The 72,089-nt window shown below is 44.9% G+C and overlaps 1 long non-coding RNA gene across 1 annotated transcript; it reads left to right on the plus strand.

Annotated features, from left to right (window-relative positions):
* Nucleotides 1-28,898: 28,898 nt before the first annotated feature.
* On the plus strand, nt 28,899-32,565 carry LOC148111902 (uncharacterized). The gene is made up of 3 exons (XR_015729918.1): nt 28,899-29,070; nt 29,525-29,782; nt 32,426-32,565. It is a non-coding gene; the product is annotated as an uncharacterized LOC148111902 (long non-coding RNA).
* Nucleotides 32,566-72,089: the final 39,524 nt, after the last annotated feature.

Consider the following 72,089-nt stretch of genomic DNA (forward strand, 5'->3'; position numbering starts at 1 on the left):
CTGTATCACAACTTATTGCAATCAGACCCACATGTCTATGGAGATTCTCAGTCGTCCAGGTTCTTCAGCTCTGGATGAGAAGCAAAAGGTCTTCAAAGAAAAACCAGAAAGTCCAGTTGCCTCTTGAAAAAAGCACCTTTGGGACAATCAGATCCAGATGTGCAGGTGTCAAGTGAGAGTTTTGTTCCAATAAAGGGCCCTATTATAACTTTAATTCTGACTGAACAGCAAATGTGTTGCTTTAACACAAGTTTCCCAATAGGTTGTTTGTCTAATGTGCAGTCCAAGACTCTCATCTCTCTCTTTCTTATGCAGTTGACATTCAATATTCCAGATTCTTGGTGAAGCAATATTTGTTTATTTATTTATATACCACCTTGATTATTTTTGGGCCTGTTCTCTAGTTACACAAGAGAGAGGGAGACCAGAGCTCCTAATATAATTTGTAAGATGCATAATCCTAGAGAGCTTTATGTGAAATTCTGCATCTTCTAACCCAGAGAATTTGGGGACTCTGTCAGGTTCCAGAGGTTTAATTGTACACTAAGAAATTCAGCCCTGTGGAAAAGGAAGGAGACCCTCTGTGAGTTCTTTGGTTTCATGTATCTGGACAGAGGAAAAAGCACCTGGTCTTCAGCAGTTCTTAAAAGGAGGTAAATGCAACCTCAGGTGAACAGCAACACAGGAGATATAACACCCTGTCCTCCTTTATTTTACAGAAAGAGAGCCGAAATGGAGGAGCCAGGTGTGAAAGGCTAAGGACACCCTGACTGTTTCCATGGGTGTGAAGAGGCTGAGAGGAAGCCTGGTGCTGCTGATCAAGGGACCTGGATTAATCGATCATCACAAGTGTGACGGCCTCTATAAAAGCCAAAGTTTCAGGAGTTTGCTGGTCTCCAGCATTGAGGTGTGTGTTAACACAATGCCAAAGGGCAAAGACTCCAGCAGTGATCTGAGAGAAGCCATTGTTGCTGCCTATCAATCTGGGAAGGGTTACAAGGCCATTTCCAAACAATTTAAAGTCCATCATTCTATAGCAAAGAAGATTGTTCAGAAGGGGAAAACATTCAAGGCAGCTGCCAATCTTCCCAGGAGGGACCATCCCAGCAACTTCCCCCAAGGTCAGACCGTGAAATGCTCAGAGACATGGCAAAAAAAGACCAAGAGTTCCACCTGAGACTCTACAGGCCTCAATGAGCCTGTTAAATGTTCCAGTTCCTGACAGCAGAATCAGAAAAAGACTGAAGAAGTTTGGTTTGTTTGGAAGGGTTGCCAGGAGGAAACTTCTCTCTAGAAAGAACATGGCAGCACGGCTGAGGTTTCCCAAGTTGCACCTGAAGAGACCACAAGACTTCTGGAACATTCTCCTTTGGACAGACGAGACCAGAGTGGAGAAGTTTGGCCATAACGCAGAGAGCCACGTTTGGTGGAAACCACACACAGCCTATCAGCACCATGACACACCAACCGCCAAGCACGGAGATGGAGGGGTGAGGATTTGGGCTTCTTTTGCAGCCACAGGACCTGGGCACCCTGCGATCATTGACTCGGCCATGGACTCCTCTGTCTACCAAAATATTCCAGAGTCCAATGTGAGACCATCTGACTGACAGCTGAAGCTTGGTGGACTTTGGGTCATGCAAAAGGCTGATGACCCCAAGCCGACCAGCAAGTGGCTGAAAAAGGAAAGGATCCAGGCATTGCAATGGCCCAGTCAATGCCAGACCCCAACCCAATTGAAATGAGGTGGTGGGGCCTCCAGAGAGCTGTGCAGAAACAAACCCCCACAAACCTCAATGAACTGTTGTAAAGAAGAGGGGGCCAAAATTCCTCCCTCAACATTGTGAGAGACTGTCAAGTATTTGCAAGCCATTGGCACATATATCATACAGACACTAGTGGAGGCAGAAAGTGCCCCCACCCCTATGTGGAGAGGAGGGGCTTACACTGAGTATAAAACCCCCTTTAACCTTTCCACCAAGCTCTCTTTTACGTTTGTTCTCCATGAGACATGATATTTGATAGGGGTAGTCACACACGCTGTGTGCCCCCTATCCTAATGGATATTAAGACAGCCTTTGTATATAGTTAATATGTTTTGTTATATGAATAAATACATTTATCACATTTATTTATGCATCTGCCTTTGGACTCTTCTATGCTCCTGGGTGTTTCTACGATCCCAATTTCCACAGAATGGTAGCAGAGGGAATGGTAGCAGAACTCCACTCCAGGAGCTGCTGAAAAGGCAAGATGCCCTCCAAAATAACCTGTGAGAGAAGCTCCCCTGTTGTGACCAGAGGCCTTCAATGGAGGAGAACTTCACAGCAGCCCCAGTCTGAATCAACGATGGAAAACATTGAAGGGGGTTTCCATCCAGCTACACCCTGGCAGCCAGAGGCCACCCAGAGGCAGCAAGAGATCCCAGGGGCCGAGCCAGGCAATGTTGGAGAAGGCTTCTTCAGCACTGACGAAGAGGGGGCAGAAGGACCGGATGAAAGCCTGGACAGGCAAGTGGCTGAGATGTCAGAAGAGGAGTGCAGAGCAGCGCTCGCCTCCCTCCTGAAGACAAGGGCAGCAGCCAGAAAGAGGCCTGAGGAGGCAGCACCAGAGATGCCTGCCATCCCGGTAAGGACTCCCCTGCCTGATCTCTCCAAGATGGCGCCTGCCGCCAGAGAGACTCCCCCCCCACCCAGTTTCCCGCCAAACAAAATGGCCGCCAGGCCACTTCCGGAGGCAACTTCCTCCAAGATGGCTGCTCCCCTGGGCACTTTGCCAGAACCACGAGCCAGGCTATCCCCAGCTCCACAGCCCAGGCCTACAACGCCAGCCAGTCAATTCAGCATTCCAGCGGCCCAGAGGACCACTCCAAACCCACAAACCCCTTGCCAGGCCCCGCCTGCCAAGGCAAACATCAAAGAGGCCATAGAGGCCCTGGTCGCTGCCCTGAAATTTATGGAGCAACCACCCACTGGCTGCCCCGAGGTCCCAGCTGCCCACTTAAGGAGGGCCCCAAATCCAACCTCCCACCCCCGGAGGAACCCAGATGGACCTGCAGCCTCCCACCCCCCACTGCAGAGGCGCTCACCATTCACTGAATGCTCCACGGAGGCCCAGGCTGAGACCTCCGCACATTTCCGGTCCTGCTGGGATGATCCGGAGCTGCAATCCTGCTCCTCTGATGGAGAAGAGGAGATCCAGAGACATTTCCAGGCCTATCCAGCCCATGGATCTCATCTGATGGGCCTCCAGTCTCCAGAAAGATCTCCAGGCCTTCTTCCCACTCCTCCAAGGTTTCCCCGCCATACCGCTGATGTCCGGGCCTATGCTGAAGCTCCAGCCAGACCTGACTTCAGAGCTCAGAGAGGGAGATAGGAGCTCCAACAAGAAAAGGCTTTGGAGCATGCTCCATTTCCTGCACGTGCCCAGTTGCTTCAAACTACAGAAGGACTACAAAAAGGAGCCAGACCTAAGCAATCGATCCCAGGCTTAGGGATCCCAATGCCATTCACAACAGGCTCTTTTCAGCCATTTGAACAACTCCCCATGCAATTTAATGGCAATAATTTTGTAACTTTGCCAAATAATTTTGAAAAATTACATTTAAGTGGTCAGAATTTTAAAAAATGGTGTAAAGAGATTCAGATAATTCTCTTAAGAGAAAATACTCTGGACATGATCAAAAGACCACCCCCTTTACCTTGGAGCCCTGAAATTGAGTTCCTGCATAAAAGAGCTTACACAACCCTGTTAAGTTCTATAGACACAGCTCTGTATGCCAGTCTTTCAGACGGCCTCACAGCTCAGGAAGTTTGGACTGCCCTATATAATTTGTTCCATAGTGACAATATGGCTGCAACCAGCAGATTGTCAAGAATTTTCCACAACTATAAACTCAAACCTGGTGTCAAAATGGGGGAACATTTGGCAACGCTTAAAGCCATGAGGGATGAGCTTATACAGAGGGGGGAGCCTGTTTCTGAATCCACTTTAATTAGTGTGATGTTGAACTCCCTAGACAAATCCTGGAGTCCCTTTATTATTTCTCTAGAAGGGGTTTCTAGGGAACAAAGAAATATAGAATACTTTTCTGGCCGCTTTATTGAGGAAGATTTAAGGCGCAGAGATGAGGAACAACAAGAAATGAAGGAGGCATATCACAGACCTAGGTCTCAGAGGAGGCGCCAGGACACAAGTGAAAGGATTAATACCCTTCCCACCTGCTTTGACTGTGGTATACAAGGTCACTTTTAAAGGGAGTGCCCTCGCTCTAGGGCCAACACGGCTGGACTTAAGCACAATAAAAATAAAAGAGGCCGTGGAAGAGGGGGAGGTGGTCATAAAGGATACCAATTCTGTAGTGTCACTAGTGACAATCACACCTCCCAGGTAAAGGATGCTGAGGGGCTGTGGCTTCTTGATTCAGGTGCATCAACGCATATAGCCAACACGAAGCAACGATTTAAGGTTTTACACCCACTCAAGTCCTCAGTAAAAGTTGCCACCGGGGACAAGGCAGAGGTAACTGGGGAAGGCGTGATCAATGTGCCTGGTATAGGAGATGTCACAGGGGCACTGTATGTTCCCTCAATCAAGAACAACCTTTTAAGCATCTTAAAATTGACTGAGGATAAAAATGTAAAACTGGTTTTTGAGAAGGGTGGAGGTTATGTTTTCGAAAATGGGGATGTTTTTGGCGATATTGTAAAAATCAACAATTTGCCTTATTTTTCCCCAAAAGCAAAGGTCAAAAGGCACAAGAAACCTAACAAGAGGGCTCAGGGAGCTAACGCCCAGATAGAGCAGAAAGCTTCTGTGCCAGCCCCCAGGTCGTCCAAACTCAAAGACCCTGGACCTAAAACCAATGAAGCTTTTAAACCAGCTCCTAGGACATCCAAAGCCATTAAGGCTGAGCCCATTAAGGTCACAACTCCTCAGCCAACCCTGAGGAACTCTAAGGTGACCATTAATCCAGTGCCTACTCTCATTACTGAACAGACCAAGGCTTGTAATGGTAAGATACATAAGGTTGACAAAGTATGCATGGGTAAACCTTTACATTTGGATTGTGCTCATATATTACACCGCAGGCTCGGCCATGCCAGCTTCCCGGTTATTAAGAAAATGCAAGATTTTTCTGATGGGCTTAAGATAAAGAATTGTAATACCTATTTGGAATGTGCCATCTGTAAGGCAGCAAAATCTAAAACTGCTGCTATACCTAAGGTCTCTTCCCGTCGTGCAAGGTACCCTTATCAGCTGGTACACATGGATTTGGTTGGTCCTTTTAGACCCTCCCTTGGTAGGGGCCGTTATTTTTTAACAGTAGTAGATGATTACTCTCGTTATGGCCATGTATTTATTTTAAAGGACAAAACTGAAATCTTTACCAACTTCAAATATCTTTACAACCAGATCCAAACGCAACACAAGGTGTGCATCGCTCAGGTGCAGAGTGATAGGGGGACTGAGTTTACATCCAAGACTTTTGAAAAGTGGATGAAGGAGAGAGGTATCCTCCATTTTAAATCATCCCCTCGAACTCCATCCGAGAATGGCATTGTAGAAAGGAGAAATGGCGTACTGCAGATTGTCATGAACTGCCTACTTGCAGATGCTGACATGAGCCAAGTTTTTTGGGCAGAAGCAGTCAAAATGGCTAATTATCTAGTCAACAGGACGTGGAGTAGTGCCATTAACCAAACCCCATACTTCCTGGTCCATGGAAGGAAACCTAGCCTCTCACACCTGAGAATTTTTGGTTCCTATGCCTGGGTCCATATTCCCAAGCACCTCAGAAGAAAGGGGGGCAAGGCATCAAGGAGGCTCAGATTTATAGGTTATGCAACCGGCAGCAAGGCCTCTAGGTTTGTAGACAAAAATAACCTTGTCATTGTCTCTAGATCAGCTTCCTTTGAGGAGGGGTCAAATTGGTCAAAAATTCATTCCAATGAACCTGGTTATTCCCCTATTAGAAGCGACACTGAACAAGCAGCACCACCTGAAGAGGATGAACCAACAAACTCCAAGCAACTGACCAGCGAAGATCCATATGGTGATGAATCCCTATCTGACTCTGACAATTCAGACAAGGAATCCCTGGGTGACCTCACACCTCCTGCCTCACCTAAACGACCATATCTTCGCAGCGCCTGGGACAGAGGCCCGCCCCATTTTGATTGGAAAGATACCTCCGGCAGCTCCAATTCTGACACCGATGCTCCGGATGACAATGATGATGGTGAGTGGCAATTTCCCAGACGGTCAAAACGCTCCAATAAAGGGGTGCCACCCAAAAGGTTGGACATTGGCTGTGTTGCCTCGGTCAACAGCGTTACCATGGCCCCTAAAACGTACTCAGATGTCCTCCAGCTTCCTGAGGAAGAACAGCGCAGGTGGAGGGTGGCAATGGAGCGGGAAATGGACAGTCTCAAAAAATTGAAAGTCTTCATCCCCATGGAAGTCCCCAAAAAGAGGAAAGCAATTGGCACCCGTTGGGTCTACAAGGTCAAGCCAATGCCCAACAACAAACTCCTCTATAAGGCCCGGCTGGTAGCACAAGGCTACGCACAGCGCTACTTGCAGGACTTTGATGAAACATACTCCACCACCGTGAGAGTGGAAAGTGTGAGGGCTGCTTTGGTCACCGCAGCAGCACATGGGGAACATATTTTTCAATTTGATGTGCAAACTGCTTATTTACACGCACATCTAAAACAAGAAATTTACGTCAGAGGTGCCCCCGGATTTCAACGGCAGGAAGGCCACACCTGGCTTCTGAAGAAAAGTTTGTACGGCCTCAAACAATCAGGCAGACTGTGGTACAAATGCCTGACTAAAACTCTCAAATCACTGGGTTTCCATCCATCTCCAGCTGATAAATGTACCTTCACAAGGGATACCAAAGGGGGGCTGGAGAAAGTCCTAGTGTATGTCGATGACCTTTTATATATAGGGCCTGACAAGGGGGGAAGTATTATATTTGCCAGGACCCTACAAAAAAAGTTCACTCTAAAGTCCTTAAGATATGTGGACAAGTACCTAGGCGTACAAATCATCACTACACCAAAAGGTTTTGCTCTCTCCCAAAAGGAAAAGATAGAGGAACTCTTGGTGAAATGTAAAATGGAAGATAGCAAGCCAACGGCTATCCCAATGCAGACCGACTATTATGGATTGGCACACAAGGATAGCCCAGAGTTCCAAAATAATACTCTATTTAGGTCAGTGGTCGGCTCATTACTATATATAAGTAACTGGAGCCGTCCAGATATTGCCCTGGCCGTAAACCTGCTATCTAGACAAGTGGAACATCCTACCCAGTTCCACTGGTTGGCCATTAAAAAGCTATTAAGGTATCTCAAGACCACAGCAGATTACGTGCTTTGCTTGGAACCTGAGAATAGAGACAAGGCCCAATTAAAATGCTTCGCGGATGCGGACTGGGCCGGAGATACCAAGACACGTAGGAGTACTTCGGGCTTCTTGGTACTATTAAATGAGGCACCCATCCATTGGCATGTGTGGCAACAGAAATTTGTTTCGTGCTCCACCGCTGAGGCCGAATATGCATGCTTATCAGAGGCAGGGAACGATCTGATATGGTTTGATGCCTTAATTTCTAGCATGTGGACACCACCAACTTTGCCCATCCAAATTATAGAAGACAACACCGGGGCCATAGGCATTGCCAAAGCCTATGCGGTGGGAAAAAGGTCCAGACATATTGATATCCGCTATCAAAATGTTAGGCAACTAGTAGAGATGGGGTTTATATCTTTATCACATTGTCAGACCAAATATCAAACAGCTGATATTTTCACAAAACCTCTACCAGCAGATAGGCACAAAGATCTGTGTAAAAAGTTATGTCTCACAGGGTAAAATCTGTTGTGCATTGCATTTGTATGTTTGCATGCCATTGGCTCGCAAGGAGGGGAACTGTCAAGTATTTGCAAGCCATTGGCACATATGTCATACAGACACTAGTGGAGGCAGAAAGTGCCCCCACCCCTATGTGGAGAGGAGGGGCTTACACTGAGTATAAAACCCCCTCTAACCTTTCCACCAACCTCTCTTTTACGTTTGTTCTCCATGAGACATGATCTTTGATAGGGGTAGTCACACACGCTGTGTGCCCCCTATCCTAATGGATATTAAGACAGCCTTTGTATATAGTTAATATGTTTTCTTATATGAATAAATACATTTATCACATTTATTCATGCATCTGCCTTTGGACTCTTTTATGCTCCTGGGTGTTTCTACGATCCCAATTTCCACAGAGACTGATAAAGTCATACAGAAAAGGATTACTTCAAATTGTTGTTGCTAAAGGTGATTCTACAAGCTATTGTATCATAAGGTGCATTTAGTTTTTCAAACATGGCTTCTCCATTTTGGCTTTCTTTTTGTGAAAGAAATGATCACATGGTGTAATATGTCCTATTTTGTTGTTCATCTGAGGTTGTATTTACCTCCTTTTAAGAAGTGCTAAAGAGCAAGTAGTTTTTTATCAGATGTCCTGATACATAAAATCGTAAGAACTCAAAGAAGGCGAACTTTCCTTTTCACATGACTGTATTTCCTCTGATTTTAGAGAAAGACGAAATTGTGGAAATTCCCAACTCAGCTCTGAATCAGCACTTGAAGTCCTTTTATCCACCCCCAAAATACTCCTCAGGTGCTGTGATTGGGTTTGTTCAGTAGAGGTAGATATTAAGCCCCAAACTTCAGTTCAATTGAAGGGCTTGGGGGTAAATTTGGCATTATATACTCGTCTAATAATTGGGGAGAAAGCTGGATAGCTATGATTTCCTTTTCCAGGTTCATCATTTAAACTTTAAGTTCAATCCTGCCATTGCTTTAGGTGAGCTCGTTTGATGACGGCAGATCCAAGATTCCGTCTCAGAGAAAAGTGACACTGAGTAAAGAAAGGTGTTACTTGCTGCATTGGCCACATTTGTTTTCCAAAGACCAAAACTTTTGACTTTGATTGATCAATAATCAGAATGATTATCTCAGTAGGAGCCACCTTTTCTCCAGCGTCCACGCCAGGGGTCGGCAACCTTAAACACTCAAAGAGCCACTTGGACCTGTTTCAGTCAGATCCCTAAAAGTAATACTGCCAATCAATTGGGAGAAAGGGGAGACTTGGATTTGCTTTACTAGCATTGCTTGTGTCAACAGATATTTTACAACCTATATCCTGGCGCCAAAGAGCCCTGAGATCAGTAGTGGGATTCAAGTAATTTAATAACCGGTTCTCTGCCCTAATGATTTCTTCCCACAACCAGTTTGCCAAACTGCTCAGAAAGTTCTCCCGAAGTGGTGCAAACCGGCTGAATCCCACCACTGCCTGAGATCCTCTTAACGTGGAGGAATGTTTATGATATCCATGTAGGTTGTTTCACTTTAAAGGATAAGGGTGTGAATGCATGTTTGTTCGGGTTCTCAGGGAAACTAGTAAAGAAAACATCTTCACACTTGTGTTTGAACTATCATGTTTCAAGAGTCTTTACCTAAGTTGGAAGGAGAAGCAATCCTTATACCTGCTCTCTATGTATCACTCTGTATGTGTGTCTCTATGTCTTTCTATGTCTCTGTATGTGTGTGTGTGTGTCTCCACCCCTCCCTTCGGGTGACCATCCTCCTCCTTCCCCTCTCCTCTCATGACTCCCTGGCCGGGAGCAAAGCGCAGCAAAGGCACATGTGGGGTTGGTGGCCACTCGCTTAAGGAGGGTCTTAACAGGACACGGCTTCTCTCCTGCACTAATGCTCCAGTCATTGCCTGGCCATGTCATCGCCCACCCCTGGCAGCTCTTCGGCCGTGCGTGGAGGGAGCGTCTTTCCTGAGGGAGGAACTTGAACTCTGTTGAGGCCATTGAAAAGTTCAGGTGGATGTGTCATAGTTGCATATTAGGAAGTCATGGGAATTGCCAAAGCAATGGGTTCCTCTCTCTCTTGTCCAACATAGATAGGAATTACCTTGGGGATTTGTGTTGCCATTTCAAAGTGAGGAGTTTCCATTCCTCTCCCATCACTGGTTGGCCCCGCCCCTCTTATTTCGTTTTTTGGACTCCATCCCGAAGTGGCAGGAAGCGAAGGCTGCCTTAGATGCAAATGTGGCATGAAGGCAGGTCCAGGGCAGCTTCGCTCCTGCACTCTCCGGCGACCCTCCTCCTCCTCCTCCTCTCGTAACCCCCTGGCCAGCTGTGGCTGATCTGGGAGCATGCGCATGCATGGGGAGACCCTCCTTAAGCGAGCCTTGCCCACCCCACACCCACCTTTCCTGAGCTTTGGCGCTCGCTTGAGGAGAGGAGGGTCTCCCTGTGCCTGCGCACGCTCCCAGCTCAGCCACAGCTGGCCAGGGGGCCACAAGAGGAGAAGGAGGGGAGGAGAGTGCAGGAGCGAACCTGCCCTGTACCTGCCTTCACACCACATTTGCGCATAAGGCTGCCTTCGCTTTCTGCCGCTTCGGGCTGGAGTCCAAGGAAGAAATGAGGGATGGGGCCAACCAGTGATGGGACAGAGACCCGTGGCAGAGGGCCTAAAGAGCCGCTTGTGGCTCCGGAGCCGTGTGTTGCCGACCCCTGGTCTACGCAATCTAACCCACAGGATAATTGTCCTGTACTATCAGTTTAAACCAACGTGCATTTAGCAAGTAGGAGCCTCAGTGGCTTAAAGACACTGGATCTGTTCCGGCAGTTCGAGTTCTACCACTGCATGGCGGGGTGAGCTCCCATCATTGCCTCAGCTTCTGCCCACCTACTGTGTTTCCCCGAAAATAAGACCCTGTCTTATATTTTTTTTGAACCCCGAAATAAGGGCTTGGCCTTATTATTGGGGGGGGGGGTGTTATTATTTTGGGGTTGCAGGAGGCGGCAAGCGTGGCTACCTCATGGCTGCTCCTGTGTTGTGCTGCTGTGGCAACGCTCATCAGCTGTTCGCTGGGGCAACCAAAGGTGGGAATCTCCCTGGTATTCTTGGCACTCGCCCGCCTCCCATCCATCCATCCATCCCTCACCTGCAAACTTCTGCCATGCTCCTACCTCTCTTCAGGGCGACTCCCGGCAGCCCCAGACGCCCAAAGTCTGCGCCCACCCGGCTCCCTTTTCCACAGCACCCGGCTCTTTATCTCGAGGGGTGGCATGTGGGGCAGGGGAGAAGCAAGACACGTGGGGCGAGATGTGGCTTGCTCCTCTTGCCATCTCTTCTCCCCCCCTCACCAGGGACCGGGGAGACCCGAGACGTGCATCTTACCTGCCTTGCTGCTCTGTCGCGTGTCTCTCTCTTGTCCGCAGGCAAACATTTTGTAGGGTAAAAAAACCCTTGCAAGTTTTATCAAACATCTCGAACTCACAAGAAGTTTGTTTTTACCCTACAATGTGTTTGCCTGCAGACAAGAGCGAGACACACGACAGAGCAGCAAGGCAGGTAAGATGCATGTCTCGGGTCTCCCCAGACCCACCTCTCCCCACCTGCCACCCCCAAATTGCATCCAATTTGGACAGGGGCAGGAAGCCCTGCCATGCACGGCGAGAGGAGGAGAAGAGACGGCAAGAGAAGCGAGCCCTGTCTCGCACCATGCGTCTCGCTTCTCCTCCACCCCACCTGCTGCCACCCTCGACAAGGAGCCGGGCACTGTGGAAAAGGAAGCCGGGCGGGTGCGGGCTTTGGGCGTCTGGGGCTGCCGGGAGTTGCCTGGCAGAGAGGCAGGAGCGGGGCGGGAGTTTCCCCTTTTCCTTCTCTCCCAAAAGCGGTCCTCGGGCACAGCCACTTCTGCAGCAGCAGACTCGAGACTCACGCTGGCCTTCCAAAGGGTACTGGAGCAGCAGCTATCCACAATTTTTTAACCCTTATTTTGTCCCAACCCACATGGCCCAGTACGGTCGGGACGAAATAAGGGTTAAAAAATTGTGGATAGCTGCTGCTACAGTACCTTTTGGAAGGCCGGCGCGAGGCACATGGGGTGCTTCGCTTGGCCTCCTGCTGCAGAAATGGTCCCAATCCATGGCAAAAACAGCCGTGCTTGCTGGAGCTGCCAGCCAGAGTGGCACCCATGAGGCAGCTGTTCCATGAACAGAACTGCTTGCTGTAACTCTCACTATTAGATAAGGAGGGTGCAAGGCATATAGGGTGCATCGCTTGGCCCCCGGCTTCTTTTGCAGCTGCAATTGGCTGAAAAAGGGGCCACGCTTGCTGGAGGCAGCGGCCTGAGCAGCACCCGAGAATCAGCTGTGAATGGCGGCCTGAGCTGCTCAGCTGATCCGATTAAGTGGCCAAGAAGCCCTGAAGTGACCGGGGAAGGGAAGGGCTGTCTCCTGTGCTGGCCATGCCCTCCCCATCACTAGGGCTTATTTTGGGGGGAGGGTATATATTTACGCCACCACAAAAATCAGGCTTGGCGTTATTTTTGGGACATTTCCTATTTTCACGGAAACACGGTAGCAGTTGAAAAGCATGTGGACTTCCGGTGGCTCCGCAGACAACGAGGACGGTCTCTATAGACCGCCAGCCACCCGATCTGTAAAAACCGCCCTGACAGCGCTAAACAGCTGTCCGGTGGTTTGAAAAAACTCTCCTTTGGGCAAAGAAGGAGAGGAGAGTTGGAGGGGGTGGGTAGAGCTCCCCGTAAGTCACTGGATTAATTCCAGGGACTCGGAGGGTGAGAGCTCCCCAGTTCACCCCTCCCAATGCTCCGGATTGCTGGTGCCTCTGTCTATCAGAGCAAGTCGTCTGCATCCAATTCTGCCAGCAAACAGTGAGTTTTAATGATTTCTATCAAGGCAGACAGAGCGGAAGCAAGAGTGCAAGCTTTTTAAAAGGAACAGAACTTAACTCCGTGAATACATTGTTGCAAACGGAGCTCTCTTGAGCTGGAGGCTGGAGAGGAAGACTTTGTTATGGGCGGAAGGGAAAGTGAAACTTAAAGGGAAACTGCTTGTTAAGAGCCCTCTGCCTGAAGAGTAAACTGCTGGGGATTGAGCATAGTTTGAAGAGAGGCTTGTTTATTTTGGAAAAACTTTGAAATACATTTTGTAAGCCTGTTTATAAGATTCTGTGGCTGCAAAAGGAAAAAACTTTTTTTAAAATAAAATGGCTGCTAAACAACTAAAGCCACCAACTTCTAAAGGGGGAGGAGGTTCCCCTGTAGTGACTCAAAAACAACAACTTCCGGCTGATATACAGTCACAAGACCTTAAAGAATTTATAATGGGTGCCCTGAATAACCAGACAGAAATGATGAAAGAATTCTCAGAGGAGTTAAAGAAAATTAAAAGTGTGGTGGAGGAAAAACATGATGAAATAAGAGATGACATTGTTTTTGCAGTTTCAGGATTGGCTACTCATATGTTAAAGATTGAGGAGAGAGTACGGGAAATTGATGATGCTAACTTGGAGCTTGCAACTAAAGTAGGAGAGGTTATGATACAAACAGAGAAAGTGGATGACGAAATGGTTATGTTACAATACAGATCAATGGAATTTGCCCTGAGGCTGAGAGGTTTGAAAGAAAAGAGTGGTGAAAATTTAAAAGATGTTTGTTCCAATGCTTTAGCAGAGCTGATCTTAGAAAGGCCAGAAGATGTGGTAATTCAAATGGACAAAATTTACAGGGTCAATTCCTGGCTGGCAAAACAAAAGCAGCTACCAAGAGATGTGGTGATTTATTTCACAACAAGGAGAGTTAGAAATGACATTCTGCAAGCTTCTTACAGAAACAAGATTAAAGTGGATGGACAAGAGCTGGTGGTCCTGAAAGAGCTTCCTCCTAAAATGTTAAGAGACAGAAAGCAGTTTGGTTTTTTGGTGAATGAACTAAAAAACCAGCAGCTTCAGTACAGATGGGATGTCCCATTTGGGATAATAGTGACATACGCTGGGCAAAGACATCGCTTAAATACAGTTGGAAAGGCAAAAGATTTTTATGCCAATGTTTTAAAGGCTGGAAGGCCACCCTCACCAGGGGGTGCTAGAAAGCAATTGGAAATTACACAACAAGAGAAAGATGGAGGGCAACCACAAACTTATGCTCAAACACTAGCTGGAGGAGCTAATTTGGAAGAAGATCTACTACTGAGTGGGAGTCCACCACCAACCCTTGAGCCATTAACGATGATACAGCTACCAAAAGATCAACGATTGACAAGAGCTACCTATAAACAACATCTGGCACAACAGCCTCAAGATCCAATCCAACAAGTCCAAAAAACACAAGCAGTGGGAGGAGCTAGGCCGAAGTCTAAAATGGCGGAGGAGGTTCGGCTGATGCTCTCAAAGCTTGGAGTGCCCAGAGATGGCAAATAAATTTTTATCTTGGAATGTCAATGGTTTAAATTCTCCACAAAAAAGAAAGAAAATATTTCACTATTTGAAGCAATTTCAGAACGATGTTATTTGTTTGCAAGAAATGCATATTAAATCCTCAGATCAAAAGTATTTGATAAATTCGGAATTAGGTACACATTTTGTGGCATCAGCACCAGAGAAGAAAAATGGCCTAGTTATATATGTTAAAAGAGGCTTAGTGGCTAATTTAATTGAGGCTGACACTCAAGGTAGATATATTGCAATCGAATTAACAACACAGAATGGGAAGCTGCTTGTAATTGGAGTATACGCACCTAATCAACAACAAGATAAATTTTATAAACTTTTACATACCAAAATATTACAATGGAATTATTGATCTTTACTTCTAATGGGTGATTGGAACGGGGTAATAAATACCCAGAAAGATAAAAAAAGTCTTTCCAAGATTTCCATGCGTGTTAAGTTGCCTAAATCTTTTTTTGATATTTTGGAGGATATGGAGCTTAGAGATATTTGGAGAGAAAGGAACGTATTGGAGAGTGATTTTACTTTTTTTTCAGATAGGCATCAATCTTTTTCTAGGATTGACTTTATATTAACTACAAATGATCTTTTTTCTAGGGTGAAGAGTACGAAGATATGTCCAAGAACTTTAACTGATCACAGCCCGGTTTGGGTGGAATTAGAGCAGGAAAGAGGGGAAAGGAGGTCTTGGAGGTTAAATGAGAATTTATTTAGATATGAAGATAACCTGTGTGAGCTTAAAAAACAAATGAAAGAATTTTTTGTTAACAATATGAATAAAGGGACTTCGATGGAGATGGTATGGGATGCGTGTAAGGCATATATGAGAGGAACATTAATTTTTTTGAATAATAAATATAGATTAAAACAACAAAATAGATGGAAAGAGATAGAGGAGGAAATTAAAAAGAAAGAACAATTGCTTATAATTAACCCGGGAGATAAAAAGGCAAAAGATATGATTAATATTTTAAGAGAGCAATTTAATATGTTAATGGCTGGGCAAGTAGCAACCAGTATACAATATGCCAGACATAATACATTTTGTAATGCTAATAAACCTGGGAGATGGTTGGCTTACACGATGAGGAAAAAACAAAAATCACGTGTTATAGACAAGATAGAATTTAGAGGTAAAGAGATTTATCAACAGAATTTAATAAAAAAGGCTTTTTTGGAGTTCTATACAAAGTTATATGCTAAAGATGCAATTCAAGATGTTGATATTGATAGATATTTAAAGATGGAGATTCCTGAATTAACGCTGGAACAGAGGGAGAGATTGAATCAGCCAATAACTTCCGAGGAAATTGTTGGGGCAATTAAACAATTAAAAATAGGTAAGGCTCTGGGAACAGATGGACTAACAGCTGTCTATTATAAACATTTACAATCTGAAATGTTAGAACCACTCAAAATTTTATTTAATAAAATACAAGTAGGAGGAGGAGTACCACCCTCCTGGAAAACAGCCTTTGTCTCACTAATTCCAAAGGAGGACCAAAATTCCATTAAACCTGAGAATTTTAGGCCAATTTCACTTCTGAATACTGATTATAAGATTTTTGCTAAAATATTAGCTAATAGATTAATGCCAGTTATGCAACAAATAATTCACAATGATCAATCAGGGTTTATAAAAGGGAGACAAATGAGATATAATGTTAGACAAATTGTAAACTTATTGGAATATTTGGAAAAAAATAATCAAGTCCCTGCTGTGTTTATATTTTTGGATGCAGAGAAGGCATTTGATCGTTTGAACTGGCAATTTTTGTTTAAAATAATAGAGAAAATGCACTTTGGGGAATATTTCACACAATCAATTAGAGCGATATATCAGCAGCAAACAGCACAAATTATAGTTAATGGAGGTTTAACAGAGGCTTTTAAAATTGAGAAAGGAACAAGGCAGGGGTGTCCTCTGTCCCCACTACTATTTATTTTGACTTTGGAGGTACTATTGAACAAGATACGTGATTCAGAAAAATTGAAGGGTATTGTAATTAGACAACAAGATTATAGATTAAGAGCATTTGCAGATGACTTGGTTATTACCTTATCCCAACCTATAGAGTCGGCTCCATATATATTGGATATAATTGATCAATACGGGAAAGTATCAGGATTTAAAGTTAATTCACATAAGACAACGATGATAGTTAAAAATATGACAATACTTGAAAGAGATAAACTAGCAAGATTAACAGATTTTGAAATAGTTAAAAAGGTTAAATATCTAGGGGTATATATAGCAGCTTCAAATACAAAATTATACAAAAACAATTATGAGGTTCTTTGGCAGAAGGTACAGAAGGATATGGAAAATTGGAAAAAATTACAGTTGTCTTTATTGGGAAGAATTGCAGCAATTAAAATGAATGTCTTACCTAGATTTTTATTTTTGTTCCAAATGATACCTGTGCTTAAGAAAGATGAAAATCTGAGAGAATGGCAGAAAGGTGTTAATACTTTTATTTGGGCTGGGAAAAAACCCAGAATAAAAATGAAAATTATACAAGATACACGTGAAAGAGGGGGTCTTAAAATGCCTAATTTAAGATTATATTATGAAGCAGCGGTTTTATCACAAATTAGTGATTGGTTTAATTTAACTGAGGGGAGAATTTTGAATTTAGAAGGTTATGATTTGTTATATGGATGGCACGCCTATTTGTTATATGACAAAAAAGTGGATAAAGTATTTAAGGTTCATATATTAAGAAATGCTTTGTTAAGGGTTTGGAAAAAATATCAATATAAGTTAAATTATAAGATACCTTTATGGGCAAATCCTAGACATGCAATAGAAAATATAAGTACAGAACAAAAACAGGAGGTGATTACCTACAAAGAGCTTCTTATTATGGAAAGGGGGGTAATGTATTTGAAATCTTTAGATATACTGAGAGAAGAAGGTATAATTTATACATGGTTTCAGTATGGTCAACTTCAAGCTAGATGGAAGGAAGATCAAAAAACTGGCTTTGTGCAAAATGAGGAGAATTTGGTAAAACAAATTAGAGATCAAAAACAAATGCATATTAAAAGGTTATATAATGTTTTATTGGAAATAGATTCTGAGACGGAATTGGTTAAAGACTGTATGATTAAATGGGCACAAAATTTTCAAGAGCCAGTAATGATGGAGACTTGGGAAAAGATTTGGATTAGAAATGTGAAATTTACACAAGCACAAAACTTAAGAGAAAATTTTTATAAAATGTTTTATAGATGGCATTTAGATCCTAAAAAATTATCATGTATGTATTCTAATGTGCAAGCTAAATGTTGGAGATGTGACTGTGATGACGCAACTTACTATCATATATGGTGGACTTGTAGAAAAATCAAAGCAGTTTGGATAAAGATTTGGTGGGTGATGCAGAATATTCTTAAAAAGAGACTGAAATTTACTCCACAGTTGTTCTTACTGGGTATAACTACGGACTGTACAGTTGTAGAGACTAAATTGATTTTGAACTTGATAACAACAGCAAGATTGTTGGTAGCACAACACTGGAAGAAGGACTTCTTGCCTACTATTGATGATTGGATATTGAAAGTAACTAATTTAGCTGAAATGGCTAAAATTTCAGCATATCTGAAGGATCACACACAAGAAAGGTATATACAGGACTGGAGAAGATGGATTGATTATATACAAAATAAGTATCAAACCAAAAAATATCAAATAGCTTATGAATGATTTCTTTTATTTGTATAAGCGTTATATAAGTGATATTAGAAGTATTATGTTTAAGAAATAGGATTTTATATATGGGGGGTTAAGAATTTTTTCTTAGGGGGTGTTAGTTTAATGATTGGTTATGCAATTTAGTTTATTGTTAAAGGTCAATAGAAATACCTTGTGTTCTGCTCTGGGAAGTCGGGGAGGGGGAGGGGGGTTGGGAGGGGGGGTTGTGGGGAAATTGTGTATGTTTTAAAACTTTTTCAATAAAATAAATAAATAAATAAATAAAAATAAGAAAAGCATGTGACAACACTAGTGGATAAATAGGTACCGCTTTGGTGGGAAATGTGGCATGTTTGGTACAGATGTCAAGCCCCTAACAATGCTGGACTTGCTTGGATGTGACACCCAACTGTGAGGCACCATCAGTGGTGAGAAAAGGCCCAGATGATGCCACAGGACACCTCTCGGTTTTCTGGTGTGGAGCTGGTTCACCCCCTGTGGTGAACCCTGGAGAAGCTCATGGGCACAAACTGAATGGACTCGCACTCTTTGGCAGCGAAACAAATACTATGTACTAACATTGTAGACTCCTAGCTAATTATACCTTTGCCATATGCTAAATAAGTAAATACTTTAGCACTTTAGCCATATACATGAGAATCCTTCCTTAGTCCTGGTAAGTCATTAATATCCAGACTGAAAAACAAGGGTTCAAATATTCATTCTTCTGCGTTACCCCTTGGTAAGTATCGATCCTTTTTCTCGTGGCTCCATTGAGCCCCAACTTCCCCCTCAAACAAGGGCCTGGATCAGGGCCAACAGGCTAGTTACATTTTGCGGGCAATCAATTTCCTCCATCATATTGATCTGCTCTTTGTGTCAAATGCTGCACTAACATCTATAAAAGCTTGAAAACTGTGGTTTACCCGACTGACATATTGTGTAATTAGATACTTCAAAACTAATCTGTTGACAATATTAGATTATTAATGGATTGATTACTATACAACTTTATGAAACTCTTTACTCTACTTAAACCTTTTTGGTCTTCTGCAAGGAATTCACTTTTGTTCCACCCAATCTCAAATTTACTTAAGAGGAACAAGCAATATATTTCAGCCACAATATTAGTCTAACTGGCTTGTAATTGTTAGATTCCATTTTATTCCATTTTTAAATATATATAGAGAGAGATGCTACTATTGCCAGCTTGAATACAACTGCATATGGCAGGTGTTATATCTATGTGAAAATCAATATGCCAATAGTTTATCCACAAATAGGATATTTTTTGAATAGCTGAATAGCCGGGAGAAAATCCTCTTCAATGACCTTATTGCTTTTCAGGCTTTGTATGAGAAATTTGAACAAGAATGTAAGAGAAAAAAACATATCTGACATGTTTGCTAATATGGAGAAAAGCAGCTCTTGAATTCCATGGAGAAGACATGGTTGCATCTATTGCTCACCCACCACTCACTTTACTAGAGAGAGAAAAAACACACACAAACCTGTGGGACTTTGTAACGTGCTGCTAATGTGGATGCCTGGATGGAGATGTCCCTGTTAGCTGTATCAAGAAGAGCCAGGAGGTTCTCCTTCCTTCCACAGCTGTAGTTGGGGACATTGGCTTCTCCAGTGGAGAGCATGTCCAGCAAGGCATCTGAAGTGTGTAAAGTGTTCAAATAGTTGTCATGGATGTTGTAGCCCAGTGTGAGGTTGTGCAGGAGCTGGGAGTTCTTGTTGACCCCTTGAATGGTGAAAATGAGTGGTAGGGTGTATACAAAATGGTAAGAAAACACACTGTAGAAAAATGTTCAAGTTATTATCAACAGTAACAACAAACTTTTTAAAAGAATTTATTCCTTTTCGCCTCCACAAGCCTACTGAGTCTTAAGCCAATATTGATCGAAAACCAATAATCGGTTATAGAAATCTGGGAATGGGCTGGGCAGAGGCAACTACAACTGTTTCAGTCCCTCCTTTAAACAAAATGAATTCAAGTGAAGAATTCAGGAGTGAACGGGGAGAACGGAAAATAATCTGGATTGCCTTCAGGTTTTTTAACCCCATCTTTGGATTTGAGTCTCTTCTTCAAAATAAAAAAGGAGGCAAGTTATAGAAATCAAAATCAATCAGGAAATTAGACAAGTCCTATAATATAAAAGTGAAATAAGACAAAAAAGAAGGAGAGTGTTAGGAGTGCAAATGGAGGGGATGCAACTCCATCACCCTGAATGACTTACGCATGAGAAGGTATAGAAGGAGGACTGTCAAAAGGCAACATTATAGGCGATATTAGTGTGTCAGTTGAGACTATACCAATGAGATAGTCTCCTGGCCTGTAAAAGCTCCATGGTTGTTTTCCATCCTGGTGCTCCAAACTCAGAGGGCATTTCATTCTCAGCTTCCCAGAGACTGGATGGGACAAAAGCAGCATCAGAAGCAGAAGCAGGAGGTCCATAATTCATGGAGCTTTATTAATCCTCTTCCTGTTTCTAACACCCACAGCAGGAACAGTTGGGAGAATTCAAAGCACTCTCAGAAGATGGAAATGCCAGCGACTTTCCTGATATAAACAGAGAAACACTCAGCTTCACCTGGAAAGGAGAGAAAGGTACAATCAAGAGCACAGATCCTGCCTGCCCCAAAACTTGTTCCCACAGAGCTTGACAAATTTATCCTTTTCTGATACAAGATCCTTTGCATATGGCTTCAATCTGCTCTCTCTATCACAGGTATGGAGATCTCCAAGGCCCAGATAATCATTATTAATTACAATGAGAAGCAACTTCTCCTCTTGGGATCCTGAGCTTCTTCTGGGCTCCATGTGCAGAGGACAGGATGGAGAAAAGCTTGTTTCTGAAAAGCCACAACTACACTCCTGGGGTCAATTCCTGTAGTGGTTGTGGTCCTTCCTGTCAGGACGTGTCAGGAAAGTGATGCTGGAGAAAGATAGTCCAATAACAAGGGAATTGACCTCTGCTGTCCTTCAACCGTGTCTCTTGTCTCCAGGGACTTGCAGGGGAAAGTCACCCAGAAGTATGGAGTTTGGTGCCACTCCAGGTTGGTGACCCTTAACTCTTGTGCTGCCTTTCTTCTAAGGCCGAGGAAGGATTCAGTCCCCTTGGATTCTGCCTAAGGTGAAGAGTGGGGCCTGTTTGGGCTTTTCTTTTATATCAGAACTTCATAAATTGGAGCTGATTTTGAAAAATGGGACCCCTGTGACGTTCCCATCTCTGAGGCTGTGGGGTGAAGCCCCCTTCCCTAAAAAGCCTCCGAGTGCTTTTGTTATGGAATGATGGGACCAAACAACATTCCTGTTGTCAACATTCCACTGACAACACCTATTTTAGGAAAAAGGTGTACTAATGTGCATGTCCCTGTCCAGTTTGTTGATAAACATAAATACGCATCCTTTCCACACAAGAAGAAAACTCCATTTTCCCCTAGAGATACACCTATATTTATGGAAAAGGCATGAGCTCGATGGTTCTTTTCATTAGTCCAGACCCCCAAAGTCCCTGCCACAAACATTCCCGTCAGCGGCTGTAATGGGACTTCTAGTGAAGGGTCCTTTTGCTTATCTCTGAGAGTTGGGCCTTCAAGAAGATAACAGGAGGTTACATTTCCAGAGGGAAAGAGAGTACATAAACCTGATTTGGACTTTAAGGTGAACCAGAATGGAAATTGTGTTTTTTTTTTTTTAAATTTGATTTATATGCCACCCTTCTCCGAAGACTCAGGGCAGCTTACAATGTGCTCAGCAATAGCCTTCATCCTTTTGTATATTTATACAAAGTCAGCTTATTGCCCCCACAAACTGGGTCCTCAATTTACCTACCTTAGAAAGGATGGAAGGCTGAGTCAACCTTGAGCCTTGGCGAGATTCGAACCCTGCAGTAATTGCAGGCAGCTGGTCTTAATAACCAGCTTAATAACAGGGTGCCTTAAACCCCTGTACTACCAAGGCTCTTGGTGTTGGCTGAAATGGCCTCGGACATTTTTCCAAAGATATATTCCATCCTTCCCACCTTCTTTTTTTAATGGTCATATCTGGTGGTATTGCGAAAGTGACTTTTTGTTGAAACAAGTGGTGGGCAGAAGGAGAAATACTTCTGGTTAATTTTACACCCATAAGGTCCATTCTAGGGCCAAAGTATATTTCTGACGGACATTGTTCTTTTGTCAGGGACCCTACAGGAATACCAGATATTTGATGTCTCCTTACGCACATAGAGGGTGTTCCTGTGATTTCTACACCAGTGGCTATAGGGCCAGCTATTGGAAGGTGGCTTACTCCCAATCTTTTGAATGCATCATAAAAATCTCCTTGCAGCTTTGATGTTGCTGCTTTGTATCTAATATCCTTTTTAAGGACTAGGGTAGCTTTTGTCCTTTCCCAGAGATCTTGCTCAACTGGGACAGCATGATAAGATGAAGGACTGGCAGATAAACACAACCAGCAGTTTTGACCCAAGGCAGAATCAGATTGATTAACGAGGCTTTGACCTAATTCCAGTATCCTAGACATGTAATTTCCTTCTTTCAATTGTTGCAGGGGTCCGTTCTCTCTTTGTTCTTGTATTCCCCCCTTTACCGGGATTGTCAATTGTTTGACATTAGGTATGGGAGTCAGCTCAGGACTAAAGTAACGACCCCACCTACTGATGATACTTCGTTGGCGGGAGCAGACTTGACCTAAAGTGTCTTTACTTAGTGACCTGATGCTGGTCGGTCCCTTGGGGTTCTCAACATTTCTGGATCCTTCCTCATGGACAAGGGGGATTTCTCGGGCATTCTCACAACAGTGGGAACTATTATTCAAGATATTATCACTTAATAAACCCTCTGCTAAAAACATCCAAAACCATAAAAAGAACATAATCACTTCCTTTCAACACACACACAGGGCCTTAATATCACAACACCCATAGTTCACAAACTTACCACGTCAGGAAGAGGGTTAGGGGTATGTGTAACTTGGGAAAGAGTAGTATCAACCTCAGTCCTAGGCTTCCCACAGAACCGGTCCTTATAGATATAACACAATACCAATAGTAGGGCTAGGATGGCAACTGCCCAGAGTCCCCACACCCAATCTTCCTCAAACATTAGTATCTTTAAGAATCTCTTACTAGTTTCTATCACAGTTAATGGGTTTTTACATTACAAATTACAATCATGGAGTGTTGTCTTCCTCCGTTCCGAGCTTCGGCCATGTGCTGGGAACCATCTTCCAGGATGGTTTATCAAGGCTGATGATCACCACCATGCGTTAAGAGTCCGTTGCCGGTAGGACTCATCAGGGTGTATTCTTCTTGAACTTCAGCACCAATGGCTTGTCAGTTTTTGTCACTTGGTATGTGACCGGACCACCCTGGTCTGCGGGCTTCAGTCTCTTCCAGTGGACCCAAGATCTTCCTTCTAAGGTCTTAAAAGCACAATTAGAAAACCAATACATCTGGGAGAGCACGCAATGGAATCTGATCAGTTGTAGTCCTCTTCAGTTGGGGAAACAGCATAGGAAACCACTCAGTCCTAAGAAAGAAAAATACAAAAATAGTCCAGATGATGAAGAACGCTATTCCCACTGGTTGCTGCCCACCAGTCCCTTGAATCCTTTGGATCGGCAACTTCAATGGATCTCCTTGGTGAGATTCCACCTTCCACTCCTTTGGGGCTGGCACGGGCCCTTTCACTTGGGGTTTAACTTCCTTCCAACTCCGGATCCACATCCAATCATTGTGGTGGAATTTGTGGACTGGAAACTTCAAAGGTGGTGTTTGGGCTAATAGTCCTTGTTTCCTAAAAACTTTAAAATATCTGGACAGTTTATACACATATTGTTTCAATACTTTGTCTCTGGTTTCCAGGGAATCAATGCACATGCTTCCTGTAGTGAAAACTACTCCAAACAACAGTTCAGATGATGATAATCTTTCTAGATTGGATCTAATAAAATTCTTGACACCACTGTTGCTGTAGCATTACTGCAGAGAAAAGCTTCAACCCACCCTGTGAGGTGGTCCACTATCACCAATAAATATTTTATTCTCCCCACTTTTGGTAATTCTGTAAAATCCACATGAATACATTGAAATGGTCTTAAAGCTGGTGGTCTCCCACCCATCTGTTGTTTCCTGACAGCTTGTTCATTCACCTTTTTACAAATCAAACATTTGTTTATAATTGATTTTTCTAAAGGATATATCCCAATACAACCATAGCATTTTAAAAGTTCATCTACAATAGCTTGAATTCCCCAATGACTCCACCCATATTTTGCCAAATGTCTGCACTATCCCAAATGCATACTTGGAATCTGCCTATTTTTCCTTCCAAGATGCATAGAGCCCCTTTTATATATACCAAATATATTTTACTGATAAATATACCAAATATATTTTACTGATAAAGAAATAAAGGGAGACTGGTATAGATCTATTCAAGCTTCTTAGCTCTCATCAGCCAGCCTTACCCTTACTTGGATTCGAACCTGGGCTGCCTGCATGTTAGGCAGTTGTATTAACCACTGAGCCACAAGTTCTCCTCCCTTCATCAGCCTGAGCCAGGGGAAAGATTAAGTGTTTTACCGAGATACCTGGTCTACTCCAACATGTGGGAGAGAGCATTCTGCAATATATATATTGTATGTGAAGGGCACAAAATATCTAATACTACACTTATTAACCGCTGCCAGGATTGCCTTTGCACAATGTTGGAAACAGCCATGGACAACCGCAGAGAAAGTGGTCATACAAAAGGTCATGAATTGCGCAGAAATGGACAAATTAAGGCTGAGTCTAAAAGATAAAGAGGCATCGATATTTTACAATGTGTGGGAACAGTTGTATAACTGGGTAGAACGGAGGTAGATTGAAGATAGAAATTGGAAGAATTCCGAGATCAGACAGATCATGATCTGAAGGGGAAACGTCAGAATCTCTGGGAGAAAAGGAAGTGGGAGATTTCTCCACTCTGGGGGTCTCTCAGTGGGACCCACAGGGGCTCCTGATGGTTTTGGGAACACCGGTGGGGAACTCCGTGTCTGGCTGAATGTCTGAAGCAGTGGACAGAATCAGGCTCAGCGGTCATCCTGTGCCCAGGGAAATGCTCAAAGACAGTCGGTGGAGGGGGGGGTCTCGGGGGGGGGCTCCTTTTGGCTTGAGATTTGTGGGGTCATTCTGGGTGCAAATGGAGATGTTAAAAATCCCCTCTGCCCTCCAATCCTCCCCTTGATCTGCTGGCCAGTCCGACTTCCGGAGAGATGGGGGTGGCCAGTCTTTGGGCCTCCTGGAGGGATCCAGAGGAGAGTGGGGGAGGGGGCAGTGAGACGCCTTCTGGCCGTAAAAGGAGGACGGGCGAAGACCCCTATGGAGAAGGAGCCGCATTCGGCTGTGAAGGAGCAGATGAGGGGTTCCAGAGGGAGTGGAGGAGCATGGGGGGGAGGGGATTTTTTTCTATTTTTCACATTTCTTAAGAGCCCACATCCCTCCCTGCTCTGTGAGAAAATCAGCTTGAGTGCAGACAACAAAATCACAAACACACACACACACACACACACACACACACACAAAGAATTAGCACAACAGAAAGTGGCTGACACCACCACCCAAGCAGCTGGACTGTTTTCTTTCAAACTCTTACACTAAACTTATGCACACACACACACACACACACACACACACAAACACCGGGAGGGATTTTTGAATAATTATGAAAAATTAGCCATGTTTTCCACCCACCGAGCACTGAAATGGCTCCTCCTCTTGGCTGTTTGGCTGCTTCTCCTCAGGCCTTTGAGGCCCCAATGGAGCTGGATACGACTCTCCTTCCAGGTCACGTCCAGTTCCTTGCAAGGACATCAGATTTGGCCCCGAATAATTCTCATCAACTCCCTGATAAAAATAAAGAAAATCCCATTAAAATACAAGAATGAGAGATCCGTCTATGTCAATTGTGTATTCGTGGCATTGGGTTCCTGCACGGGGGATGGGGTTGGACTAGATGGCCATGAAGGTCTCCTCTCACAGCTTCCATTCTGGGATTCTCTGAATGTCTGCAATACTTATGACCATTCATTTAGCAATGGTTGAAAGTTACGACAAAGCTGAGAATCACAACTTAGAAGCAGATTGTTACAGTGTCCCTGCAGTCACGTGATCGCAATCCAGGCGTTTGGCAACTGGCTCACATTGACGATAGTTGCAGGGTCCCAGGGTTACGTGGTGGCCATTTGCCATCTTCTCATGGCTTCCAACAGGCAAAGTCAATGGAGAAGCCAATGGGGAAGGTTGCAAGCCACGGTCAGGGGAGGTCTCACTTTATGACGAGTTTCTCTGTCCCAACTGTGGTTGAAAGTCAAGGACTTCCTGTACTATGTTTTTCTAAAAGGAGAAATCAGGTTGTGGGACTCCCCAGAATATCATTAATTCTTTGAGAGGCAGTGAGGCCCCCAGGTTGAATCCCCCCCTCAAACCTGCCCCCCTGGGAATGGCTGCCTGGTTCCCCAGAGAAGCCGGAGGGAGATTTTGGTCCAGGTGAAGCAGGAGGAAGTTTCTTTCTTTCTTTTTTTTTTTTCAATTTTAAAAACAAACTTTATTCAATATAAAAAGATAAAAGATTGTACAAAACGTTCTTAACTCTAAAAAAGAAAGTACAATTCTAAATTACATATATACTAAAACTAACAAACAGGATTATCTATCTATATTTGAACATGTAAATATATATATACATTAACCTTGATTTCTTAATGACGATGTAAATTTGTTACCCTTGATTTCTTACTGTGTTTGACTTTAGTTTTTTTTCCATCGATTGATCCATTCATACCATCTGTCCCATATTTTGTAATACTGTGAGTCTTCTTGTTGTTTAATTTTAAAGTTAATATATCCATTTCTGCACATATAAATATTTTTTGGATTATTTGTTGTTCTGTTGGCAACTGTTCTAATTTCCAAGTTTGGGCTAGGGTTAATCTAGCCGCCGTAATTATATGTAATGTGATGTATTTTATTTCTTTTCTACTACTTTTTTTAAGTATGCCTAATAAAAAAAATTCAGGTTTTAGGTCAATCTCTTCTTCTGTTATTTCTGTTATCCATATTCTAATTTTCATCCAATTTTTTTTAATTTTTGGGCAAAGCCACCAAAGATGATAAAAGGTTCCCGGTGACTGTCTGCATTTCCAACACATCGGATTACAATTTGGGTACATTTTTGCCAATCTAGCAGGGGCTAACTACCACCTATACCACATCTTGTAGTGTTCTCTTTGTACGTTGTTGCCTTTGTTATTCTACAATTATTTTCCCATATCATTTCCCACTCTTCTAATTGTGTATTTCTTCCAATGTTCCTAGCCCAAGCTATCATTTGGCCTTTGACTATGTTTTCTGCCAGGTCGAACTCTAGTAGGTATTTATAGATCTTTGAAATTAATTTTCCCTCTTTAGTTTCTAATAATTTATCTAATTGGTTAGATTTTATATCAATTCCTCCTTCTTCACTGTCTTTTTTATATCTAGTTTGTATTAGTAAATACGGCCACCAGTCTATTTCTATGCCCTGGTCCCTGAGCTCTTGGCGAGATTTGAGTCTCCCATTAATATCCAGAATTTCTTTGTATCTTATTATTTTTTGAGTAGCTGGTGCGTTGAGGTGTATTGTATTGGGGTGCATTGTTGCCTCTAATGTAGATATCCAGCCTGGGACTTACGTCATATAGTGCTTACATTTAATTTCCAGCCGTGTCAATTAGTGAATTTCTTATTATATGGTTTTTAAAATGTTTGTAAGTTTTGTTTGTAAGGATTCCCTGTTCCTGCCTGAACCGGATCTGAATGAGCGCATGATTTGCATAACGACCTCCATGAAAACGGTCATAAATTGGCTCTGCTTCGACTCCATGACTACCACGACTGAGGGCAGAAATTCCAGTGGTCGTAAGTCAAGGACTGCCTGTGAATAGAATTGGGGGAGGAGGGAGGATTGGCCTGAATTTTGAAGCAGGCAATAAGGGGGCCAGGGGCTTTTGGGCCCTTCGGTTGCCCAATGCAGGTCATCTGGGGAAGGTCTTCTCCCTCTGGGCCTCCAGGGCAGGGCTGCTGGGCTGCACCTTCCTCCCCAAATGTTGCAGGGTTTTACTAAGACTGGACCTGAGCACAATGGGAAACCTAATAGTAAAAGTGGAATAGAAAACCTGAAGCCTCTGGATTTTTTCCCCCAGGAATGTAATTCCATCTAATCCATTTAATGGGTTTCAAGGAATCTAAAATGTCCTTGATATGCCATAGTTTGGGGTGAGATATTCAAAGCTCTCTGCAGAGGGAAGGTTTTATGAGTCTATTTTGAATCAGAATAGAGCTGGAAGGGACCTTGGAGGTCTTCTAGTCAACCCCTTGCTGCGTTGGCTGTGATGGGGGCTTGGAGTTATTATGAATCACATGAGGATTATTTCCCTTTCATTTCCCGCCAGAGAATTTCCCAACAATCTCCAAGTCCAACAACTAGTTGAATTATCCAGGGATCCCTCCTGGGAGGGAGAATTATGTTAAAAGTCTCAGCTCTGCTCTTTGGCTGAATCCTCCAGGGGAGACTTTGGGCAGAGAAATATGGAGGTTTGGGACAGGCAGAGTCTGTGCTCTTGAATCTACGTCTCTCTCCTTTCCAGGTGAAGCTGAGTGTTTCTCTGTGTTGAGAAAAAGCAACTGGTTCATATTCAACCTTGTGAGAGTCCTTTGATTCTTCTAATTCTTCTTCAGAAACAGGAAAGGGATTCATTGGTACATGCCATGAATTATGGACCTCCTGATTCTGCCTCTGATGCTGCTTTTGTTCCATTCAGACTCTGGGAAGCTTGGAATGAAATGCCCGCTGAGTTCAGAGAACCAGGATGGAAAACCATGGAGCTACTACAGACCAGGAGACCATCTAATCAGTATAATCACCAGTGGAATGAAACCATTGCATATAAAGTTGCTTTTCAACGTGGCTCCTTCTCTTCAGTTTGTTTTCCATGATATGTAAGTCATTCAGGGTGATGGAGTTGCACTCCCTCCATTCAAACACTCTCCTTCTTTTCTCTTTTTATTTTTCATTTATTCCTATATTGGAGAATATGTCTAATTTCCTGAATGATTTTTATTTCCATGGCTTCTCTCTTTTGTCTGATTTTGTCACAAGGGGTCTGAAAAAAAACTGAAAGGGTTGCAGATTATCCCTGTTTGATCCTTAATTTATCACTTGGATAATGAATTTTATTTAAAGAAATCATTGAAACAGTTGTAGTTGCCGTATCTCAGCCCATTTCCATATTTGTGTAACTGATCATTGGTTTTGAATCAATGTTGACTTAAGGTCAGTAGGCTTGTGAAGGACTATATTTATTATATATAACAAAAGTATTTGTTGTTGCTGTTGATTATAATAACAATTTTTTACCATGGGAATTCTTATAGTGTTTTATATGGCTCACAGTACATTTTTGCCATTCAAATGGTCAACAAGAATTCCCAACTCCTTCACAATCTCACACTGGGCTACAACATCCATAGCAACTATCTGAGCACTTTACGCACTTCAGATGCCTTGCTGGACATGCTCTCCACTGGAGAAGCCAATGTCCCCAACTACAGCTGTGGAAGGAAGGAGAATCTTCTGGCTCTGATTGATGCAACTAAAAGGGAGAACTCCATCCAGATGTCAACATTAGGAGGCACCTACAAAATCCCACAGGTTTGTGTGTGTTTTTCTGTATCTGGTAAAGTGAGGGGTGGGTGGTGGTGGGTGAGCAATAGATTCAATCATGTCTTCTCCGTGGAATCAAAGAGCTGCTTTTCTCCACATTAGCAAATATGTCAATATTTTACCCCATTATCTGAGATTAATCAGAAAAGGCCTGAAATGCAAGCAATACATTCCGTGGAGAAGACTTTCTGCCAACTATTTAACTGATCAAAAAATATCCCTGGTTGTTGGGGCCTCTATTGACATCTTCATTTTCACAGATAAATAATGCCTGCCCTATCCAGTTGGATTGAAGTTGGCAATAGTAGCATTTTATCCATCTAAAATGTGGAATAAAAAGGACTATAGACCAAATAGACTAGCAGATATTGTGGCTAAAATTTATTCCATGATCCTCTTAGTTAAATTTGAGAAAAATGCATTCCTTGCAGAAGAAGCAGAATGTTTTAGGTAGAATGAAATGCTATATAGATATTATAAGAAATAATGCATAAATTAATAATCTAATATTGGCAACCAATTTGTCTTGAAATATCTCATCTATATCAGTGAGGTAAAACAAGGTTTTCAGGCTCTCTAGATGTTAGTGCAGCATTTGACTCAATAAACAGAGAAATAGGATGGAGAAAATGTTTTGCCCTCAAAATGGAGCTCAGCCTGTTGGCCCTGATCCAAGCCCTTGTTTGAGAGGGAGATTTGGTCTCAATGGAGCCATGAGAAGAAGGATCTATGCTTACCAAGGGGGAAGGGAAAGATGCATATTTGAACCCTTGTTCTTCAGTATAGATATGAATGACTTACTAGGACTAATGCAGGGTCAAAAAACAGATCATAAATAAAAGTTATTTCATTCTTTGACAAAAATGACTAAATCAGTGGACCAATGAAATGCAGTGCACGTAGTATACAGTACTTGGATTTTAGAAAGGCTTTGACAAAGTAAACTACAGGCTATTTCTAGGGAAGCTGAAAATATGTGGGAGAGACAGCATCACCTCCAGATGGAGTCAGCCTGTGGTCCTCAATGGAACTACGTCTGCATGGAGGGAAACAAGCAGTGGGGGACCCCAAGGTTCCATTTTAGGCCCAGTTCTCTTCAATGTCTTCATGAATGATTTGGATGAGGGGAGAAATGGGGAAATCATCAAATTTGAAGACAACACTAAAGTGGCAGGAATAGCCAACACCCCAGAAGATAGGCTGAAGATCCAGATTGATCTAAGTAGATTTGAACCCTGGGCCTATCTAACAAACTGTAATTCATTGTAGAGAAAAGTAAGGTTTTATACTTAGGCTAGAAAAACCAAATGTCCACGTACAGATGATGTGAAACCTGGCTCAATAAGTATAACGTGCGAGGGATCTTGTAGTCCTAGTGGACAATCACTTAAATATGAGCAAGCAGCAGCTAAAAAAGCTAATTCAGTCCTAGGTTGCATTAACAGAGGGATAAAATCAAGATCACATGAATTATTGGTACTGCCTTATAATGCCTTGTCAAGACCACATCCAGTTTTAGTCTCCATATTATAAACAAGATGTAGAGACTCTGGAAAGTGTGCAGAAAAGATGATTAAGGGCCTGGAGACTAAAATATATGAGGAACAGTTGCAGGAATTCAGTATGTCTAGTCTAGTGAAAAGGACGAGGGGTGAAATCATAGCAATGTACCAATATTGGGGGGGCTGCCACAAAGAAGAGAAGGTCCTCCTATTTTCCAAAATACTAAAGGCAAGACAGGAAACAATGGATGGAAACTAATCAAGGAGAGAAACAACCTAGAACTAAGGAGAAATTTCCTAATGGTGAGGAATGGAATGTCTCCCCTTCAGAAATTGTGGCTGGTCCATCACTGGAGGCTTTTAAGAAGAGACTGGACAGCCACTTGTCTGGAATAGTATAGATAGATACAGATTAACAGAGTTGGAAGGGACCTTGTAGGTCATGTAGTCCAAGCAGACCCTACACCATTTCTGGCAGATGACGGTCCAATCTCTTCTTGAAAGCTTCCAGTTATGAAGCTCCCACAACTTCTGAAGGCAACTTTATCTCTTTATTTCCAGGTTGAATCTCTCCTTGTTCAGTTTCCGTCCATTATTCCTTGTCCGCCCTTTGTCTGCCCTTTGGGTGCTTTGGAAAATAGCTTGACCCCCTCCTCTCTGTGGCAGCCCCTCAAATATTGGAAGACTGCTATCATGTCTTCTCTGGTCCTTCTCTTCACTAGACCAGCCATGTCCAGTTCCTGCAATGGTTCATTGTGTGTTTTAGCCTCCAGTCCCCTAATCCTCTTGGTTGCTCTTCTCTTTTTTATAGTGTGGTGACCAAAACTGGATGCAGGATTCTAGGTGTGGTCTTACTAAGGCTTTATAGGGTGGTATTAGTACCTCTCTTGATCTTGATTGTATCCCTCTGTTAATGTAATCTATGATTTACATTGTTTTTTAATTTGCTTATTATTTTCCATTATTATGATACAATCTTGCTAATGTTCTGTCTTAGTATTTTAAACAATGTCTGATTAACAAACTATTCTAATACATTCATGAGAATCAGGTTGGATTTATTAAAATCTAATATTTTGGACGTGATCTGATCCCAAGTATAACACAGCATTCTTCTTTGTTTTTTCAGATCAGTCATGACATTGTTTCAGAGGCTCTGAGTGATAAACGGAAATTCCCCTTTTTCCACCAGATTCTCCCCAAAGAAGGATTCCAGTACCCAGCAATTGTCCACCTGCTCCTCCATTTCAGATGGACCCTGATTGGCCTCTTTGCTTCAGACACAGAGGAGGGAGAGAATTTCATGAGGATTTTTCCTCCTGTGCTTGTCAGGAGTAGAATTTGTGTTGTTATATCACAACTGTTCTCAACAACTGGATATACAGCATCCCTGAGGGAGTCCCTCTCTAAGTGGAGACAAGTCAACGTCTTTGTTCACTTCATGGAATATGATTCCATTTGGGATAGAATTCTTCCTTTCCATGAAACATTTATGCGTCTGCTAGGACCCATTGAAGGGAAAGTCTGGTTCCTCACAAATTTTGCAGGATATGAAATGAACAATCGTAGACTTCTCAAATACATCCATAGTATTTGGAACTTTGGTTATCTGTTAAAAAAAAGGCCAAGAGATTCTGCCTTTGAACCCCATTTCTTTGTGGAATATCAGTTTCAAGATTATTATTTCCGCTGTTCTCTTTCAAAGAACGTCTTTTCTGTCAAAGGCCGCAGAAGATGCACCCAGAAAGCCCCAATGGACACCCAGAAGAAAAGGAACAGAGGAAGGATCCGAAATGACTATCAATGTCACAGTCTGATGAAGACTCTGGCCCAGGCTTTGAATGCCGCTTATTCCTCCAGATCAAGGAGGAGAAGGAAGGAGGGAGAAAAGATTTTGGGGTCTCCAAGGCTGCAGCCGTGGCAGGTATGGGGGTCCCGATATGGATCCATTAATCTGAGATCCTTTGGAGGAGGAATCCAGAGGAGAAGGAGGGGAACTACCTCAACAGATCTGGCCAATTCAATTACTCAGGGAATAATGGCTCCAAAGAGTAGATACCATGGCATTTTGTTTTTGTTTTTGTTTTTTGTTTTGTTTTTTTAAATTAATTTTTTATTCAACATTTATATCTTTAACATCCTTGTTACATTTTTACAGCTTTCCGATACCGACATCTGTAATAATATCTATAGATATTCTTGGTAATTATCTTTGTTTTGTTTTTATTTATTTTCAGGCCTGCTACTATTCCAAATTTCTCTATTTCTAGTAGGAGTTTTTCTCCTGTTTCCAAAGGGTCCTCTAATATAAATGCCATGTTGTTATTGTTGTCTGAAATTTTTTATATACTTCCGCCGGAATTCCATCTGTCCCTGGTGTTTTGTTATTTTTCTGTTTTTTAATTGCTTCTCTTAACTCTGTTAATGTAATTTCCCCATTCAACATTTCCCTATTTTCATCTGTTATACTTGGCAAGTTCCTCTCCTGTAGGTAATTTATAATATTTTCTTCTTTAATGTTTTCTTGACTATATAGTATTTGAAAATAATTTTGAATAATATTTTTCCCCCCTCAATTCTATGGAGCAAATTTCCTTGCTCATCTCATAAATATTGTACCAACTTTTTAGCTTTTTCTTTTTTCAATTTGTGGGCGAGCCATCTCCCTGGTTTATTTGCCGATTCAAAATAATTTTGTTTTGCCAATTTTCTATTCCTTATCATTTCTTCCTGTTCTAGTATATTAATTTTATGTTTCATTAACTCCATTTCCTTTCTGACTTTCCTGTTTTGGGGATCTTTCTGAAGTGATAATTCTAATTTTTTCAGCTTCTCCAATGTTGATATTCGTTGTTCCTTCTTCTCTTTGTTTCTCCTCACCATATATGCAACAGTTATCCCCCTTATTCATCACCTTCAAGTTTCATAGGAAAGATTAAAAAGGGTTAAAAACTATTTCAATATCATTTTGAAGACAGTTTTTATCCACTTATTATCCAGGCCTCAGGTTTCTAATCACATCACACAATTGTTTGCGAGTCCTTTGCTAAAATCCAGTGATGTCACCAGAGTTTCCATAATCTATTTAGGAAGTGTAATGATGTGTGAGAAAGACTTTTGGGATGAGGGGAAGAGAGGCTGCCTAGGGAAGGATCAGAGAAGAGGGGAGAATCCTGCAGCTGCATAATGGGAGAGAAAGAAACTCAGAAAGGATCCTGGCTAACTTTTCAGGCCAAAGCGCTCGCTGCCCCGGCCGACCTAAGAACGATGATTTGGCCGACTCTACAAGACATCCTAAAGGCACACTACGCACCTCAAGCGTCCTCTCTGGTAAGAAGGCATGAATTTTATCAGAGGGACCAGAAAGAAGAGGAGACGATTAGTGAGTTTGTAGCAACCTTACGGGAAATATCCGCCGCCTGCGACTTCATGAGTCTGGAAGAGACCATGAGGGACCATCTGGTATTGGGACTGCGAGACCTAACACTATAGAGCAGGCTGCTGGCCAGACCACAAATCACATTCAAGGAGGCTTTGGAAGAAGCATCAGCAACCGAAGCTTCCCAGAAATCCGCGGCAGCTATGAAAAAAATGAAAAACGGGCCACCAGTAAAGGATGAAGCCTCCGTGCATTATGAGGAAGCAGAGACAGAATCGGGGGAAGAAGAAGAGGAGGACGAGGTCCACTACCTACAATCCGGACGTAGGGAAAAGCCACAAGCAAAAGGAAGGAAAGAAATCTGGTGCTCGGGATGCGAAGGAAATCATCCACAATCTGAATGCACATTCTGCAATGTTATATGCCAGCGATGTGAGCGGAAAGGGCACATAGCAAGAGCCTGCAGAGCATCACAGCCAGCATCCAGAAGAAACCGGCCGCCCCGTTCACCACCCAGTAACAAGAGATTCCCATCCGGAGGAAAAAAGCAGCCTTTTGGATGAGGGCAGAGGAGCGAGAACCACAGAGTAGACCGGGGAGAGACCCACCATACCATCGTGGTGGGCCATGCCAGCGCGGGAAAAGCAAACAAGATGGCGTTGATCGTCCTCATAGAAGGGAGGCCCTGTAAGATGGAGGTCAACTCAGGGTCCAGCCTATCAATGGTATCATGGACAACGATAAAGAAGCTAATTCCGCACATCACCAGCCGTGATCTAAAACGACAACAGCTAACACTCATCGACTACCAGGGCCTCAAATTCCTGTAGTGGGCACCGGCACGTTCAACATCGCATACAAGAACTTCAAAGCCAAATTGCCTCTCACCATAGTGGACAGAGACAGGCCCAGCCTATTGGGTATGGAGTGGTTCGAACCGCTTGGACTTGCAATTACCGGCATCCACCATATCTGAGATGACGGCTGGAAGGAAGTCCTAATGAAGGAGTTTGCAGAAGTTTTTAACGGCGAGCTTGGCAAGTATAAGGGGTCCCCAATTACCTTTAGCCTAGATCCACAGGTAGCCCCTGTCCGGATAAAGCGCCGAAGGGTCCCATTTGCTCTAAGGCCTAAGATAGATGAGCAACTAGACAAGCTGGTTGCTCAGGGAGTCTTAGAACCTACAGATCACGCAAAGTGGGAAACCCCTATAGTGACACCCATCAAGCCAGATGGGTCAGTACATTTGTGCGGGGACTACAAAAGTACCATTAACAAGGCACTTCAGCAAAACGCATACCCCATGCCTGTAGTGCAGCACCTATTGCATTCGCTGGGCTGGGGAAAGATCTTTGCGAAGCTAGATTTGGCGCAAGCATACCAACAGCTCCCAGTAGACAAGGCCACCGCTGAAGCCCAAATGATCGTCACTCACAGGGGGGCATTTAAATGCAAAAGACTACAATTTGGGGTGAGCGTAGCGCCCAGGTATTCCAGAGCCTGATGGAGCGGCTTCTGCAAGGAATCGACAGAGTTGTCCCTTACTTCGACGATGTCCTCATATCAGCAAAAGACCTAACCCAACTGAAGCCAAGATTGCAGGAGGTACTGGCAAGATTTCAAAAAGTAGGGCTTAAGGTGAAGAGAGACTGCTAGGTGAAGTGCCACCTAGCAGAAAAACAGGTTGAATTCTTGGGGTATCTAATCAACGGGTCGGGAATCAGGCCCACACCTGGAAAGCTGAGAGCCATCAAAGAGGCCCCTACACCCAAGAATAAGATGGAGCTGCAGGCATTTCTGGGGTTGCTTAATTTTTATAATATATTCTTGCCACAGAAAGCGACTACTGCTGAACTGCTCCACTGGCTACTGGACAGAATGGTAGAATGGAGATGGGGGGCTACCGAAAAGAAGGCATTTGAAGACATAAAAAAAAATATTGACGTTGGACAGAGTACTTGTGCAATACAGTGGGACATTGCCAATAAGACTAACGTTTGATGCGTCCCCCTTCGGCATTGGAGCGGTATTGAGCCACACCTTGCCAAATGGAAAAGAAGCCCCCACTGCATTTTTCTCTCGGACTCTGTCAAAACCAGAAAGAAACTACAGCCAACTGGACAAAGAAGCATTGGTTGCAGTAGCCGGAATAAAACGGTTTCACGAATACCTCTGCGGTCGGAAATTTGAACTCATAACCCGCCACAAACCGCTACTTGGTATCATAGCGGGGGAAAGACCCACACCCCCCATCCTGTCACCCCGAATGCTGAGGTGGATAGAATTCTTGGCTGCCTACAACTATACACTCCAACACAAACCAGGAAAAACGATAGACCATGTGGATGCCCTAAGCAGATGCCCACTTCCAGAAACGGGAGAAGATCCTGCCCCAACAACAACTACATTCCTCATCGAAACCTTGGAGGAAAACCGGATATTGGCAACAGACATCGCGAGAGCCACCATCAGAGACAGGACATTGGCGCGAGTTTTAAATTAGATCTGGAAAGGGTGGCCAGAAGAAGGCGTGGACTCAGAATTCCTGCCATTCAAAAGGAGAGAAAACGAACTCTCGGGGCTGAGGGGTTGTGTACTATGGGGAGACAGGGTCGTCATTCCAAACACACTAAGACAAGGAATACTGAAGCTGCTACATTAAGGACACCCAGGTATCGTGACGATGAAGGCTCTACCTAGGAGCTACGTATGGTGGCCCGGGATGAACAAAGAAATTGAAGCATGGGTGTCAACCTGCGAGCCTTGCCAAGAATTCCAAGCAGCCTCGAAATCAGCGCCCACCCACGATTTGGAGAACCCGGGAACACCATGGTCTAGACTGCATATCGACTTCGCCGGGCCATGCAAAGGAAACACATTCCTAATTATTGTAGACGCATTCTTGAAATGGTTGGAGGTGGCTCTTATGAAATCAACGACATCAGAAGCCATTATACTAGTGCTAAGAAGGCTATTCGCCACTCTCAACCTACCCGACCTCATAGTCTCCGAGTCTCATATAGTCTCATATAACGGCCCCCAGTTCACAGCGAACTCTTTTGAGATGTTCTTAGCAGAACAAGGGATACGACACGCATTGTCAGCATTGGGAAAACCTTCGACGAACGGATTGGCTGAACGAATGGTCAGATCCACAAAAGAAACGTTAACAAGGTTGGGACCAGGGGACATACAAGCAAATATCGACAAACTACTAGCAATACAAGACATCACACCAAGCGCCACAACCCACTGGAGCCCGGCAAAACTACTGATGGGAAGGAAATTGAGATCCCCACTAGATAGACTACACCCCCAGTACAGCTCAGAAAAAACAACCGATTCTACGAGCTGAGTCCGGGAGTTCCAGGAAGGAGAGAAAGTCTACGCCAAGAATCTGAACGGAAGCCCCCTCTGGGTACCGGCAGAGATAACACACAAGTAATGGGCCCACTATCATACAGAGTCCAGACGGAAGATGGACAGCACTGGAAGAGGCATATAGACCAACTCAGAGGACGAGTCACGAGAAATGAGAGCGAGCCGGAAAAGAACTGCCAAAAGATTTGGAAAGAAAAAAATACAACGGCAGAAGCGGCGCTACCACAACGGCAAAGAGAAAACTCAAACCCAGATCGAAACACGGGAGACTTAACTGAAGGCCGAGAGGAAGAGCAGGATCCTGGAGAAGAACGCCAAAGACAGCCGAGGGGAGCAGGAAAAGAAATTGAACAGAATAGATCCAACCCAGCCCCAGAGTTCGAGAGAGTTCCAGAGACAGCACCAGGAGAGCAGCAGAACTCGACCTCTCACTCCGAGGACACACAACCGACTGATCTGCGCAGATCCAGTCGAGCCCCACGGTGACCCGCCTACTTGCGGGACTATGTTGCATAGCGGACACCGGATTGGCGGACACTGAGTTAAGTATCGAGTGACAATTCAAATAGTCCTATCAGGAATCAATCCTGAGAGCGGGAACTTTAAAGAAGCGTCAGTGGCTGAAGCCGGGGACAGCTCCCGTATAAAAGGAGCTGCTGCGGCTGCTAGCGCCATTGCAACTACGGAGTTAAATAAATGTGTAAGCTATACAACGAGTCCTCTCCTTCTTTGCACCCACGATCTAACAAATTGTATCAATTATATACTTTTTAAATATTTTGTCAGTATATCAATTGACAAATTTTTCTCAAACTTTCTTGTTCACGTATGAAGACGATGGCAGTATTTGTATCCTAATTAAGCATATTTGGAGATTAGACAATTGTAGAAGAAAGATACAATGTGGGATAAAAACAAAGTTCTCTGTTTTTCAAATTCCTGGACGTTCCCATTCTAGTTTCATCCCTTTATGGAGAAGAATGATTTTTGGAATATTTCTCGAAGAAAACTGTACTTGGACCAAAATGGAGAGATAAAAGCAGATCTGAGAATTGACAGCTTGTTGGTTCTCCCCAAGGGGGGTATCAGGGAAGAGATTCTGGCATATTTTGAAAGACAGAGACTTTCTATCAACCAAGATGCTTTTTCACAGCTAAAGTTGCTCAATAAGGTGAGAGAAATTTTGGTGTCTTTTTTCTGTTTTCCAAAGCCTGAGGTCCCATTTCAAGTGGGCAAAGCCCAGAGTCTCCAGGGTGGTTGGCCTCCCATGCCAGGTGGTGTCATCTCATGGAAGCTCTTCAAGAGACGGGACTTAAGTGGAGTGGCTTTGCCATGTTCTATGGAAACCTTTCAAGATCTTCCTGGTCAGAGGTTTCTTTCTTCATCACAGTTTAATTTCATATTAAAAGCCTAATAGAATAAAATTTCCTAAATCTTTTACTGTAAATTTTATTATCAGTTTTAATAAAAATATATCATCATATTTAAATCTTTTTTCAATTCCATCCCTCTAGACTACATTAAATAGAAAAGTCCTATATTGCAGTGTTAAATGCCAGAAGCAAAAGGGAGGAACTAACGAAAGAACCTGCCAGAGTCTCATCTCCAAAACCTGTTTGGAAGGAGTCAAAGATTTCATATTTACCTTCATGAAGCCCAGAATCTACTTGTCTAATGTTTATTTCTCCCCCATTTTCCATAGACGGAGAGTCCTAACACCTTTTCTTTGTGATTCTTTGTTTTTCTGCTCAGTCCCTGCCTCAGTCCAAATGTGTGGAAAGTTGTCATCCTGGATTTGTCAAGAGGGCTCGAGAAGGAGAGCCAGTTTGCTGCTATGACTGCGTTCCTTGTCCGGAGGGGACCTTCTCCACTCAGGAAGGTGGGTCACACTGAGGAAAACAGGAGGCTTTGTGGAACTGGATCCATCCAGAACATTTTCATGAAAGTGCAAGTTAAAGGATAGATCGCAGCTCACATGGGTTTTTTATTTTTAACCTGCACAATTTCTTATCTAAACGGAAGTAAATCAAAAAGACTTGGAGAGAGATGGGAGGAGGGGGTGGCAGACTGGGCAAGCTTTACTAACAGCAGAGGAAACATCTCTTCTGCTTTTTAATTTGGATATGTGCTGCTAAGTTCACCTTTCTAGGAACATCTGAGATCTTTGAAACTAGATGAATTGTTTCAGGTCCACCTTCTGAAAGACCTTGCAATTCATTGTTTATTGGCCTCCCTTGAGGATCACTGAGAAGGTGTCACTGGTCCATAATTTGTTGCTGTGGATAGTTATGGGGGGAACTCATTATACAAATAGTCTGCCAGTCATGTAGATCGATCAATCAATCAATCAATCAATCAATCAATCAATCAATCAGAATAGAGTAGAAGGAACTTTGGAGGTCTTCTAGTCCAGGCCCCTGCTCAAACAGGAGACCCTAAACCATTTCAGACAAGTGACTGTCCAGTCTCTTCTTAAAAACATCCAATGTTGAAGCACCCACAACTTCTGGAGGCCAGCTGTTCCACTGGCTAATTCCTCTCACTGATAGGAAGTTTCTCCTTAATTCCAGGTTGCTTCCAGATGTTACAGGATACTGTAGGTATCCTCCAACTCCAGGATATTAACTGCCATGTGGCAGGACTCAGGATGTTTGCCTTAAATGATTATATGATTCATTATTTACCTCTAATAATGTAGGTTCCTATGAAGATTCTACGCATTACACTGGAAATAATTAACATCCTAGGACTTCCCTCAACTTCATATACCTAGCTATATTTTTTAAGAAAAAAAATATCCTTCTTATGCTCTTTTTAATGTAAAGAAATTCTTCTTGGAAAATGTCTGTGGTATCAGCTGTTTTCCAAAGAAGGTTTCTATTGGAAGAGAAAAAAACAGAATATTAAAGAAATGTTGCTTTTTGTCTTTCTCAGATACACAAAAATGCACCAAGTGCCCGGATGATAAATATCCAAATGAGGCCAGAGTCCAATGTATCCCCAAAGTCATAACCTTCCTGTCTTATGAAGAACTTCTGGGCATCATCCTGGTCTCTTTTGCCCTACTCTTTTTCCTAACCACAGATCTTGTTTTAATCATCTTCATTAAATACAGAGAAACTCCCCTTGTCAAAGCCAACAACCGGGACCTCTCCTACATCCTCCTGGTCTCCCTCCTGCTTTGCTTCTTGTCTCCTTCTCTCTTCATTGGTCAACCAAGGAAAGCCACCTGCCTTCTCCGACAGACGGTTTTCAGCATCATCTTCTCAGTTGCCGTTTCTTCTCTCTTGGCCAAAACCATCACGGTGGTGCTGGCCTTCCTGGCCACAAAACCAGGAAACCGAGTGAAGAGATGGTTGGGGAAGAGCTTGGCCAACTCCATCATCCTTTCTTGTTCTGCTGTCCAAATTATCATCTGCTCCATCTGGCTGGGAGTTTCTCCCCCCTTCCCTGACTCTGACCTCCACTCCCAGCCTGGAGAGATCATCCTGCAATGCAACGAAGGGGCCGTTGTCATGTTCTACGTGACCCTCAGCTACATGGGCTTCCTGGCTGCCATCTGCTTCACGGTGGCTTTCCTGGCCAGGAACCTGCCTGGGGCCTTCAACGAAGCCAAGCTGATCACCTTCAGCATGCTGGTCTTCTGCAGCGTCTGGGTGACTTTTGTGCCCACCTACCTGAGCACCAAAGGGAAATCCATGGTGGCTGTGCAGGTCTTCTCCATCCTGGCCTCCAGTGCTGGTCTGCTGGGCTGCATCTTCATCCCCAAGTGCTACATTATCCTTCTGAGGCCAGACCTCAACACAAAGGAGCAGCTCACAGGCAGAACAAATGTGAAAACCTGAGTTACAGTATAACACAAATGTGATATTGAAGAATTGTTAAAAGTTTCTTTTATTTGAAAAGAGATATTCTTTCCATTTAGATAATATGCAGGAGTCAAAGAAAATCATACATATATGCAATGGTGGGATTCTAGGCGGTTTGGCCAAACCGTTTGTTAAATTGCTGGCTCGCCCCGCCTCTTGCCAATAAATAATGGGGGCAGAGCGAGGGGCGGGTGAGCCAGTAATTTCATTTCATTTTATTAGATTTAACAAATGGTTCGTGGTTTTTTTGTAATTTATTGGCCTTGCAGTAGTGGTGGGTTGCTACTGGTTCTCCCTGGTTCACAAGGACTGGTAGCAGTAATTTGGGCTGGTTCGGAGAACCGTTAGTAATTGCTGGCTGGCCATGCCCCCAAACCAGTATGCTCGCTCGCCCCGCCCCCCTCCACCCAGTCACTCCTCACTTATACTGTGTGAGTCCTTGCTGAAATACTGAAGTACTGTGCCTGCCAGGTAAGCCTGCGAGTCGTGGCCTACCTAGCTGCCCCCACCACCCCAGCCTGCCTCCCCTACTCCCTTCCCCGCAGCCCGTAACCCTGCCATGCTTCCCTGCCTTCCACGCGGCCTTCCTAGCATCCCCAAGACCAGCTTGCGAAGGCAGGCAAGCAGACCTGGCCACGGGGACTGCCGGGAAGGCAGGCAAACGTGGCAGGGCCACCCGGCTGTGGGGAAGAGAGCTAGCAGCTTCCTTCCTTCCCCGAAGTCCTGCCATGCTTGCCTGCCTTCCACGCTGCCTTCCTGGGGTCCCCATGGCCACCTTGCCACCCACCCCACCCCGCTTCCGTTTTACCTTTCTTTAACGCGCCCCGCTTCTCTCCCAAACCTTGGGAGACGGCGTCCTCCATGCAGCAAAGCCCTCGAGGGGGAAAAGAAAAAAACAAACCTTGGCCTCTTGAAGGCTTCGAACCTGTGTGTGTGTTTGGCAGTACTGAAGGAAGCCACGTGAAGGGAGCCCGCTGGATAACCACGCCGGCTGCGATCGGCCCCTTGCCTTCCGCTGCCGCCTCCACCTCTGCCTCTTCCTTCTCTCTGCCAACAGAAGTCAGAGAGGAAAAGGCAGTTGCTTCGCCAAGCGTTTCTCTGCATTTCATCCCAAGTCAGCCGCCCTCACTGGAAACGCGGAGAAACACTCAGCAAAGCAACTGCCTTTCCCCCTCCGACTTCTGTTGGCAGAGAGAAGGAAGAGGCAGCGGAAGGCAAGGGGCCGATTGCGTGGCTCACTTCAGCACCACCAAACACACACACACCTTCAAAGCCTTCAAGAGGCTTCAGAGGCCAAGGCTTTTCTTTTCTTTTCCCCCTCCTGCAGCCACCTCAAGGGTTTTGTGGCGTGGAGGATGCCGTCTCCCAAGGTTTGGGGCGGGAAGCGGGACACGTTAAAGAAAGGTAAAAGGGAAGCGGGGTGGGGTGGGATCCTCTTCCAAGCGCAGATGGTTCCTCCTTTAATACCTGGTCCTGCACTTGACCTGGCCGGACAGCCCCCCCTCCCCCCAGCGCCCTCCTGCCTGTCCTTCCTTCTCCTGACAGGCTGAGGAGACCAAAGGTCCGGTGGGGGGCGGGGGGGGGCTTTGTTGCTCAGGCCGAGAAGCAACATGAGAGAGAGGGAGCCAGATTTGCTGGCTGAGGAACTCTGGGAGTTGAAGTCCAAAGACTAAATGTTGCCAAGGTTGGAGACCCCTGCCCTAGACCTAAGGTGACCAGATTTTAACATTGGTAAAGAGGGACATTGTGGGCGTGGCTTATTTTGTGGGCGTGGCTAGCTGGTCATGTGACTGGGTGGGCGTGGCTAGCTGGTCATGTGACCGGGTGGCCATGGCTATGTGTATAGGGTAAGGTGAACAGATTTTAACATTGGTAAGAGGGACACCATTGTGGGCGTGGCTTATTGTGTGGGCGTGGCTTGGAGGCCATGTGACTGGGTGGGCGTGGCTAGCTGGTCATGTGACCGGGTGGCCATGGCTATGTGTATAGGGACTACTCAGAGGGCTGGAAAGTCATTTCTGACAGGTCCTCACACTTTTGACTGGTCCTCACACTTATGACCATCCTCACATTTATGCCCGTGCAGCATTCTTAACAACCATGTCACTCATTTCACAATGCTTCTCTTCACCATGGTGACAAGATAGGGCAAAAACGTAAAATGTGAGGACAGTCGTAAGTTCTAGGACTGGTCAAAAGTGTGAGGACCAGTCAAAAATAACTTTTTCAGCCCTCTGAGTAGTCCATATGCACAAAAGGACTAACCAGAGGGCTGAAAAAAGTCATTTCTGACAGGTCCTTGCACTTTTGACTGGTCCTCACACTTATGACCATCCTCACATTTATGCCCGTGCAGCATTCTTTACAACCATGTCACTCATTTCACAACTGCTTCTCTTCACCATGGTGACAAGATAGGGCAAAAACGTAAAATGTGAGGACAGTCGTAAGTTCGAGGACTGGTCAAAAGTGCGAGGACCAGTCAAAAATAACTTTTTCAGCCCTCTGAGTAGTCCATATGCATTAAAGGATACAGTAATAGAGAGGGATGAATGAAGGGAAGGGAAATTAGAGTAGGAGTGACGGTTAAGAGAGGGAGGAAGAGAGGAGGAGAAGGAGAAAGGAAGAGGAAATAGGGAGGAGAAGAAGAGGGTGGGGGGAAGAGAAAGTAAGAAGGAAAGAAAAGAGAGGTGGTAGGTTTGAGGAGAAAGATTGCTGTACAATAAAAAAGATGAAAGGGAAGAAAGCCAACCCCAAACAAATATAAAGATATTAAAATAAAGAATGAATTGTTAAACTTTAAAGAATAAAAGAGAACAAATATGAATAAATAGCAATAATTAGAAACACACATACATACAATGTATTTTCTTTGAACAGAATATTTGGCTGGTTCACAAATTTAAACAGTGTTTAGTCATTTCAATTAAATTTACAATTTCTATATTTCCTTTTTGCCATATTTATTCCTCATCTATTTTTTTAAAAAAACAATATTACCCTTCATCCTCATCTCTAATCTTAATCAAATTCAATTTTTCCCTTCTATTCTATTTTATACCCCTTCGCATTGTCATCTATTTTTATATCCATCCTCACATTGGTTAATTATGTAATTATGTAATACAGTTGTTTAATACAAATTCAACATTTTAATATAAATCAATTAGTTATATAACTATCTTTTTTGTATATTAATCAATATGAACATGAATATTCCAATTATTTCCATGCAATCCAATTTCTTACAAATCAATTAATTATACTTACCAATAATAATAAACCAAATAATTTCCCCCATATATTCCTCCAAACCACAACTTAACCATTTCTGCTTTCAACACAGTATACAATTAATAATATCTCAATTATTACAATTCCCTAGTTAAAAAGAGCTTTTTTTTCTTTTGTGTTTTAAAATCTTGAACTCTCCTCTTTTGCCCTAAATAATTTTCCATTGTTTGCACTTACCTTTTTTGGTGAGGAAAAGGAAAATAAATCTGCTGCCTAATTTTCCAACGTTGCAAGCAAACAGCAAAGCCAACAGCCAGTTTCACTTTCGTTTTGAGCTTGGTTTGCACAAAGAGAAAAAAAAACTGCTGGAGCAATTTAGGAAGAGCAGAGCCCTGCGCAAATCAGCTGAGAGGGGGAAGCCGAGCTAATCAACCTAGGGCGGCCCTTTGAAGCCCTGCGGCAAGAGTTTAAACAGGTTTTTTCCCTCTAGCCAGCAGCGGGGACTCAGGAGGCAGAATGAAAAATCGGGACTTTTTTAAAACGCCGCGGGACGCGGGATAAATTGCTCAAAAGCGGGACTGTCCCGCCAAAAGCGGGACGTTTGGTCACCTTACCTAGACCACTTTAGGAGCAAAGTGGTGGGTTTTGCTGGCATTTCAGGAGGAAAGGGAGGGAGGGAGGGAGAGAAATAGAAAAAGAGACAAAGGAAGAGACAAAGAAAGAAAGAGAAAGAAGGAAAGAGGGAGAGAGAAAGAAAAGAAAGAGACAAAGAGAGAGAAAGAGAAACAGAAGGAAAGAAAGAAAGAAAAGAAAGAAAAAAGAAAGAAAGGGAGAGAGAGAGAGAGAAAAGAGAGATTAAGAAAAAAAGACAAAGAAAGAGGAAGGGTGAGAGAGAAAGAGAAAAAGAAAGAAGAGAAAGAAAGAGGAAGGAAGGGGGAAGAGGGAGAGAAAGAGAGAGAAAAGGAAGGAAGGACCACAAACCCTGGCACTAGATGTGGCTTCAGAAGATACGTTGAAACAGGATAGCAATCTAGGGCTGGAAGGGACCTTAGAGGCCATCTAGTCCAGCCCCCTGCTCCAGCAGGAAACCTTCCTGGATTATTTTGGTGCCTCTAACAGAGAGGAAAATTGTCAGAAAGGAGAAGGAGTTTACTAGGACAAGGCTGCCACACAAAGTTATTTTTGACTGGTCCTTGCACTTTTGACCAGTCCTTGAACTTACGACTGTCCTCACATTTTACATTTTGCACCCTATCTTGTCACCGTGGTGAAGAGAAGTAGTGGTGAAATGACTGACACGGTTGTTAAGAATGCCTCAACGGGCATAAATGTGAGGATGGTCATAAGTGCGAGAACCGGTCAAAAGTGTGAGGACCGGTCAGAAATGACTTTTTTCAGCCCTCTGAGTAGTCCCTATGCACATAGCCACGCCCACCCAGTCACATGTCCAGCTAGCCACACCCACCCAGTCACATGACCAGCTAGCCACATCCACCCAGTCACATGACCACCAAGCCACAGCCCCAACTAAGCCACGCCCACAGATCCGGTTGTTAAAAAAATTGAATCCCACCACTGTGTATATGTTTCAAATTTGGGAATTTTTGAATTCTTCACAAAGGAGCAACTTTCAGCCAGAAGAAATGTGGAAATGTGAGACTGAGGAATTTCAACTTTTAACGTTTTTCACAGTCCAAACATGGAAATGGTCCAAGCTCTTCTGCATGCATGAGTGGGCCAACTATTTTTCGTGAAATAAATAAAGGGTGTGTGGAAGATTGTAAGGAGACAAATTTCTTGGAGAAATGGGAGCATGTTAGCAAGACAGAAATATAGAAGGAATGTATGGAGCAACATTGATGCCCTCATTTCTCAGTACATTTCACCCAAACTGCTCTGGCAACGCAACTGAGAGGTTTCTTTTTGTTTACACAATAACTCTTTCTTGAGGGTAGCAACAATACAAGGCTGGGGAGATAACTTGAGTCTCCCTAATTCTGAGTATTCATGCTTACATCATCTATTAAATGAAATATACATATGTACGATTGTCCTTTTCGCCTCCTTTCCTGGAATGTATAAATCTGAGTACATCCTTTTGTCTGTAAGATTTCCTCCCACTGTTTTCTGGAGGGAAATTCCTCCAGTGGACACTGAATAAATAACAACTGCAGTGAGCCTGGATTATTGGGTTTTTTAGGTCCTGTGTTTCATTCCAGAGAAACTGGTGTCAGGAGTGGGATTCACAATCTTCCATCTGCCACCAGGGACAACAGATGGGGCAGCCCTATAGGGTGAGTGTTGTGAGATTGATCCCATAACCCTTCCCACTGCCACATAAAGGCACCATTGAGGAGTGTGTGTGAGACCACAGTCTGTGTGTCTAAGAGTCTCTTGTGTCTGGAAAGGTTTGTGGTCCCTTCCGTCCCAATTCTCAGCCGCCCTGGCCCTGCTGTGAGCTCAGCCAAGCGATGGCCGGAGGCATCCAGGAAGCCAGGGAGAATTTGGCTTTGGAGAGTGAGTGGGACCCTCTGTGTGGAAGAATGGAGGCTGACCCAGAGGTTCTGTGCAAACTCCCTTTTTTCTGTTGTCTGAATGGAGGAATTCAGCTGATCCCAGGCAGGGAGGGAAGTGGATGATGGGGCTCAGGCGGACTCTGATTGGGGGAGGAATCTTTCCCAAAGAAACAGGGAAACCTGCTGTGTCCCAGGGCTGGGAGGGGGTCCAATGCCCCCAAAGGCTGAAAAAAAGGGAGTGAGTGAAATTGGAAGGGATGATAAAAAAAACTCTTCCTCCTTGTGAGAAGAGAAATTCCTGTATCTGCACAAGGCTGTGACAGATTCCATGCAAACAGAAGCAGGAAAGCTGGTTTTTGTATTTGTTAGATTTTCCACCAGTGTTTTATTATTTTTACAAATAACTAAAGGAGGTGAACATGTCCAACTCTTCCTCTTCCTTTTTTTCCCACAACAATAACCCTGTGAGGTGGGCTTGTCTGAAAGAGAGGGTCTTTCCCGAGGTCAGCAAACAGGCTTTCAGGCCTAAGGCAGGACTTGAACTCAGGATCTCTTGCTTCCTAGCAATGTTAAGGCAGGGTGGATTTTGGGCAAAGGCCCTCCTCGTCCCCACTGCTGCCTCATGTTCCAGCAGAACCACAATCCCCCCCCGGGTCTTTCTGGGGTAGAGCAGCCCCATCCGAGAGCAAAGGAGAGAACCTCCTGGACACAGAGAGCCCCCCCCACCCCTCGGGTTCTGGAGGTGGGTCCTTGCAATAGTCATTATCATTAAGTGAGTATTTCCGACATCGGCTGGTCACTCTGCAGGTCCCAGAGGAATGAAAGCCCCCCTGCCCTTGGTGTGGTGGGATCAGCCCCATGAATTGGACGGCTGCGTCCAGGCGGTTTTCTTGAGAGCAGGAGAGATCGGCCTCTGCCTTTTTCTCTCTCTCTGCTTTTTCATTTTTTTCTCAGTTTATAATATAAAATGCAGAAATGCAGGAGAAAATGGGAGGGAAAATGGGGGAGGGAAAAGGGAGAAAAAGCTTCCGACTCCCTTCTCCACCGAACCCTGGCATCTCCTGGTGGTCTCCCACCCCTGTTTAAATCCAAGCCTGCTTCAGCTTTTCAAGATCAGTCCACTACTGCATTCTTAAGATAGTCCTTGACTTACGACCAGTATTGCAATTGCTAAGCTGGGTGGTCGTTAAGTGAGTTGCTCTCAGTTTTGCAATGTTCCTGCCATGGTTATTAAGCAAATCTTTTTTGTGAAACACATGGTCATTAAGCAAGTTCAGTTTCAACCTTTGATGTTGCTTGTCGTATTTCCATGCCCGTTGTCAGGAGCGTGTGACCATGGGGATGCTGCTTTCAGTCATAAGTACGAGGACCTGTCATAGATCCCTTTTTTCAGGGCCATCAGAACCTGGGACTCTCCTGGTTGTAAGCAGAAGACGACTACGGGGTCCTTGATTAGGGACGGTGTGAAATTGAATCCCTGCGTTTCTTCAGCCACCTTCTACCATCTCTTCTTCAGCTGAATAATCCCTGATCCTTCCTCCCATTTCTCTTCCAACTCCTCTTCAGCCGGGCCTGGAGAGGAAAACCTGGATTCCCTGGCTCTCTAATGCCGGACTCCAGATACAAGGGACAACGTTTCAATTTGGACTGCACCCCCAAACAAGGGGAACAACCCGTGGCTTCCCAGCTCTCCAGACAACTGACAGCTGTCCGTTCAGATGGACGAGCTCTGATTGACGCGATTCAGGGCTTGCTTGCAAGAGCCCTTTAAGAGTCGGCTCATCTGTGGATAAGCCCCGCCCCCAGGTGAAGGCAGCTGGCTGGTGGCTATTCAGAGCCTTGGCTTGTGACATCAGAGGCTCCTCCTGAGCTCATTGGCTGGAGCTCACCATGGCAACCTCCAGCATCCTTGGGGAGTCTGGACCACATCATGGAGGCTCTGCTCAGCATCCCTGGAAAGTGGCTGGATTGGATGGCAGCACTGGGGGCATCGCAGGGCCTCCCTCGCCTGGGCTCCTCAGGAGGGAGAGACCCTCTCCTTTAAGGCAGAATTAAGGGGGGGGAGATGAGTGAAATGGGGTTCAACCAAACACGACAGACGTGCTGATACCTGCCGTGTCTGCAGCCTCCATACCTGTCTCCAAACTCCTCATCCACCATGTCGAAGGTCCTTGTCTCGGGAAAGGGGCTAGGGCCGGGTGGCTGGGGGGCAGCGACATGAACTAGGGAAAAAATTGGCTTCGGGATGTCCCAGTTGGAGAGGCATTGTGACCCCAAAGCTGGAAACTGACCTGGGGAAATTAACCTAAAAAGGGATTCCATTGGCCAGATGTAGTTATTTCCCAAACAGACTCGGCCTGGTGATTGACTTATTTATATATTTTCATTTTTTATTGCTTAGATTTTTATCCACCTTTATTGTTTCTCTAAATAGCTGAAGGCATGAACGTACTGAAGATGCCTTCGCCCTCACAACAACCTTGTGAGGTAGGCTACGGCTAAGAGGGAGGGACTGGCCCAAGGTGACCCTCCAGGCTTTCGTGCCTTGGATGGGACTGTAAGTACTTGGAGGGGGGGCTCTTTCCTAATCCGAATGGTCACCTCCCCCTTTCCCTGTGATCAGAAGCCCCCTAGCAGTGCCAGAGATGGCCGAATTGATCGATCGCTGATTCTGACTCCTTTGGAGGGTTTCGATAGATGAGATGCCTCGAATTGGAGACAGAATCAAATGGGAAGTCTGGGCAGTTTGAAGGGAGACCAGTTGTGATGGATTGTCTCAGTGTTTCTCAAACTGGGCCCCTTGAAGGCATCTGTGGACTTAAGGCCGGTTAGCAAAATGTCCCCTGAACTGAGAGAGGAAGTGACCGTGTCTCTCCATTTTTCAAACAGGTCAGCACCAGGGAAGAAAAGGTCCTTGAGGGAAGATCCTTGGGGAATCTCTCAGAGAGCAGTGATGGCCTCCATCTCCAGATTAACCAGCTGAGAGATTCCTTTGACTTTCAGATCCAGGAATTCAAGAAAGACAAACAACGAATGGAAGAGCAGCACAGTTGTCTCAAGAAGACTGTGGATCAACTTCAGACCACAACAGAAGACCTGCAGAAAACTCTGCTGGAGAACAAAGGAAGGTTGGACCATGCCAACACGATGATCCACCAGTTAGAGGTAGAGAACAAATCTTTGGTGAACACACTGAAGAACTCCAGAAAGAAATGTCTGAGGTTACTAGCCAAGTGGCCTTCCTCAGACTTGAGAAGGCTGCCTTAGAACCTCTGAGAAACTCCTCAAAGAGGTCTGGAACCTTCTTAAGGACTTAAGAAGCACCTCTAGAGTCTTCACCATGAACTGGCTGAGAGGGACAAAAGTTCCACTTTGTGGAGAAAAGCCCCTCCAGCCAACTGAGGCAGAAAGTCACCCCTCTTCAGAATGTGAGGGGAAATGAGAAGAAGCACCTCAACAATCGGCATCAGCAGCAGACCTCTGTTTACCAGGCCACAATGGACGACCAGCAGAAAACTCTGGAGGACAACAGAGAAGGAGTCAACCAGGTCAGAATGGCCATCCAAGAATCAGAGCTTCAGAACAGGCGTTTGGAGAAAGACAGAGAAGATCTCCACAGAGAGGTCACCAGCCAAGTGGGCTTCTTCAGAAGTGATGTCGGCACTCCTGAGTGACCAGCACAGGGCAGAACTTTGCTGACACTCTCTCCCCATAGCTGGAATGGAGGAATGGGGGCCTTTTACCCATTTGAGAAAGAAAAGAGACTCTTCCCCTCCCTTCCCTTGACTTGCCACCTAGTGTGCCAGGGGAGTCATGGGAGCCCCACCCTTATCAGGGGAAGCCCCTCCCTTAACCCCACCTTACCAGTCACTGCAGGACTGTCAGCTGAGCTGAAAGCCTCCCAGCTACCCAGCAGATCCAACCTTTGGAGTGCCAGCTGAGGCCGAGGGGCAGCAGTGATGAGGGTGAGGGCTCTGCTGTGGGGAGAGCAGAGAGTCTGGCCAGAGCTGGATCTGGGAGCCAGAATTGAGCACCCGAAGGAGCTGAGCAGCTGGGAGCAGGGCAGCCGCAGGAGAGGAGGAGAGAGGAGAACAGCTAGAAGCCGAACTGGGAGCTGAGGGGTCTGCAGGAGATGCCCAGAGGCAGCAGAGACCCCCGGAGGCCGCAAGGCTGATGGAGCTGGTGGCAGAGCTGGAAGACAGGGCTGGGTTGAGGGTCTCGGGGGCAGGCAGAAACTCCTGCTGCTCCAGAGGCTGCAAGAGAGGAGCAACAGGAGGGGGAAGCCGGGGGCCACCAAGGCCATCTAGAGCTGGTCAGTGGCCGGTGGGTGGTGGAGTCATCTTAGGGATGGTAGAACATAGGAGATAGATTGATAGGGCTGGAAGGGACTTTGGAGGTCTTCTAGTCCAACCCTCTGCTCAAGGCAGGAACTTTATACCATCCGGTTCTCTTGTCCACTCTGGAAACTTCCAGAGATGGAGCCATCACTCCTTTGGGAGGCAACCGATTCCATTGCTAGATTCTTCCTACTGTATGAAAAATGTCTCCTGACTTCCAGATTGGGTCTCTCTTTAACAAACTCCCACCTGTTTCCTCTTGTCCTTCCCTCCAGTGCTCTGGAGATGAAGCCCCTCCCCTCTTCTCTGTCAGAGCCCCTAAAAGTGCCGGAAGATTCTATCATGGCTGCCCAATCCTTCCCACCTTGTCTCAGCCAGACATAGCAAACTCCCTCAACCGTCCATCAAGTGATTTAGACTCCAGACCTTAAATCATCTTTGTTCCTCTTTTCTTCAGAATCTCCACAACTTTTTCTTTTCTGGGGTGACCAGAATTGGACAAAGTATTCCGAGGGTGGTCTGACCAGTGAGAACTTCTCACCATCTTGGATCTACCCCTCTTTTATTGCTGCCTAAGGCTGCCTTGGCCTCCTTTGTCAGCTGCAGCAGAGTTCTGGCAGATCCTCAAGTGCTTTGCCACAAGATCCTTCCACAGGGACCACTGCTGAGCCAGGTGCCGCCCGTTCTGTAGCTAGGCATTGGGGATTCCTGCTAAGGATCCTGCAGATCCCAGCTTTTCTCACCAGTGAATGCATCTTGCTAGGTGGGGTCCAACGTTCAAGTCTGTCAAGATCCTTCTGGATAATTGAGCTGATGTTCTAATAATTCCCACAAGCTCGGTGCCATCTGCAAACCTGATGACTTCCCTTTCTGTCCCCTCACGTAGGTCATTGAGGAAGAGGTGGAAGAGTCCTGGGCCCAAGGCAGAACCTTCAGGAACCCCACCGAATGCTTCCCCCCATGTAGATGTAGCTCCATGAAGGACCACTCACTGGGTCCGGTTGGTCAGCCACCTTAGGAATTTTGTGCCTATTTGGAATTGTATCCCGATTCTATCTCTCTCGGTGTCCTTTTCATATTTTGTTTTGTTTTCTATTTTCCTAAAAAGAGATTCAAAGAAGGAATTAAGCATTTCTGCATTCACCGTATAGGTCATTCACACGTGGAATCCTTCCCAGTCTCTCCAGAAACTAGAAACAGATTAATGGAGTTGGAAGGGACCTTGGAGGTAATCTGGTCCAACCCCCTTCCCCCCAAGCTGGAGACCCTGCATCATTTCTGGCAGGTGGCAGTCCAGTCTCTTCTTGAAAGCTTCCAGTGATGACGCTTCCACAACTTCTTTTTATTTATTTTAAATTATTTTAAATCTATTTTTAATCGTACTTTATGTATAAATGTTTTATTTTGGCTGTTCACCGCCCTGAGTCCGAAAGGAGAAGGGCGGTATAGAAATTTGAATAATAATAATAAATAAATAAATAAATAAATAAATAAATAAATAAACAAACAAACAAACAAACAAACAAACAAACAAACAAACAAACAAACAAACAAACTTCTGAAGGCAACTTCTGTTCCGTGGATTGATTGCTCTCACTGTCAGAAAATTTCTCCTTATTTCCAGGTTGAATCTCTCCTTGTTCAGTTTCCATCCATTATTCCTTGTCCGGCCTTTGTCCGGCCTTTGGGTGCTTTGGAAAACAGCTTGACCCCCTCCTCTCTGTGGCAGCCCCTCAAATATTGGAAGACTGCTATCATGTCTTCCATTGGTCCTTCTCTTCACTAGACCAGCCATGCCCAGTTCCTGCAACCGTTCATTGTATGTTTTAGCCTCCAGTCCCCTAATCCTCTTGGTTGCTCTTCTCTGCCCTTTTTCTAGAGTCTCAACATCTTTTTTATAGTGTGGTGACCAAAACTGGATGCAGAATTCTAGGTGTGGTCTTACTAAGGCTTTATAGGGTGGAATTAGTATCTCCCTTGATCTTGATTGTATCCCTCTGTTAATGTGATTTAGGATTGCATTGGCTTTTTTTTTTTTTTTTTGCTGCTGGCTCATATTTAACTGGTTGTCCACTAAGACTCCAAGATCCTCTCACAGTTACTGCTCTTAAGCCTGGTTTCACCCAGTCTATATGTTTACTTTCGGTTTTTCTTTCCCAAGTGTAAGACTTTTACTTTTCTCTGCTTTGAATTTCATTGTGTTAGATCTCTCTTAGCTTGTTGAAGTCAGCTCTCCTGAAGACTCAACTCTCAGCCTGCTGGAGCATTGCTTGGACCAGAAGACCTCCAAGGTCCCTTCCAACCCTCTTGGACTGTTCCTGTTGGTTGAGTTCCCTGGGCTTGATGAAGTATGTTTGGGGGGCTCCCCAGAGGCCTAGAGCCAGAGGGGCTGAATGGGATGTTTGCCAGTTTCTTTATGGGCTGAGAGTTGGGTCTGGTGTGGTGTGGATGTGCTGGTCTGACCGGTGGGAGAGGCCATCTATGGGGTGGTATGGGGTGTCTGCATGAGGATGTGGGGGAGCAAAAGTGCAGGTAGATGTTAGGCATGGCCTCCTCCTCCTCTTGCTTTCCCCTGAGAGGCTCTGGAGCAGCAGGAGCTTCTGCCTGCCTCCAAGACCCTCCACCCAGCCCTGTCCTCCCGTTCTGCCCCCCTGCCCCCTCAGCCTTGTGGCCTCTGGGGGTCTTTGCTCCCCCTCAGCCTCTCCTGGGGACCCCTGGGCTCCCCTTCAGCTTCTGGCTGCTCTCCTCTCTCCTCCTCTCCTGTGGGCTGTTCGGCCCCCGACTGCTCAGCCTATTCGGCTGCTCAGTTCTGGCTCCCAGATCCAGCTCTGGCCAGACTCACCTGGCACACGAGGTAGCAAGTCCCCCACCCCACCTCCCTCCCTCCCTCCCTCCCCCAATCCTCCCTCCTCTCCTGGACAGACAGTTGGACGTGATGCTCTTTCTATGGAGATATTTTAAACCAATAACCAATAGGCATCCTGGCCATTCTGAGGCTGCTCAGCTCCAGTGGCTGCTTAAGGAGGAACAGACTGTGGTTACAGCAAAGGTGGTTAGATTCTCTGCAGCAGTGCTGGGGATTCATGGGAAACACGGAATAATCCACCATAGCTATTTCCCACAACTAAGATAGCAACCCTTTTGCATTACTCCTCCTTTGCATTTAATGACTATGGCCTCACAGTTTAAGGAGTGATATTATAATATCGTTAGGCCATGTGTAACTGATATTGGATGCCAAATTGTGATTTTAATATAGAGTTTATCTGTTTATTATTTCATTCTAGGATTTTTAACTGGATATTCCTTGAGTGTTTTTATTTGTTCTGATCTCTGGTCTTTGATTGTAATAAACTTGATTTGATGCAATTCGATTTACCAAGAAGGGGACTAAAAAGGCATATGATAGAGTTGACTGTTCCCCGTGTAGTGAATACTTTCCTCAGATAAAGGAACAATTCTTCTGACTTAAAAAAATGCACCATCACTTTGCGGTTGCAGTGATCACATCTAAAAAAATAGGACAGAACCGACCTTTAATTGCTGGACAGGGGCCTGTTCATTCATTGCTCTTAAGTCTCTGTTAGTGGTTGATAATGAATTGGAACAGCCTGCCCAAATCTGATGGCCTCCAGAGGTGAATGAATGCCTGGTCCTGATTCATGCTTGGCAACAAGTCCACCTTCCTCCGAGAAAGACCCAGATGTGTTTGCCAACACTGGTGCTGCTCCGTTTGTAGACCAGAGACCGAACCTTTGATGTTGTGTCTGCTGCTGCAGCCCCGGGAGACCTAAAATAACAGCGGAGCTCAACATTAGTGAGCAGGTCCTTGGACTTTCACCTGGACCGGTAGCTCCCAGGAACTGCCCAGGCCCCTCTCCTCTTGAAGGGCATCTCAGCTCTCTGGATCTTGATGGAGAGAGCACAGAAATGGCCTCTCTGCCTTTTGATCTCCAACCTTGGAAGGAGAAATTTGTGGGCTGATTCCTCAAGGAAATCCTGCTCTTAATTGCAGCTTCTGAAGAGTTACTTCAAGATGTCAAGTGGGCTTTGGCTGCTATAACTATGGGTCTCCTTTCCTGAAACTCTTGCAAAAACCTTTATACCTTGCATAGATAAAGGATTTGTGAACTCTGTGTGTGTGTGTGTGTTTGTGTCTTGTGGTGCAATGGTCTTTTTTCTATACTTATCTTCTTTTCTTCTTTCTACTCCAGCTTAATTCAAGAAATTTAAAACTAATAATTAATAAATTTCAGTTGCCAGAGTTGACACACACTGGATTAAACAGCATAGGAAGCCCACAATTTGGTTCCTTTGGGTTTACGTCCTCATGTTTTGCCTGAATCCAGTCCGCAAATGGCACACGAGTGGATGGCCTCCAGGAGCCCCTTCTCCCTTCCATCATCCGGCAGGTGCGTAGACCACAATTCCAAGAAGGCCAAGGGCTGGGTGGCCCATAGGTCACAAGCATCCACGATGATGCAATCAAAGCTCTGCTGGGAATTCTGGGAGTTGTAGTTGGACCTATCTGAAATTGCCAAGCTGAGGAAAGCCATCCCAGGGACAGATTAAGACGCCTCCTGGATCCCCTCCTGGAGATGGACTCCATGATTGCACCCAGGAGCTCTTTCCCCTCCCCCACTTCCTGCCTCCCTCCTCAGTTCCAGGAAAGAGGAAGAATCCCCTGCAATGAGTCATCCTGAGTGGCGGCCTCCCACTTGTGTGTCTTCTCCTGCCTCTGTTGCTCTGGACAAGCCCCTCAGAAGAACCCTCCAACCCTCCGCAAAAGGCCAAGAATGAAGACGTGGCTGAAGAGTTCTTAGCCTCCATCTTGAAATAGAGCCAGCTAACCAGCCCTGCCCCAAAGGGAGGGAGGGAGGGAGGGAGGGGTCCATGGGGTGTGGGCGATGGGGAGGTCCTTCCCTGATGATCTGCCAGCTTCTCAGCTCAGGGTCCAGCCAGGTGGGCGCAGGGCCAATGGCTCACCCGTCACTGACCCCCATGCCAGTTCCTGCTGCCCACATCAGGCAGGAAAGAGACACAAGGAAGGGACAATTTGACCAAAGGCGTTTCATCCTCCTAAAGAATCCCATCCCAGCTCCAGAGAGACTCCAGGCCCCTCAAAAGCCGATGGGCTTTCCGATGCCTTTGGACAATGGAGCACAGACTTGGGCGATTCTTCCTTGGAGACCCTGAGAATCGAATGGAGGGAGGGGCGAGGGGAGCTGTGCCCAAGGCCAGACCCCCCCTTTCCCTTCTGCCTTTGTGGGCGACATCTGGGATGAGGCCTGGGGGCTCCTGAACCTCCCCCTCCAGCCTGATCTCAGGGTCGGGTGTATAAGTTGCAGGTGAGGGGAGACGATTGAGACAACTGGGCCCTTCTTCACTCCCACAACTGTAGCCAGCAACATCTGGAGAAGGAAGGGCTTCCTTGGCTTTGGGGGAGGAGAGAAAAGATGCAGGTGCCCAAGGGGGGGGCAGAAATCCTCCTTTTGTTCCAGTTCAGGTGGACCCGGTTTCTCCCCTCCAGACCTTCCGGCTCTGGGGATCTGCAGAGGCCCCTTCCCCCTCCCTTCCTCCCTCAAACCTCTCAGACTGGCCGTCCCACTGGATCCTTTCTTCTTCAACTGTGGCAGGGACCTCGATCTGGCTGGGGATGATTGACAGTTCCAGGGTATTTTGGGTTGGTTTTGAGGTCGACTGTGGGTGGGGTTTGCTCTGCTGCATAAGAGTTGTGTAAGGGAACTTCACAAATATGCTGAGGACACCTGGTGGCAGGTGATGGGGGAGGAAAACGGCAGGTAAGGAAAAGACCGGAGGGAGAGGGAAAGGGGGGGGCAGAGAGAGAGAGAGCAAGGAATGGCCAGAAGACTTGGGGTCCCTTCTGAAGAGGGAAACCTTCTCCCTGGTTTGACCTCTGAAGCTTTGAGCAGGTCAGGCTGATTCCTCTTCAGTCCTTTGCAGTTCCAGACTCCCCCAAAGGGAAAGGAAGGGGAAGGGGCTTCTCTCCTCTCCCCCTCCTCTTTCCAGGCAGCGACCCAGACGGAATGCAAATTCCTCCTTCATTGGGATCGCCTGGACAGGAGGCCACCCAGAAGTGACTCCTTCTCTTCATTGATGGATGAGACTGACGTGGACTCCCCTCTCATGCACAACATCCCTGGGAGGGTCAGTGAAGGAGAATAAAATATACAACAACCCAACAAAAGGACCCCCAAGTCTTCCCTGGCTATGGGGGGTGGCTCCCCTCTTCTCATCCAGCCCCACCCTCACCCCAACCTCTTCCCAGGGCAGAAACCCTCATCTGTGAAATAAAAGACGTGTGTGTGTGTGTGCGTGTGTGTGTGTGTGTGTGTGTGTGTCCAGCTGCTTCCAGCCCCAGAGGAGGAATCGGGGGTTCTAAATTGGGGGAGGAAGCTTTGATTTCGGACTTTGGAGGTGGGAAGGACAAGAATCAGAGGGAGCACCAATGGGAATTCTCCCTGCTTGAGCGTCATCAGTCTCCGGGCAGAGTCCTTTGTGGCTTCACCTGGAGGAGAAGGGAGTTCATAGCAGAGAGAGAAGCGGAGAAATGTGTGTGTGTGTGTGGGAGGGGGGGATCTGTTCGGTATTTTGGGGGGGAAGCAGCTTAAGGGGGTTCATGGCAGCCCTAGACGGGACCCCCAGGGGTTGGGGGAGGGGCACTTCCAATCATAAAGTGTGTGTGTGTGTGAAGGCGCCCAAGGACTCCCCAGGCAGCCCTCTCAGAGACCCCCAAGGTCTTGCTGGCTGTGGGGCTGCGCCTCCCCTTCAGTCATCCCCTGCGGCCCCACTCCACGCCGGATCGGGGGAGGGAGGGCAAAAGGAAGTCCACCCTCCCCTCCAGGGCTGGCATGAACCCCCCTTGAGCTGCGGCCCCCAAGACTGAAAATATCCCCCTCCCCCTTCCTCCGCTTCTCTCTCTGCGCCCAACTCTCTGCCCTCAGGTGAAGTCAAGGGAGACTCTGCCCGGAGACCGATGACGCCAAAGAAGGGAGAAATCTCATTGGTTCTTACGCTTTTCTGGGCACGTCCTAGGCAGAAATCTTCATCGGTGAAATGAAACGTGTACGTGTGTATGTGTGTGTGTGTGCGTGTCCTGGCCACATGCTACCAGCCCCAGAGGAGGGATCGGGGGTCTGAACTGGGGGGAGGAAGCGTCGATCTCGGACTTTGGAGGTGGGAAGGGCCAGAACCAGCGGCTGCACCAATGAGAATTCTCCCTGCTTGAGCGTCATCGGTCTCCGGGCAGAGTCCTTTGTGGTTTCACCTGAACCCCTCCCCCTTTCTTCCCCCCTCCCTCCCCCTTTCTCCGCTTCTCTCTCTGCGCCGAAGTCTCCCCTCCATCAGGTGACGTCAAGGGAGACTCTGCCCGGAGACCGATGACGCCGAAGAAGGGAGAATTCTCATTGGTCCTTACGCTTTTCTGGGCGCTCCCTATTCCGAAGTTCCAGGAAAATCCTCCGTCCCCCCAATGCAGCCCCTCCGATTCCGCCTGTGGGGCTGCGGGGCCCGTCGAGCTTCTGGCTCCTTCCCTTCGGCCACGGGCTCCAGAGCCTCGGTTCCTGGGCAAAGGCCGGCCTTTCTCTGCCCCTCCGGCGTTTCTCCGGCCTCGCCTCGCCTGAAGCCCCATTCTGGGCTCTGCAGCCTTTCTGCGCCTCCTTCGCTTGGCCCGGAATCCCCCTGCCTGAGCCAAAGGGGTCCCCGGACCTTCAGCCTTTGGTTGTTCAGCCTTACTTATTCCACTCCTTTCCTTTCCGTTTCTCCTTCTGTCCTTCTTCTCTCTTCCTTTCCTTTCCCTTCCTTTCCTTTCCTTTCCTTTCCTTTCCTTTCCTTTCCCTCTTCCTCCTTCCCTTTCCTTTCCTTTCCTTTCCTTCCTTTCCTTTCCTTTCCCTCTTCCTCCTTCCCTTTCCTTTCCTTTCCTTTCCTTCCTTTCCTTTCCTTTCCTTTCCTTTCCTTTCCTTTCCTTTCCTTTCTTTCCTTTCCTTTCCTTTCCTTTCCTTTCCTTTCCTTTCCTTTCCTTTCCTTTCTTTCCTTTCCTTTCCTTTCTTTCCTTTCCTTTCCTTTCCTTTCCCTCTTCCTCCTTCCCTTTCCTTTCCTTTCCTTTCCTTCCTTTCCTTTCCTTTCCTTTCCTTTCCTTTCCTTTCCTTTCCTTTCCTTTCTTTCCTTTCCTTTCCTTTCCTTTCCTTTCTTTCCTTTCCTTTCCTTTCCTTTCCTTCCTTTCCTTTCCTTTCCCTCTTCCTCCTTCCCTTCCCTTTCCTTTCCTTTCCTTCCTTTCCTTTCCTTTCTTTCCTTTCCTTTCCTTTCCTTTCTTTCCTTTCCTTTCCTTTCCTTTCCTTTCCTTTCCTTTCCTTTCCTTTCCTTTCTGTCCTTCTTCTATCTGCCTTTCTCTTTCCCCTTTCTTTACTACCTTTATTTTCTATTTTATGCCATGATAATCTGAATAAAAAATAATCAAAAGGAGCCTTTTCTTTTAAGAGCGCTTCTTGTTCCACAGCTGGAATATGCAAATTTCCCTTGGAGGAAAACTGGCAAAATGTCTTCCTGACCCACAGAAAGGGGGGGGGTTTCCTTCACATTTGGGGTTGAGGGGCGGAGAATCCACAAAGCACCATCCCTCTTTGGGGCATCTTCAGCGACATCCCAAAGGTGCTTTTCAAAAGAGAGCTGGAATTTCTTGGGTTTTTTCCCTTGAAAACGTTTCGTTTCTCATCCAAGAAGCTTCTTCGGTTCTGACTGAATGGTGGGGAATGGAAGGATTTCTCCTCCTTGCAGCCGTTGGGTGGTTAGCATTGTGAAGGTCAGCCATGGGCTCTCTGAGAGGCCTTGAGGCCACCTGGGGGTTTATCTGCACCCTCAGGGTCCCCTGAATCAGAGGGCAAATGGGGGGGGGGAACCTCCTTGGAACTGGGGAAAGGACCCTGTTGCTGTCTTCGGAGAGGGCAAAGTCCTCCCTCTGGACAGAGGAGACCCCTGGTTGGAAAGAGGGTCAAAGAGGCCATCTACGTTAAAACGGAACAGCCCCCTCTCAACAGAGGGGGAGGGGGAGGACCCCACCTCTCTCCTGTCTACCAGACCGTCCTGAGGACGTGGGGTTTGGGGCGGCCCAGTCCGTGTGCAAGGAGTCAGCCGGGTCTCTGCAGGTTTCCAGAATTGAGAGGATTTCTCCCAGCCTGACCTGCTTTCTGCCTCCATCCTCCAATGCAGCACGCAGGAATATAGGTTTCAAGAGAACCTACCGTATATTCCAGAACAGGACAAAATATTATACATGTGTTTGTCTTCCAGTTCTTATAATCTCAATGATCCTTTAGGACAATTGTTGAACAGGGAGGGCAAATTATAATTTAAAGGAATCGAGGAATAGTGACAATAATGGAAAATGCAATCGGTCAATTAAAATCCAAAGAATAAAATGTGTAGCTATTCCCAGCTTTTCCCCCAAAGTTTGGTCAGAAGAGAGTCAAGGAGCAGCTGAGGTCTCTTTACTGTTACCTGCTTCCGTCCTCCAATTCCTCTGCCTTTCAGATGGGGATGGGCAACCAGAGTTCGACAGGCGTCCCCCAAGGTCTCTGCCACCTGATGTGGTTGCAAAGAGGGAAAGTCAAAATGTAACCCAGACTTGGGGTGCTTAAAAGCAGAGGGCCAGTCTCTGCCAAAGCTTCTTTCCACGAAGGCTTCTGGGGCTACCGGAGCATTTTTAGGAAACACAGGCTGGGTGAGGGCATCTCAGGGCTTTCTCCAGAAGTGAGGCTTCCTGCTGAAAAAGGCAAAGGGCCAAAGGTGGAGGAGAAGTCATTGTGGGCAAGGAAAGATGGACTGGGACCTCTGTGGCTGTTGAATTTAATTTTAAATGTCTAGTAGGTGACCAGTGACCTGCTGGATCCCCTTTTCAGATCTGCTTCCTTCCCAGGATCTCCCTCAGCTCCTTCAATGAGGTTGGGGGGGGCCTCCTGCTGTGTTGCTTCTCCTCAAACGCTGGGCAGACCCTCAGAGGGAGCCCTGATGGATGACCCCATGTAGCCCAGTCCACAATCAGCCCAGGAGAGGTTTCAGGACCTTTTGTGTGACGTCACAATCTTGCATCCAGCTGTGGAGAGATGGGGGGGTGTCCCCTCAGAGACCCCCCAGGAACTGTGGGTCTTTCAAGATGGAGAGTCAGAAGCTGGAAGAGACATCCGGAGAGTCCCAGGAAAAGTCTGTGGAGGGAAAAGGAAAAACTGGGAGTGAAAGACCTTGGAAAGAGGAGCTAAATGACTTGGGGAGGGGGGAAGAGAGGGGGAAGGAGGGAAGGAAGAGAAAATATAAGGAAAGGAGGCTTAACTGCCTTTATGTCCTTGAACTGGGAAGACTGCAGGAGTTTCTTGCAGGCACTGGAGATAATCTTTGGATCTCTCTGTCCAAGGTCAAAGGGATCAAGTGGATCTCTCAGCTCCCTCACAACCCACCATCTCCCCTCCCTCTCCTCTCTATCCTGGGTCCTCTAGTTCTAGCCCATTTCTTTTCTTTTATAGAACCGACCGGCTTCCCTCAGTTTCCCTTTGAGATTTTGAGATTTTGAGGTGGGAGGTTTGGGGCAGCTGGGAAGGAGAGATGCTGTCCGGAAGAAGAATTGGAGGGAAGATCAGATTTCAAAATCTTTTTGGTCCAGAGCTGGAAAATCTCTTTCCCTGAAAGTGCCCAACAGATGGAAAGAGGTCCAGGGGTGAGGGAGGGGGCATTCTTTAAGGGGGGCATCTGTGGCCCCTGCAGAGCTCCCCATTCCCTCCAATAGACCCCCAACACCCTCTGTGGCCCTTTGGAATTTCCTCCCCCCAGAACCCAGATTGGCCCCTGAAGTAACAATTGCGCAAGACCATCCTTAGTTCAGGGGGCTGAATGAGAGATTTTGATTTCTTCTGCACACTGAGGAGATTTCAGAAGTTTAGAGTTCCTTCTGAGCTAACCTGCTTGTCTTTCACTTCTACTTGAACTTGGGGTGAGGGAGAAGAGAGAACCCCAAGATCATTGAAATAAGCATCAGCTCCTTTCCATAGTTTCCCAGGCAATAGCCAGGGTCCCCATGCAGCCAGGCTGGGCTCCCCCAGTTGAGGTGCCCTGGAAACAGGCAGGAGGTCCTGAGTCCAGAGTGGGATGGAAGCCCCGAAGTTGCCTTTGACCTGGGAGCCTCTGGATGGAGCTTGGCGCTGGGTCCTCTGGGAATTGGTTGTCGTCTTCGGGTCTCTCGGTTGTCGTCCTTAAGCAGATCCTGGCAGTTTAGGGGAGATTGGGGGTCATCTTGCTTGAGATGGATGCTTTTTAGGCTGTGCCTTTATGGTTTTGTTTAATTCTCTTGAATTAATAATAAAGCTTAAAATCTCTTTTTTCACTGGGGAGAGTAGAGTAGAGTAGAGTAGAGTAGAGTAGAGTAGAGTAGAGTAGAGTAGAGTAGAGTAGAGTAGAATAGAATAGAATAGAATAGAATAGAATAGAATAGAATAGAAGAATGAAGAATGAAGAATGAAGAATGGAATGGAATAGAAATTAGGATTAGAATAGAATAGAATAGAATAGAATAGAATAGAATAGAATAGAATAGAATAGAATAGAATAGAATAGAATAGAATAGAAGAATGAAGAATGGAATGGAATAGAAATTAGGATTGGAATAGAATAGAATAGAATAGAATAGAATAGAATAGAATAGAATAGAATAGAAAATACGGAATGGAATGGAATGGAATAGAATAGAATAGAATAGAATAGAATAGAATAGAATAGAATAGAATAGAATAGAATAGAATAGAAAATATGGAATGGAATGGAATGGAATGGAATGGAATGGAATGGAATAGAATAGAATAGAATAGAATAGAATAGAATAGAATAGAATAGAATAGAATAGAATAGAATAGAATAATAGAAGAATGAAGAATGAAGAATGAAGAATGGAATGGAATAGAATAGAATAGAATAATAGAAGAATGAAGAATGGAATGGAATAGAAATTAGGATTGGAATGGAATAGAAATTAGGATTGGAATAGAATAGAATAGAATAGAATAGAATAGAATAGAATAGAATAGAATAGAATAGAATAGAATAGAATAGAATAGCTGTGCCTAAGTCCAGACCCTCCCCCATTTCACCCTTTGCCTTTGTGGAGAGCGGCTGGGCTAAGTCCTAGGGACTCCAGAACCTTGCCTCCCTCCCCCCCTCCCCCGCCATATCTCGGGGTCGGGTTTATTGGGAAGTTGCAGGTGGGGGAGGGGTGATTGAGACAACTCAGCCCTTTTTCAATCCCACAACTGTAGACAGCAACATCTGGAGAAGGAGGGGCTTCCTCTGTCTTGGGAGAGGATAGAAAAGATGGCAGGTGCTCAGATTCGGGGGGGGCATGAAATCCTCCTTTCGTTTGAGTTCAGGTGGACCCAGATCCTCCCCGTCAAACCTTCCGGCTCTGGAGATCTGCAGAGGCCCCTCCACCCTCCCTTCCTCGGTCAAACCTCTCAGACTGGCCGTCCCGCTGGATCCCTTCCTCTTCAACTGCCACAGGGACGTGATGTGGCCGAGGATGATTGACAGCTGCTGGGTACTTCGGGTTGGTTTTGAGGTGGACTGGCTGGGTGGGATTTGCTCTGCTGTGTAAGAGCTGCGGAATAAGAGAAGGTCACAAGATGCTCCAGGCACTTTGTGGCAGCTGATCAGGGAGGAAAAGTCCATGGACCGAGAAGACGGGAGGGAGGGGGAGAAGGTGGGGGGGGGAAGACGTGGGAGGGGGGAATCAACAAATGCCTGGAATGGACTTCCGGGTTTGTCTGCCACCGGCGAAGACGGTCGCTTTTGAAGGACCGCCAGCCCCGCCGCCTGTAGAGCCGCTCCGAGTGAGTGGAGCGGTTTGAAAACTCCAAAATCCTGAGGATTTGAGGAGAAGAGTGAAGCAAGAGGCAAGTCGAGCCCCTGTGAACCCCCAGAAGTCTGCTACTGGGGAGGAAACGGGTGTGGCTCCCTTTCAACTTGCGGAGACTCCAGACGGTGTGGGACGACTCTGCCTGTCAGAGCAAGCTGGCTGCAGCAAACATTTAAACTGATGGGAAAATAACTTTGCTATAAAACAACCTCAACCCCTAAACCAAGAAACTGCAAGTATTTCTCCTCTTTTGAACTTCTGATTTGGGAAAAAGTTAGAGCGAGCGGAAACGGCTTGAAAAAATGGCGCCGTTCCAGCGTTAACGAGCTGAAAGGGAGAGTGATCTCGCAAAGCTATTTCAATAAGTTACATTGTAGCACTGCTTGTAGCAAGCGAACAGAGAAGAGTGGAAGAAAAATTCCTTTTAAAATAAACCTGAGCTTGCTTCAGCTTATTTAATTTCTAATTTGATTAAATCTGGGGGACTTTTTCAAAGGACTTTGTGGAGGTGCAAAGGAAAAAAAAAAGATTTCCTTTTTTCAGAAAAGTTAATTTACGTGGCAGAATGGCTTCAAAGAAACAGGAAGCAAAGGCTGCAGGGGAGGGATCTCCCACTCACAAACCGGAACAGCAGCCCCCTCCCAGTCAGCAGAGTGAGGGAAAGGACTTTGATGTTCAAAGTTTAAAAGATTTTATTACCCAGGCTCTGGATGATAAATTTCAAAAATCACAACAGGAAATGAAGAAGGAAATTAATGAATTTAAAGAGGCAATGAAAGAGAATTATGACAAGGTGTCTGATAAATTGTCAAATGTGGTTTCTGATTTGGCAGAAACCATTACTAAAGTGGATTCCAAATTGGAAGAATTCAAATCAGAAGTTAATGTTAAAATGAAGGATACTGATTTTAAAATTGTTGATGTGGATAATAAAGTGCAGAGAATTGAAAATGAAATTACAATGATACAGTTTCGATCCATGGAATTCGCTATTAGGCTTCGAGGAATAAAAGAGAATGATAGGCAAGATTTGAGACAGATTTGTTCTGATGCCCTGGCTGTATTGTTAAAAATTGATCCAGCAGATGTGGTCTATAAAATAGACAAAATTTACAGAGTGAACTCATGGGTGGCTAGACAAAGAAAATTGCCCAGAGATGTGGTGATATATTTTACTGACAGAAGAATAAGAAATGATATTTTGCAAAGATCCTTTCTTTCCTCTGTGCAAGTGGAGGGAGCTCAAATTGGAGTTTACAAGGAATTACCACCTAAGATGTTAAAAGATCGAAAAGAGTATAGGTTCTTAGTGAATGAATTGCAAAAGCAAGAAATACCATTCCGGTGGGATGCCCCAACTGGTATAATTTTGAAATATAATGGAGAGAGACACCGATTGAATACTTTTCAGAAGGCGGAATATTTTTACTATAATATTCTTAAAGAAAGATCATCATCCCCACGTACATCTACACTGTTGGAGATAAAAAGTGATAAGGAAAAGCAATCTCAGCATGAGAGGGAACAACAGTCCAAACAGATGGAACTAGTGGAAATGCAGGGTGCTGTAGGAGGAGGAGGCCTTATGGAGGAATCCCTGTTAGAACCTTCCCCAATTTTGTCAACAAGAGATGCTGCTCTGGATCTAGCTCGGATGCCTGAAGTTAAGGACCAGCGTATAACTCGTGCAATTTCCAAGCAAATAAAAGAAAAACAGCAACAAGAAAGTCAATATAAAAGGGGAGCTAAAAGCACCACACAAAGTGAAGCCATGGGGGGAGCAAGGCTGAAGACCTCAGAAGAAGCAAGGCAAGGCAGCTCATCACTTCAGAAAGGTCAAGATGACAATTAGGCTCTTATCTTGGAATGTTAACGGATTAAATTCACCACAAAAAAGGAAGAAGTTATTTACATATTTGAGACAATTTAATAATGACATAATTTGTTTACAAGAAACTCATATCCGAACTCAAGATCACAAATATCTGATAAACTCTAAATTAGGAACATATTTTATAGCTTCAACCTCGGAAAAAAAGAATGGTGTGTATTTATGTAAATAAAAGATTGTCCGCTAAAATTATAGAAGCAGATGAAGGTGGTAAGTTTATTGCAATTGAATTGCACACAGCAAATGGCCAAATTCTTTTGATTGGAATTTATGCTCCGAACCAACAACAGGATCATTTTTATAAGACTTTACATAATAAAATATTGCAATGGGATTACAGATCTATTTTAATAATGGGAGATTGGAATGGAGTAATTGATTCTAAACTAGATAAAAAGAGTTTGGCGAAATTAAGGATTAGACTACCACAGACTTTTTTTGATATGAAAGAAGATTTGGAATTAAAAGATATTTGGAGAATTCATAACCCAAAAGAATTGGACTATACTTTTTTCTCTGATAGACATAGATCTTTTTCCAGGATTGACTTTATCTTGTTATCAGACGATTTACTTGTTAAAAAACAAAAAGAACAAAGATATTTCCAAGAACTTTAACTGATCATAGTTCTGTATGGATAGAAATTGAGATGGGAAAGACTGAGAGAAGGTCATGGAGATTAAATGAAAATTTGTTCCGATATGAAAAAAATATAACAGAACTTAAAAAACAGATGAAAGAATTTTTTGAAATGAACTTGAATAAGGGTACCCCAATTGAAATTGTATGGGATGCGAGCAAAGCGTATATGAGAGGGGTACTCATTTATATGAACTCTAAACATAAACAGAACCGACAAAAGAAAAGACTCGAATTGGAAGCAGAAATAAAGAATAAGGAACAGTTACTCATTAAAAACCCAACAGATGAAAGAATACGTGGTGCTATAAAACTTTTGAAAGATCAATTTCAAATGCTCTTGGCGGAGCAAGCTGCAACAAATTTACAATATGCGAAGCATAATATGTTTTGTAATGCTAACAAACCGGGGAGATGGTTGGCTTACACCTTAAGGAAGAAGCAGAGTATACGGACTATTGAGAGTATTGATATTGGAGGGAAAGAAATTTCTCAACAAAAACTGATTAAAGAAGTCTTTGTAGACTACTACACTAAATTATATACTAAAGATGATATACAGAGTGGACTTATAGAAAAATATTTAGAAGAGAAAAGAGTCTCAAAAATTACTAGCCAACAAAAAGAAAGAATGAATTACCCTATAACAGTCGAGGAAATAATCGCAGCAATTAAACAATTGAAAACAGCTAAAGCTCCTGGAACAGATGGATTGACTGCAGTGTATTATAAAACTTTACAAGCAGAAATGGTGGAACAACTTAGAGATTTATTTTGCAATATACAACAAGGGGGTAAAATACCCCCATCATGGAAATCAGCATATATTACTTTGATACCAAAAGAACAAGTAGGTCCTAAAAAACCGGAAAATTACAGACCAATATCTCTTTTAAATAATGACTATAAAATTTATGCAAAAGTATTAGCCAACAGATTGATGCCAGTAATTCAAGAGGTGATTCACGATGACCAAGCGGGATTTATAGAGGGCAGATACATGAAGGACAATGTAAGGCAAGTTATAGATTTATTGGAATATCTTGAGAAGAATAAACAGATCTCTGCAGTGCTGGTTTTTTTGGATGCGGAGAAGGCCTTTGATAGAGTGGACTGGAATTTTCTACTAAAGACTTTAAGAAAAATGGGATTTGGAGACCAATTTATACAGGCGGTCTCAGCAATTTACCAAGAGCAAAAGGCACAGATTATTATTAATGGAAGTTTGACATCAGAGTTCAATATTGAAAAAGGGACCAGACAAGGCTGTCCGTTATCCCCATTGTTATTTATTTTAATACTAGAAGTCTTGTTGAACACAATACAGGATTCGAATAACTTGAAAGTTATAGTGATAAGGCAAGAGGATTACAGAATAAGGGCATTTGCAGATGATCTGGTTGTTACCCTAACACAGCCGATGGAATCAATAATCCAGATGAAAGACATTATACAAGATTATGGTACAGTATCAGGTTTTAGATTGAATCAGAAAAAAACTAAGATGATAGTTAAAAATATGACACAAGATCGACGACATAAACTTGAAAACAAGGCAGGTTTTGAGATTGTACCAAAGGTTAAATATCTAGGAGTTCAGGTTGCAGAATCAAATATTAAATTGTTTCAAAATAACTACGAAGTATTGTGGCGAGTTGTACAGAAAGATATGGAGACTTGGAAAAAACTGCAGCTTTCGTTACTTGGAAGAATAGCAGCAGTTAAGATGAACATTTTGCCAAGATTTCTTTTTTTGTTTCAAATGATTCCGGTGCTTAAAAGTGATAAACAACTGAAAGTCTGGCAAACTGGAGTGAATAAGTTTGTCTGGAACGAGAAAAAACCGAGAGTGAAATTGAAAATTATGCAAGATGTTCCAGAAAGGGGAGGTCTTAAACTTCCAAACCTACAGTTATATTATGAAGCAGCAGCTTTGACTCTAGCAAGTGATTGGTTTGGAAGGAAAAAGACTGGAATACTGAATAAAGAAAGTTTTGATCTTGAATTTGGATGGCATGCTTACTTATTTTATGACAACAAAGTGGATAAAGTATTCAAAAGCCATATACTTAGAGACTCTTTGATGAGAGTTTGGAAGAAGCACCGATTCAAATGGGATTATAAAATACCACTATGGCTGGATCTTGGTCATATTATGTGGAATACAAATATAATGTCACTCGGGGGGGGGTTTATACAAAGAGGTTCTTTTTACAGATGCGGGCAGATGGCAGTTGAAGACATTACAGACACTGTTGGATGAAGGGATTAATTTAACTTGGTTTCAATATAACCAACTACAATTGAGATGGAAAGAGGACCAAAAAACTGGTATTATGTTGCATGAGGAAGAACTGGTTAGACATATAAAAGAGAAAGGTCCAATGCATATTAAAAGGCTTTATAATGTTTTGTTAGAAAGGGATTCAGAAACTGAATTAGTTAAAGACTGTATGATTAAGTGGGCACAAAATTTTGAAGAACCAGTGATGTTGGAAACATGGGAAAAAATTTGGGTTCAGAATGTTAAATTTACACAGTCGCAGAATCTGAGGGAAAACTTTTACAAAATGTTTTATAGATGGCATTTAGATCCTAAGAAATTGTCGTGTATGTACCCTAATGTTCAGCCAAAATGTTGGAGGTGTGATTGTACAGATGCTACATATTATCATATTTGGTAGACCTGTAAGAAAGTTAAGGCTTTTTGGATAAAAATTTGGTGGGTCATGCAGAATGTTTTAAAGAAAAAAATTTAATTTTCTCCACAATTGTTTCTATTGGGTATCGCTAAGGGTTTTACAGTGGATGAAACAAAGTTGATTTTGTATATGATTACAGCAGCGAGATTGTTGATAGGCAAATATTGGAAAAATGAAGCTTTGCCCACTGTTGAAGAATGGACTTTGAAGATGGCCAGTTTCGTTGAGATGGCGAAGATTTCAGCATATTTAAAAGATCGCTCACAAGAGACTTATGAATGGGAATGGAAAAAGTGGATAGATTATGTGCAGAACAAATATCAAACTAGAAAGTATCAAATAGCTTTTCATTGATAGTATTATATTATATTAAGATAGAAATATTTGAACTATGTGAAGATGAAAAATGATATGGGGGTTGGGGGGGCTCAAGGTTTTTATATAAAGGGAATAATGATGGGGTATATTCTATGGAAGTCCGGGGGGGAGGGGAGGGTTAGGGGGGTGAAAATGGGGTGAAAATGTAATTGTAAAACTTTTACAATAAACAAACAAACAAACAAACAAATGCCTGGAATGGAAGCCCAGACAGCCGCAGGGGGTCCCTTCTGAAGAGGGAGGCCTTCGGATTGCTTTGATCTCTGGAGTTTTGAGTAGGTCAGGCTGATTCTCCTTCGGTTCTTTGTACTTAGAAAATCATCCAAAGACAAGGGAAGGGGACGGGGCTTTCTTTCCCTTCCTCCCCCTCCCCCCTCCTCTTTCAATCCCCCTTTTTCTTCCCCTCCCCCTCCTCTTTCGATCCCTCTGCAGCCTTACAGTGTCTGCGGGGAGACAGAGAGAAGCTTCCCCCCTGCAGCCCCCGGGGGTCCTTCGGGGGTTCAGAGCCCCAGAGGCCGCCCGCCTGCCCTCCCCCCCAGGCTTCTCCCGCTCCCAGATCCTGGGCCACGCTCACCCCCCCCGGGGTCCTCTGGCCGCTCTCCTTGGAGGGGCCACCGCAGCCTCTGGAGCCAGAGCCCCGACGTGGCCCGGGAGGGAAGAGGCGCCAGGAGCCCCGCCAGCCATCCCCATAGCCTGGTTGGGAAGAAGCCCGTCCAGGCGTTCGCTCGCCCGCTGCTCTCCGACCGGCTCCCTGGCGAGGCTCCCGGCCAGCCCCGAAGAGGCTCCTGTGGGGAAGAGGCGGGGGAGGGGAGGGGAGGGGAGGGGAGGGCCTCAGGCAGACCGCCTGTGGAGGGTGGCCCTGCCCGACCTGGGCGCGAGGGAGCGGGACAGGACGCTTGAGTGACAGCTGTCTGTTGGGGGACGGGGGAGGGGAGAAGGGAGGCGCAGGGGCAGGAGGAGCCTTGGGTGCTGGGGGGGGAGAAGGGGGGCCAGGAGTGTCCGGGGAGGGTGCAGAGAAGCAAAGGCAGCCAAGGGACTTTTCTCCCCTCACTAAAGTTTTCAAAGCAGCTTTAAAATAAAAGCCAAATGGGCGACTTTGAGACAATCACTGGGAGATTGTGAATTCTAGTTCTGCCTTAGGCATGAAAGCCACTTGGGGGAGTTTGGGCCAAGGTCCAGGAGGCTCTGAGTTCTAATCTTTCCATAGGCATGAAATCTTCCTGAGTGTCTTTGGGCCAATCCCCAGGAGACTCTTGAGTTTTAGTCCCGCCTTAGTGCTTTTTGATTGCGGGTGTGAAAGTTGGAAATGTATTCTCAGATTAATGTGGGAGACCAGAATTGGGGATTCCTAGAGTGTGAGATGGCCGAGTGTCCAAAGCTGTGTGGTTTGATGGAGGAAAGTGAAATGGTGGGAAAAGACAAGTTCCATGGTGGGCAAAGCCAGAAGTCTCTCTGCCTTCTGCTTGTGGGAGAACCAGAGGAATTTGTGTGGTCACTGTGAATCTTAGACTGATCTTGGTCTGAGCCATCAGAGCTTTTCTTATCTCCTTAAAATGGAAT

This window comes from Pantherophis guttatus, chromosome 15 (genome assembly GCF_059756535.1).
Source record: "Pantherophis guttatus breed Tessera chromosome 15, ASM5975653v1, whole genome shotgun sequence".
Taxonomy (NCBI): domain Eukaryota; kingdom Metazoa; phylum Chordata; class Lepidosauria; order Squamata; family Colubridae; genus Pantherophis; species Pantherophis guttatus.